General features: G+C 42.8%; 1 protein-coding gene and 1 pseudogene across 1 annotated transcript; one reads left to right on the plus strand and one right to left on the minus strand.

Annotated features, from left to right (window-relative positions):
- Positions 1–932: 932 nt before the first annotated feature.
- On the minus strand, positions 933–38429 carry SLC35B4 (solute carrier family 35 member B4). Its single transcript, XM_006042328.4, has 10 exons — positions 38151–38429; positions 19069–19182; positions 14976–15078; positions 13542–13591; positions 10666–10747; positions 10386–10446; positions 8658–8767; positions 7000–7075; positions 4083–4158; positions 933–3038 (listed from the first exon to the last, which is right to left on the minus strand). The coding sequence occupies exons 1-10, from the start codon at positions 38225–38227 to the stop codon at positions 2792–2794; spliced, it is 996 nt and encodes a 331-aa protein (XP_006042390.2). The 5' UTR covers positions 38228–38429; the 3' UTR covers positions 933–2791.
- LOC102393302 lies at positions 26589–28652 on the plus strand (annotated as a pseudogene).
- Positions 38430–72089: the final 33660 nt, after the last annotated feature.

Raw genomic sequence — 72089 nt, forward strand, 5'->3', positions numbered from 1 at the left:
TGAATCACAGCACGCCAGGCCTCCCTGTCCAACACCAACTCCCGGAGTTCACCCAGACTCACGTCCATCGAGTCAGTGATGCCATCCAACCATCTCATCCTCTGTCGTCCCCTTCTCCTCCTGCCCCCAATCCCTCCCAGCATCAGAGTCTTTTCCAATGAGTCAACTCTTCACATGAGGTGGCCAAAGTACTGGAGTTTCAGCTTTAGCATCATTCCTTCCAAAGAAATCCCAGGGCTGATCTCCTTCAGAATGGACTGGTTGGATCTCCTTGCAGTCCAAGGGACTCTCAGGAGTCTTCTCCAACACCACAGTTCAAAAGCATCAATTCTTCGGCACTCAGCCTTCTTCACAGTCCAACTCTCACATCCATACATGACCACGGAAAAACCATAGCCTTGACTAGACAAACCTTTGTTGGCAAAGTAATGTCTCTGCTTTTGAATATGCTCTCTAGGTTGGTCATAACTTTCCTTCCAAGGAGTAAGCGTCTTTTAATTTCATGGCTGCAGTCACCATCTGTAGTGATTTTGGAGCCCAAAAAAATAAAGTCTGACACTGTTTCCACTGTTTCCCCATCTATTTCCCATGAACTAGGATCTGTTAGATGTATTTCCTTATATGCAACTACTGGAAAGACAAACCAATTCCCAGGGCATTGTGTTCTTACATGCACTCATTTCATTGCATGAATGCCCTAAGCTATCCATACCCATCCTCCTATGAATAAGACCAGCAGCAGTGTTTAGACTGAAACAAACACATGCTCCATAAGCCAAAACCTAAAACCTCAGGAACCCAGTTAAATGCTGTCTGTGTACATTAATACTGTTTCAGTTACTAAAAATTGTAATATTTCCCATCCACATAAAAAAAAAAAGTGATACTATTTCATGTAAAGCTCTATAGTTATCCTGTCAAGACTCCAGACATGCAGCAATCAAACAGCCCCTGGGGACAGGTTCTTTTATTATACAGTAAGAAAAGTAGCTTTTGTTCTTAAGAGGCTATTTAACACATGGTATTTATAGCACCACCAGTCTGAGAAACTCTACACAGTTCAAAGAAATTAAATACCTTTCAAGGCCATGAACAAATTCACACTAGCTCAGCATCTTTCAGTATAGACTCTCGCTGGCACAGCACAGCTGTCAATGTCCAGAACAACAGATCGACCTGAAAACCCTGGGACTTAGATGGAGAAACAGTATCCATAGTGTATGTAACAAAAAACCCGAGGCAGCTTAACTGACTTCCCCCAAAGTGACCCAGGGTTTCTAGGACACTCGTCTTAGGTCCCATCAGAGAACAGCTCCTGATAGTGGAATAAACACATCATACCCTGGGTGAGCCCAGGAGAGCCACTTCTCTATTTAAGAACACAATCTGTGCCCAGCACAGGAGAGGCCTCTATGTGCAAAAAGAGACAGGCTGGTAAGTCTGATGGACCCCCCAAAGCACATCCCTGGTGAGGCGATGCAGGTCAGGGCTGTTGAAGGATGAGGAAATAGAACACTGATTTTCATGTTCTCCTCTCACCAGTGATCACAAACTATACAAGAGCATACCTACCCGCTACACACACCACCCTAACGCTGTTGTTCTTTCTCAAAATTATCCCATGGGGGGAAACCAGACCTTTGAAACAATTAGCAAAAGGAGGGGGGGGGCAGGTTTCTACATATAAAAAAACACACTCACCCCCAAACCGGGCAAGAACATTAAGATGCCTTGTTTAAAAAAAGAAAAACCTATTTCAGTTGCAGTTTGGCCTGATACACCACACCCACACGTACTGAATATATTGGTTTACCCATTAGCCTGACTGGTCATAACTCTTAAAAGAGTTGCCAGGCAGAGATGAACCTCTCTGATTAAGCAGCATTTCAAAGACTTAACCTCTCTCCCACGTGGAACCCGCCCTGAATGCCTGGCTGGGTGTAGAGGCGGGAGAGCCCGAGGCTCTCCGAGTGCCCTCTTGGCCAGTTTCTCCTATGTCCTCCTGGCATCACCATCTAACCTTGAGGCTAAATGACTCAGACAACTGAGAGAAGACAGAGTAAAAGTCTCTCTTTCCCAATTCATACACAACTTTTCTTTAACACTGTGCCACAGAGAACTGCTACAGTTTGTTCTAAGTACAGAAAGCAAAAGGTATGAAAGCACATAACTGTTGCATAGAGGGGGAAAAAAAGGAAAAACGTGGGAGAGGATTCCCACCAGTCTTGCCCAGTGTCACCAGGGCACACAGGGACACCTGCTTGTTTCCTGACCTTTGGGAGAAAGCCCAGCCCCACTATCACCAGAGCCTCAGTTCTCGCGGCCGTTCAGTTGTTCCTGGTGAGGGTGCCTGGAGCGTCAGACTGAAAAGTGCAGCTGAGGATGGCAGGGTGATGGAGTAAGGGGACGAGGCCCCAGGAGGAGGATGGCTGTTACAGAAGAGAATCATCAGAACAGGGAGAATCTTGTTTGAGACCATAGATATAAAACTAATAGCTCTGGGGGCTCAGAATTCAGTAAGCCAGTACAGTGCTGAATATTTTGGTAAACAAAACAAATAACAAATGAACAGGGCTACCCGATAGTGGAGAACCGTTCTCTTTTCTACTTCAGGGTAGAGGGGCTTCTACTCAGGGTCCACAAATGTGGGTCTGCAGAGCCATGAGAAATCGGAGAAGTCCCTCCCTCTGAGGATTCCCTGGTACATGGCGGGTAATTCAGCATTAACCAAGGTGAATTGGTGGCCAGGCCCCAGCCCATTAGCCTCTGGTCTCTCTACTGCAGGCCGGCCTCAGTTCTTCTTCTCCTCCTTCTGAGGCTGGCCTTTGGTGGCCCCCAGGTTGTTCCACACCTCTGTGTACATGAGAGTCCCAATGAAGACAAACAAGGTGCCCAGCCAGTGCCACAGGGTGAAAGGGTTCTGGAAGTACAAGATGGAAAAGATGAGGCTGACGAACTTGCGCAGCGTCACGACGAGGGTGACGGTGAGGGAGGCGCATTCTGTGGTGAGAATGAAGACGCCCCGGATGCACACGTACCTGGAGGAGCAGGGTTAAGGCAGTTTTCTGTAAACAACCCAGAGATTAGCAGGAGAACCTTCTGGCAAGGTCTGTGGCTTCAATGTTCATATTCCAGGAACCAGAAAACAGGGTGCCGGCCATGGCTGTCCTGAGGCTCCTCCTTGATAGAACACCATGCAGAATTCCTGTCCTGCCACACCATTTATGGATCCTAACTTGAAGCTGCCTGAAAATTCCCTATGATAGTCATTTAGGATTTTTTTTGGATTCTTCCCATAGTTTACAGTGAAGGTCACCTCCTAAGTAATGACAGAAGCTAACACTGTCAGTAAAGCTGATCACATCTCCAAAAAGGAACTCTAGGGCAAGCATATGAGGTGACTTCAGAGGAATGAGATCAACTACAATCTGTTCCATTGTTTCAAAGGCTCAAGGGTTTTTCTAATGGGTGTAAGGTGGTTCAAGGGCTTTCCTTGTGGCTCAGCTGGTAAAGAATCCGCCTGCAACGTGGAAAACCTGCGTTCGATCCCTGAGTTGGGAAGATCCCCTGGAGAAGGGAAAGGCTACCCACTCCAGTATTCTGGCCTGGAGAATTCCATGGACTGTCTAGTCCACAGGGTCACAAAGAGTTGGACATGACTGAGCAACTTTCAAGGTGGTTCAAAAGAGCCATTTTAAAAATTAAGCCTTATTTAATTTGAAATTTATTGCAGAATTTTGTGGCAGCTTGTGAAATATCCAGGTATACTGGAAAACTCCATATAGAAATCATAGAGGATTTCTGTCACATACCAATTCTTAGTTACCCATTGACTTCTATCCCTCCACCCAGAGGTTTTCCTTCCTGGTGTCTTATGACTTACTGACCCTCTACACTGCCAGCATCTCTTTGCCCCTCTCTCCCTGCAACAAAGGAGTTCACTGGATGGGCCTGTCTCCTATTTACTGCAGAAAAGATCAGAGCAAAAGCGAAATTCATGTCACTGCACCGTTAGAAGAAAAAACATTTCTGTGGCAAAATAGCACAGCAAAGACCACATGGCAGAGGAGCGCAAAGGATACTGAGTGATGACGTTCATGAGGAGGTAGAACCACATGATGGGCACGGTCACACCAACCACTGGAACCTGATACAGTTCTGCAGAGATTGAGAGACAGTCGTATCACTTTGGATAGCTTATGTTTTCATCCCTTTGAACACAGTAACATAGATGAACATAGTAGAGATAGCAACGTTATTTCTCTTGCAAATAGACTTGTGTCATATACTTTACTTGCCTTGATTCCAGGCTACATTGTCCTCAAGAGTCATTACACTGGTTTCTTAAAACAAATTATATTTTAACTTTAAACTTTTTACCTTTCACCTGACTAGGACCCCACTTTACAGAGAAAGATTGTGCAACACAGAGAAGTTCAAAATGATATGGTCTTAAGTATACTTGTCTTAAGATACTTGTCTTGAGAGACAAGCCCTAAATAAATGCCATTTGGAAATATGTTTAATCCTACCAGTAATCAAAGAATTCTAAATTATTACAAGGCTATACCATTCTATATCTATTAACTTAGCAATTAAACACTTATAATAATATCCTGATCTGGCAAGGTGGTGGCAGAACTAGCAGCCATTCAGTGGGTGGTAGTATAAACTGGTGTTTTCAAAATCAATTTCACAATAGGTATTAAGTGGTCATAAAGGCATTGATTCTTATTCTCAGAAATTAGTCCTAGTTAATTCAAAAGAAAAACAAATTCAACATACATTGTGGTGGTGTTTATAACAAAGGAAAAACTAAAGCAGTCACAACACCCAGTGATAAGAGCAAGGACTATGTAAGCAAAGGTACTTTAACTAGATGTGACATTATACACTTGATTTTTTTTTTAAAAATCACATAGATTATATATAGTCACATAAAAAATGCAGAACGAAAGTGAAAAAGAAAGTGTAAAATTATATTTACACAAGGATTATGACTGTGTGACAATATATGTAAACAGTGTCAGGATGGAAACTGGTAAAACGAAATTAGCTCATATGTAGGGCAACAGAACTGTAACTTTCCTTCCTTGAAATGCATTCTTATGTTTAGTTTTATATAATGAGGCTTGCACAGCAAATATGTGGGAGGAAATAAAATATTCAAGATCAAAGAGAATAAGGACATAGTAATCCTTGAAGGATCAGTCTTTTTATATTGCTAAATTGTTTGGAAGGCTTGAATTATACGGGCTTCCCTCGTGGCTCAGACAGTAAAGAATCTACCTGCAATGTGGGAGACTCGGATTCAATCCCTGGGTCAGGAAAGATCCTCTGGAGAAAGGAAAGGCTACCCACTCCAGTACTCTTGCCTGGAGAATGCCATGGACAGAGGTGTCTGTCCATGGGGTCACAAAGAGTCAGACATGACTGAGCCACTAAAACTTTCACTTGAATTAAACAGCATAACTGAGTAAAGTCTAACAAAGTGATGCTGAAATATGGTTAGTACATGAACATTAATTTTCTTTTGCAAAAAATAAAAATTTATATACATATAAATAATTTCTGAAATTCTACATCTGGACTAGTGGGAAATCCCAATAATTTAGTGTTCTATTGTCTTTGAAATACTTAGCAAGTACTGAAATGAAAAGAAAGTCAACAAATGTTATTACTGTATAATAACTTGAGAGATTCACTGTATCAGCTTGCTGGGGAAAGACAATCCATATGATGTACAGTATTTAGATGGATGCTCAGTTTCCTTGCAAATAACAAGTTCATCTGAGACGAAAAAATGTATACTTAGGAATGGTTTTAAAGAAGTTGAAGGCAGACCTTAAAAGATTTTTTTATAAAAATACCCATCCCTGTGACTTCTAGAAGGAGCATTCAAGTAACTAAATCAGTATCAATCTCAAGGAACTTGATAATGTATTTATTTCAATAGCCCTCTGCTATATGGAGCCTCTTAAGAGACCTTAGAAAACACTGTGTCAAAAATCATCTATATGTCAATTATATCTCAATTTTTTTTAAAAGTCAGAACCAATTGAATAATTCAGAGACTTAAAAACTTTCTTACATGCCGTCATCACACACTTTTTTGCAGGCAAATGGGAGATACAATTTTGCAGACTCAGAGAACAGTCAAACTTCACAACTTGTGACCAGATAGCAAACAAATGTTTACTGAGCCCCTACTGTCATTCTACAAAACACACTTACCATTTTATAGGTCTGAGCAACATAAAGCCTTAATTTTAAAAATATTTGTTCCCTGTGTATTCATTTGTCTGTATAACATGCTCTGTCTTTTAGTAGATAATGAGATTATACTGGGTTGACTAAAAAGTTTGTTCAAATTTTTCATTACATCTTATGGGAAAACCCAAAGGAATTTTGGGTCCAGCCTAACATTGGTAATTTCTTCTAAGTTAACTAGCAATTATTAGCTAATGTACTAAACAGCCACTGTAAAAAGTAATAGCCAGATCACACTGTAGCCACCTGAACGGATTTTGCTTATTCTTGTGGCCTATCTACCCTGTTGTCATTTCTGTGCCTCCTTGCTTGGAGGCAGCTCGGCCTATATCTGTGAGCAGACGTGCCTTTCCTAGCAGAGGGAGGAACAGGAGGAAAGACGCTGGACTGCTGTCCAACCTCTCATGGCTCCAGCCACTGCAGTATTATTACTATTTGTTTGCATTCTCAGATCATCATACATCCCTATTCAAATGCAAACAGCACACAAATCCCAAAGCAAAACAGAAAATTTGAAGATATTGTCTTACTTCATTGGCAAATAATTGAGAAGTGCCTGTAAAAGCTTTTGTTTCTACAACCACTGATTAATGGCCCTATATTTCAGGAAGGTGGGATGGGGATGGGTGATCTGGATATGACAAAAACTGCAGAGGTGAAGTCACGAGTAAAACTGAGACGTTGCCTCTGAAACTGTCAGGTAATTCTACTGGATAACCCCAAACTCACCAGAATTATTGAACACAACTGCATGGTCATAAATGTCAGAAGCCAAGAAGATGAAACCAGGAAGTGGAAGGGCATGCTACGGGAAGAAACATTTCATGTAAATTTAAATGCAAAAACATTACAGAAATATAGAGTATTTTTTACAATGATTGAAAGTTTTACAAGTTGTGTAACAAGCAATATCAAGATAAACAAGTCAGACTTGTTAAAAGTATCCAGTGCTTTTAATAGCCTCCCAGGTGGCACCAATGGTAAAGAACCTGCCTGTCAGTGCAGGAGATGTAAGAGACATGGGTTCATTCCCTAGGTTGGGAAGATCCATTGGAGAAGAGAATGGCAACCTACTCCAGTGTTCTTGCCTGAAGAATCCATGGACTGAGGAGCCTGGTTGGCTACAGTCCATGGGGTCGCAAAGAGTCAGACACAACTTAAGCGACTGGGCACATACGCAGTGCCTTTTAAAGCACTGGATACTTTTAATAAGTCCTGACATTGTATGGCATGATATCAACCTGCGAATTACAGTTCTTGCCCCATAGAAGCTGATGGTCATTACAAAACAATAGAGCTAGCATCCTTTCCTCAACAAAAGGGAATGAGAAATTGAAACACAGTCATTCTGCCCAAAGGATCTGCCTACATCTTACTATTTTTGAGACTGGTTAAACAATATAACGGATTTAAAAATTATATGGAACGTGAAGGCAGATTTTAGGGAGTTCATGAAACTAATGGGAGAGACACTAGAGGACAATATGAAGTCGGGGAAAAGAAATGAAGACAGAGAGAGAGAGAGAATGGAGAGGAAGTGGAAACGATAGGTAAGCAAATATTAAGGTGCCTGACACCCACCCACCCACCCAGCACCACCACCACCACAGTAAACATTTACTAAGGAATCACAGGAAACATTTACCAAGCAGTTTACTATGTGCCGGGTACTGTGCTAAAAGAAACATGGGAACCAAACAGAATGCTCCTTTATTTTTTAAACTCCCAGCCACATACTGTAGCTACAATTAAATATCTCAAATTGCTTGTTTGCAACTTCAGTTCAAAAGGTTCCCAGGGAAGGACTCCCTGAGGTTACTGAACCTGGAGGCAACGTTATCCCTGAGACCTTGAGGAGCTGGGCGTTATCTCAACAGAAAAGAGTGGGGAGAAAGAAGAAAGCTAGAGAAGGTGGCTGTAGATCAGCAATTCCAAACAAGAGGCGAAAGGGCAAATAATTAGCTAATTAAGCTCTCTCTCAAAGGAATAAAGCCTGTCTGAGCGGCTTACTCCTCAAACCTCCCAGTTCTCCCCAACTCCTGCCTGCCCATCTTTTCCTTGGCATAGGGCTTTTGGAACTTCTGTTCCCTTTCCAGGTTTCCATATTGGTTTTAACTTGATTTCATTTTTAGGAACATTGGGTTCCTAGAAGGGAATGGTTGTTCCTGGCAGACATATTCTGTTCACACTGACTAATAACAATCATTTCTTGTAGAGAACCATGCAGGCTATTAAAAGTGCCAAAGTCAGTGGGCCCCAAAGCAGTTTACTGGATAATAAATTGATCCTTCAACTATATCAGAAAGATGGTATATCATACTTGAACTAATATACTACAAAAACAACTCAGTAATTTTCCTTTTCCCCAGGTTCAAGAAATCGCTTACATTATAAAACAAAGCCTCCTTGGAGTGTTTCCCGAATTGTTTGTACAGAGTCTCTTGGAAAATACCCATCCTTGCGGACATCAGAAGAGCGAAAGTCAGTGCCCCAATGCCTGAAAAGCAAACATGGAATTACAAACGTCCATACTGGCTAACTTCTCAAAAAACATTTATTCTTTTCTTAAAAAAAAAAATTTATTCAGTTCTACAAATATTACACGCTAAACATGGACCATGTACAAAATTTAAAAAGAAATAAAAATCAACCACCATATTACCATCCAGTCCTAAATAGTTTGCTATCTTTCCCTGTATATGTTACTTAGATAGATATATGTTAGATATTGGGTTAACTAAAAGTTCATTCGGGATTTTCTAAGATCTTACAGAATGCTCAAAGGAGATTTTTTGCCAACCCAATAGATACTTTATGCTGAGATGGGATCATAATGAGTATGTAATTTCATATCTTTTTATACATGATCGTTTTCCTGGATTTTCCTTCAAGTCATTACATTAAAAATGTTTTCAAAAGTATGATTTAAAAATGGCATACTGTTCTATCATGTGGACTGTACCATACTTAAATGTCTTACAAGAGAAGAATGGTTAGATTACTTCTAATTATTTCATCATTAAAATCAACATACATCCCAGTACATAAATCTTTAAACAAAATGTTGATTATTCCCTTAGGAAAAACTCTTATAAGGGGGATTACTGAGACAAAGGTTGTAGACATTTAAAAAGCTCAAATACATAATTTTTTGCCCAGAGAGTCTGTGTCAATTTACCATAAACAATCTGTATGAATATGGCTGCCTTACTGCACCCTCAGCATCAATGAGAATAATCAATATCTAGCCAGTATAATAGACCAAAACAAAAAGGTACTGCATTTTGGTTTCAGTTTGCATTTCTTTGTTTAGTAAACCAGTGAGGCTGAACATAAGTTTATTGAATATTAATTCTGTGCCCATGAATTGTGTGTTAAAGTCTTTCATTCTTATTGGAGAAAGTATCTTCCTAATAGCTCATAAAGATCTTCCTATGTTAAGAATAGCAACCTAAAGGGATAAAGCTTCAAAGTCAAGAAGCAAGGAGAATCCAGTTCTTTCACTGCCACTTTTCTTCCAGTTGGTCAGTCTCCACCTCTTATTGCTATCACTGACTCTCCCTTCCCTATAAGATACAGCAAGGGCAAAGCTCTATAGAAGTTGTTTAATTAAACAAAGAGATATCTGTATTTTTAAAAATTACCCAGGATTCTGATGACCAGTCAGGTTTGGGAACATTGCCATGTGGAAGAGCTTATGAAGAAAAGAAATCTAAGATTTAGAAATGGGTCCTACAGAAATTTGAAGAATCAACTGCTGTAATGTGCCCTCCTTTTGTAGAAGCTTCTGCTCAGCAGACAGATCATAAAGAAATGGATGACACTCCCACTGTTCCCACAGAGTGTGATGGGCAACTAGACACAGGCTTTTCTTTCTATACTAGTGGCAACCAGGAAAAACATCCATGTTGTAGAACACACTACCATGAACATAGACATTTTCATTTTAGTTTCTTCAACCCTAAGGTTCAGAGATATATAGTTCCAGGTGCCTCTCTCTTCCATGGCATAATCTGTTCAGTTGACGCTTCTTGCCAAGAAACATATCCCTTAGGAGAAAACTCTGAAAACAGAACTGCAGAGGCAATTAGCTTTACTGTAATTACTGTACTTGCCTAGCAACCACCACGCAAATGCCTGGAATCCATCATTCTCAGTTGAGCTGGACTGGGAAGTCTAGGAAATAAAAAAACATACAAGGTACAGAGACCAGAACTACAGGCAAGGGGCCTTGATACAAGGAAAATATTTATGTTACCCATTTCCCTCCATAATTCTCTTTCGAAGATGTAAATCCTTATATTACATGAGCACTTACATTTATTGTATCATTAATAAGTACCTGGGCACCCCTGGTGAGGAGTGAATAGAAATCATTTGTGAACAGACTCTTACCACCTGCTTTGCTGACATGAAAGTGCAAACAAATATCCCCACAGACACCAGGGCAATGGAGGTATATTTGAAGATACTGTATCTGCAAAAATAATAAAAAGAGTACAGATATGAATTTCCACATGATGCTGACAGTAAGATGGTTCACGAAAGTACAGATCACCAAGACATGATCAAGGGGATCGCTTCTCAGCAGAGTCCACCTAAGTCTGTGCATGAAAGAATCAAGATACTACTCGTTTCTAGACCTCACCCTTTCTGGTGGTGTCCAAGACTTGGTACACCAGTAGACTGTTTCATCAGAAAACAAAAAACGGCAGATCAGGCACGACAGCCCATTCTGCTCTTGCGTCTAAATAAAAGCCTGACAGATCTTAATACAGAATTCCTGTTGCTTTTCCTGGTTTCTGGGGCCCAAACCTAGTGTGAGGAGACACAGCCTGCAGAGGAAGGACAGGACAGAAAGACTACCAGGACAAGCAGCAGGATTCCACACTCAAAAAAGAATTCAACTGTCCCTTTTCAGAGGAGGGTGCTGTCTTAATGTCTCTGAATGACTTAAATATTGTTTTTAAATGGTGGCATAGTTGGATAAAGCGAGTAATACTAAACCAATAGGACTATAAGCAGGAATAATGGTGGCATTTCACATTAACTAAAAAAGTATCAATTAACATCTCTCTCAGGCTCTTGGTGATGAAGCAAAAAGCCTCCGGCAACAATAAAAAGATGTTAAAACCTTACATCTGAAATTTTCTACTGAAATATTTTGTATAGTTCTGGTGACAGCGTGTCAGAAAAAGGCCAAGGGGTGACTAAGAACTGGCTAAGGGGTGGGCCAAGGAGCCCAAAGCACCACTCTAGAGAAGAGGGGTAGGCGAGGAGACAGGCACTGCTGCAGCAGATGTATAACCAGATGGGAGCGCTTCTGCAATGATCAGAGAGAGAGGTCTAAAATTCAGGTCTGAACAATCATGAAGAACACAGTTAAGGTGAATAGAGGTTTGGTCTTCATATCCTGGAATGGGGAACACACTATAAACCTGAAGGGGTACTACTCAAGATAAGCAAAAGGAGATGATAAATGACTAATCCATGATATAGATAGTTAGCTTAGAGAAGTTTCTGCTCTCTGGGTAAGACCCACTGGACAGAGTCAAAAAGAGAGAGAGAGAGATGACAGACTCAGAACAGGTTCTTAAGGAAAAATTAGATGTTTGATAAAGGCCCCTGACATTTGGGGTATGTCAGAATATTAACACATTGCTTTTATAGGAAGTTCTTCTGTATCCCTGCTATGCACCAAAACCAAAGGTTATAAAGACCACAGGTCTGTCCCAATGTGAATTTTACACTACCAAGAAGCACAGGGGTCACTTCAAAGGTAATGAGCCTGAGCATTATCTCTGTATGCTTGAACAGAAGAGCCTACAAAAGCAATCAACTACAAGGGTGCTCTCATCTGGGGAATATATGAGCCTCAGGAGATAAAGAGCTCATCACCAGGAGCCAGCAGGACAGGACAATTACCCTTTTCATGACCCAGTCCTTTTCAGCATAGGTTCCCATGCTGAATTGACAGTTACTTTCCAAGCTGGTACAGAGTTCCAGTACTGGGATTGGGTATGGACTACATTGAAAAGCTGGCACCAACTCACATTTTTGGTCCTAACAGTGAGGCTGAACTTTCCCTAAGAAACGTTCCGGCCTGTATGTGCTGTCTCTGCCCCTTGCCCCTCCTCCTTGGGTGTGAGGGGTGAGGCTCTGAATGAAGGTGAGACCACAAATCCCTGGAAACAGCATCCCAGGTACTGCTACTTTTTTTTTTAAAAGATTGTTTTAATGTAGACCATTTTAAAAATGTTTATTGCATTTGTTACAGTAGTGCTTCTGTTTTATGTTTTGGGGTCACGTGGGATCTTAGCTCAACCAGGGATGGAACCCGCACCGCCCGAATTAGAAGGTGAAGTCTTAACCACTGGACCTTGAGGAAAGTCCCTCATGTACTTCTGATACTTCCCAACTGTACCCAGAGAGAGCTGTTCATGATAGTCACAAAGATCAGTCCTAAAACTTTTCCTTGCCTCTTCTTGGCCACTTGGGCCTTTATTAGGAATCTTCTTTGTAATTCATATGATTATTCCTTAGTTTGCTATGTTGTATGCTTCCTAGGAGAGCACTGTCCCACAGAACTTTGGTAAATCTGGAAATGTTCCACACCTGGGCTCTCCAATATGGTCACCACTAGTCACACATGGCTACTGAACATTTAAAATGTGACTAGAGAGGTGGAGAAAATATATTTTTTATTTACTTCTTAATATTTAAATTTAAGTGTAAATAGTCACATGTAGCCAGTGATGACCATGTGGGACAGTGAAGTTCTAGATCAATTCGCTTCATAAGTTACTGTTGTTATCTAGTTGCAAAGTTGTGTCTGATTCTCTGTGGACTATAGCTTGCCAGGCTCCTCTGTCCATGGTATTTCCCAGACAAGAAGCCTGGAGTGAGTTGCCCTTCCCTTCTCCAGGGGATCTTCCCAACCCAGGGATCAAACCTAGGGCTCTTGCATTGGCAGACAGATTTCTTTACCAATGAGCCACCAGGGAAGCCTGGCTTCACACATTAGTATGGTACTAAAGATTTAATGACAAGAGTCTATTAATTCTACACAGAGAAAATGCTCCTCCAAAGACACAGGCGGGTCCTCTTCCCTGATCCACTGCCTCAGGAGTGGGCCTCACTGTCACAGACAGAACCAAGAACCAAGGCAGATGGCCAAGAGCAAACTTATCACCTCTATGAGAAAAGGAATCCAGACAAAATTGGGGCTCAGGTGAACCTTCCTATATACAAAATAAAAGAGCACTGCTTACCTTTTTTTCAAAATGATAATTCCTAGAATCATGTTGGCAATTAGAGAACCCTGTAAAGAGAGACAACAGTTTTAGTGCATGAGGGAAAGAAAATAATGTAATTCAAGACAAACATGAACACAGACAAGGGGGAGAAACAACTGCAAAGACGGAGGTTAGGGTTAATAACTAGTGAGAATCACTTGTTCTTAGGACAGCAAAAAGGACAAACTATAAAAATCTACCACAGAAAATAATAACACCTTTTAAAGATGACATTAAGAATAAAGACGATCAGTTCCCAATATGGTCACAGGTGAAGCGAGGGCTAGCAGGAATATTACAGACTTATTTTTGGCAGATTTTCTAATTAATTGTTGTTGTTTGTTCTTTATTTGCTAAGTCATGTCCAACTGTTTTGCAGCCCCATGGACTGTAACCCATCAGGCTCCTCTGTGCATGGAATTCTCCAGGCGAGAATACGGGAGTGAGTTGCCATTCTCCTGCAGGGTATCTTCCCCACCCAGGGACTGAACCCAGATCTCCTGCTTGACAGGAGGACTCTTTCCTACTGAGGCACCTGGGACACCCATATAATTCACAGGAGCCTTAAATAAGCTTCTCCTGAGCTGTTTGAATGAATGAAGCTGTGCAGGGACCTCTCTGTCCTCTCAAAAGGCATCAGTCAGCCAGCAAGTGTTTATTGAAAGTCTACTCTGTGCGCAATGCTCTGAAGGTCATCTTAGTTATTATAATCAGGTTTGGAAAGTTCCTTTAGGGAAATCTCACATTTCATCTCACAATAATCTTAGGCCACACAAAAAAGTTATTATTCCAATTTTCACCCATTTTGCATTCCTCTACAAGCCTAACTACATTCCCCTTTGAGTTTCTCTCTGGTTCTTCAGGAAACACTCTGTCCTTATTTATACACAGACTAAACGAAGCTCTCCCACCATGCCTGAGGCAAAGATGAAAACCTCTGCTGCTTAAGGAGAAACCCTACCTTCCTCAAGAATTTCCCTTTAGCTAATTATCTCAAGTCTCTGCTTTCAAAAACCAGCAGAAAAAAGAAGTAATCTACACCACATACTAGAAGTAAATATAATTTTACAGAAGAAACAAAAAGTGATGAGAAAAAAGTTAAACAACATTCATAGCAAGACTGAATATAAAACCAACCAGAAAATTAAAGGCAAGATCTGTTATCTGGGGAAATTTTAACTTTTCTTTTATTAACTGCCAATAAGCCCTCTGATAAATAAAAGTAAAGCATCCACCTTCACATTTCTGTCTTTTTGCCTTCCATCTCAGATGAAATTCAGTCTCTTTTCATTCATCCATGAGACCTAGTCTTACACCCTAGACTTTACTTCCTATAGGACCTTTGAATTGAATGGACCCACTTAACTTCATTTTCCAGAGGAACATATGCATGTGAGTCTGCAGACTTACAGATCTAAATATCATGTGCAGGGGCATGGCAATGTTGAGATTCAGGGCATAGTTGTTCACCACGCTGACGGTGAAGAACATGGTCACCATTATGGCGTAGTACCTGAGAGGCAGAGACAGCAGTTCATCATCACACAGGGTCCACAATTTCAAGACAATCAAGTAGACTAGGAAATACATATTTTTGCTTTTAAAAGTATTGTGCTTATCTTCTCTATGTTAAAAGATGGTATCACTATCACATGAAGTCAAATACCAAGTATATATGAAAATACTTCACAAAGCTACACTAACACAGAAAAAGTTTGAACTACTGAATGTGACACTACTTTAATATTCTTCCATAATGATAAAGAAACAACAAAAAAATTTAGGAACTCTAATCACTTAGATAAAGGGATAAATACAAATGAAAAAATTTTATATTTGTATGCCCCCATTTTGAGCTAGAAAATACTTAAGATGACTTTCATATAAATCAGCTTAAGCCATTTAAAATGCTTTTCTCTTTTCGTAGGCTAAACATCAGCAATGTCATACGATTCAACCTAATATATTCAAAATGAGAAAAATTGTATTTGAAGTATCAATTCGGTCGCTCAGTTGTGTCTCTTTGCGACCCCAAGAACTACAGCACGCCAAGCTTCCCTGTCCATAGCATGCCAGGCTTCTCTGTCCATCACCAACTCCTAGAGAGTGCTCAAACTCATGTCCATCGAGTTGGTGATGCCATCCAATCATCTCATCCTCTGTCGTCCCCTTCTCCTCCTGCCTTCAATCTTTCCCAGCATCAGGATCTTTTCTAATGCATCAGCTCTTCACATCAGGTGGCCAAAGTATTGGGAGTTTCAGCTTCAGCATCAGTCCTTCCAATAAATATTCAGGACTCATTTCCTTTAGGATGGATTGGCTGGATCTCCTTGCAGTCCAAGGGACTCTCAAGAGTCTTCTCCAACACCACAGTTCAAAATCATCAGTTCTTCAGGGCTCAGTTTTCTTTATAGTCCAACTCTCACATCCATACATGAGTACTGGAAAAACCATAGCTTTGACTAGATGGACCTTTCTTGGCAAAGTAATGTCTCTGCTTTTGAATATGCTGTCTAGGTTGGTCATAGCTTTTCTTCCAAGGAGCAAGTGTCTTTCAATTTCATGGCTGCAGTCACCATCTGCAGTGATTTTGGAGTCCAAGAAAATCAGGTCTGTCACTGTTTCCATTGTTTCCCCATCTATTTGCCATGAAGTGATGGGACCGGATGTCATGATCCTAATTTTTTGAATGTTGGGTTTTAAGCCAACTTTTTCACTCTCCTTTTTCACTTTCATCAAGAGGCTCTTTAGTTTTTCTTCGCTTTCTGCCATAAGGTTGGTGTCATCTGCGTATCTGAGGTTATTGATATTTCTCCCAGCAATCTTGATTCCAGCTTGTGTTTCATCCAGCCCAGCATTTCGCATGATGTACTCCACGTATAAGTTTAATAAGCAGGGTGACAATATACAGTCTTAACATATTCCTTTCCCAAATTGGAACCAGTCTGTTGTTCCATGTCTGGTTTTAACTTGCTTCTTGACCTGCATACAGATTTCTCAGGAGGCAAGTAAGGTGGTCTGGTATTCCCATCTCTTTAAGAATTTTCCACAATTTGTTGTAATCCACACAGTCAAAGCTTTGGCATATCAATAAAGCAGAAGGAGATGTTTTTCTGGAACTCTCTTGCTTTTTCTGTGATCCAATGAATGTTGGCAATTTGATCTCTGGTTCTTCTGCCTTTTCTAAACCCAGTCTGAACATCTGGATGTTCTTGGTTCATGTACTGTTGAAACCTTGCTTGGAGAATTTTGAGCATTACTTCACTAGCATGTGAGATGAGTGCAATTGTGTGGTTGTTTGAACATTCTTTGGCATTGCCTTTCTTTGAGATTGGAATGAACACTGACCTTTTCCAGTCCTGTGGCCACTGCTGAGTTTTCCAAATTTGCTGGCATATTGAGTGCAGCACTTTCACACGATCATCTTTTAGTATTTGAAATAGCTCGACTGGAATTCCATCACCTCCACTAGCTTTGTTCGTATTTGAAGTATTGGGTTGGCCAAAAAGTTTGTTTGGGTTTTTTTTGCAAGATGTTACAGAAAAACCTGAATGAACTTTACGACCAACCCAAAGCAGAGGTAAAGAATTCAGGGCAAACATGAACAAGTGGTTCCATATTCTTCAGGAAGTGTTGGACGTCTTTGAGCACAGAATCCCATCCTTTTACCCTTTTGCACATCTGGAGAATGGACACACTGAGTCTCAGGTTACCTTCCCTAACAAGAACCAGTCTTGTGTTCCTGGTGAGGTAGAGGGCTCTCTGCCCTCATAGGCAGCCATGCCAGTGCAACACGAACCCAGTCTGGGAAGTTTGAAGAGCTTTACAATGAACGCAGAACCCAGTAATACACACATACAAAGTTACTGCTAAGAGCAATTTTACAGCTTCTGAATAATAAACTGTTAGTGATTTCACAAGCTTTTTTGTCCAATTTCCCTTGTCCTGTCTTGAAAAGATGTCATTTGGAGACAGAGTTCATCAAGTTCTTTCAGGGTAATTAATTCCAACCATTCCACATCACTGCCTACATATTGCATTGCCTAGAAATTGCTTGTGGGGATGAATGACATGAGCAAGATTTTGATGATGCCTTCACAGATAGAAAATAAAATAGCCAGCACAAACTGCACACATGGGAGCACGGTTGTTAGGGCAAGTTCATGAGGAGCCTCCAAAGGCAGGTTAGGGAGTTTGGGCTTCACTCTGAGTCCAGTGGTGAACCCTGAGCACTTGTGAGAGTGGGTGCTACAATACAATGGTAGGAAGCTGACATGGAGGGATGAACAGGTGATGGGCAGGAGGTCAGCCTGCTAGGCTATTAGTATAAAAGTTACGGCAAGAGTGAAAATGTTCTTGAGGTATGCTACTTGCTGCCAGAGTAGAAAGAAATAGTGGAAGGAGGAGGAGAAGAAGGACCAGAGGAATAAAAAAAAGGTTGGGGCGCCTACTCTGATGTAAATGTTGGTCTTGGAAGGAGAAAGTTTTATACAGATACTAAAGCCACTGGGGGACGGGGGTATTTATCCTACTAAATACTCACAACTGGATGGATTACACTTTGTTTTTGTGTGCATGTATCTTTTTTTTTTTTAATTGAACAATAGGACATAATGTATAGCACAGGGAACTCTACTCAATATTCTGTAATAGCCTATACAGGAAAAGAATCTGAAAAAGAATAGATATATGTATATGTATAACTGAATCACTTTGCTGTACACCTGAAACAAATACATTGTTAATCAATGCCACCCCAATATAAAATAAAAATCAAATTAAAAAAATAATAAATACACTTTGATTTCAAAGTATCTCATAGCAAGAATGCTGTTTTTCAATACATTGTTTATTACAAGATCTGCCTTGTTTGTATTTGGCCCCATGAGTATAATTACACAAATTTGGACTCATGGATGGAGGTCTGGAAATAAGAATCTTACCTTAACTTGCCATTCATTTTGTTTTGATTGAGGTGAAATTCACATAACAGAAAACCAACCATTTTACAGTGAACAATTCAGTGGTATTTAGTATTATGTTGGCCAAAAAGTTTGTTTGGGTTATAGAAAAACCAACCCAATATATTACAATGTTATGTAACTACCACCCCCATCTCCAAAAGCCATTAGTTTTTTTAAAAGTAACAACAATACGACTCTTACCATATTTGGTTACCATCATGAGGATAACACACATAAGTACTTAAAAATTGGTTACCACACTAGGCCTTTAACTGACCATATGCCAGACACAGAAGATACACAGACACACACACACACACACACAAATGAGTTATTTTAAGTGTTGTGGCAGGAACTGTATTCTAAAAACAGGCTCCCTGGAGTTTCACCACATATTAAATTCAGAAAATGAATTATTCTACTGATATCTTTGATATAAATCTTATAAAAGGATGCCTCACATTCCTTTTATATGGTTATGAGAAGAATAGCTGTTAAGTTTTTTAAAAAGGCTAAAAGAAGACTTCAACGTGCCATACCTTATTGGGATAGCCGGACGCTTCCTTCCCAAATCAGCCTCAAAGAGGAAGCCTTCCACAGCGATAAATAAAAACTGTGCAAATGTCACAATGTTCCCACATCCTGGGTGTTTCCTGTGGAGTGGATAACAGAAAGAAAAAAAAAAAGCACAGAAAACTGAGCTAAAGGGCAGTGAGACTTGTTTTACTGGTAGTTCAGAATAACAGGGAAGATGGATTTCTATTACCCACTGTCCATCTTTATCTGAGTTTTCGCATCCCATGGATCTCATAAACACAGCAATAGACCCACAGAGAAGAATGTCAGCTTTCTTCCTTCACTCTTCCGAGGGTGTAGCAGGCCAGAAGGAAGAACCACTCTGATAATGCTCATTCCAAGAACTATGATACAACTTTCCCAGTGAACTGTAGGAAGTTGGTCATAGGCTCTCATTGGGATCCTCACTTAACCAAGAGGGCTTTAGTCCAGATCCTTGTCAGCTTGGACACAAAGTCCAGGGACAGAAATATGCTCAGGTCTCCTGTACTGTTTTAGCTTCCCTTGTGGCTCAGCTGGTAAAGAGTCCACTTGTAATGCGGGAGACCTGGGTTCAATCCCTGGTTTGGGAAGATCTCCTGGAGAAAGGAAAGGCTACCCACTCCAGTATTCTGGCCTGGAGAATTCCATGGACTGTATAGTCCATGGGGTCGCAAAGTGACATGACTGAGCCACTTTCATTTTAACCTGTAATGTTTACATATCCTCCCGACCAGGAATCTCCAAGACTGTTGTCAATCAGACTCCTGTCCAATGTTGACCACAAGAACACTACCTTAAACAGAGACCCGATGCGGGCAACAACTGGTTGGGGGGACAGGGACGCGGAATCTTACTTTTTTTCTAAGTATAAAGCACAGGATAAACATACAGCATGTAAGTCCATTTATAGTGTATCTGCAGAGGGATGACTAGGGGAAAAAAATATGCCCACAAAGGGTCTTTTGTGGGCGTTGGGGGAGGGACAATGATTAAGACAAGACTGAGGAGCACTGCTACAGTCTACCAGTCTCCACCATCCTTACCACAAATGTGCTAGGCATTTAGCATACATCCTGGAATTCACTGGAACCTCTTCAGTCATCTATGCAAGGGTTGCGGAATCTTCTACAGTGATGCTTAGGAACAAATCTACAAGGTAGTAAAATTCTCTGACATCCCTCTTGAGGCACTTTGTGAAAGTTAGTTACTTAATATGTGTGGTTTGTTTTCAGCTTCATTTAGCATCACGTAGTGCTGCCCCATCACTGGAGGGAGGACCAAGTGAGCAGCTGTCTTTGTTTTCCTGAATCTTCCACAGTCCTCACATTACCATTATTCCCATATTATGAAACAGAGCCTCCCAATTCTATATCTACATCTTAACCAAAGACATTTACTCAAGCCTAGTGATTAGAGGGATTTAACAATTATTATATATTAAAATAACATTATTTATTAACAACTCCATTCTCTATCGGTGGTGTGTGTGCGCTCAGTTACTCAATCGTGTCCTACTCTCTGACCCCCTATGGACTGTAGCCCACCAAGCTCCTCTGTCCATGGGATTCTCCAGGCAAGAATACTGGAGTGGGTTGCCATGCCCTCCTCCAGGGGATCTTCCTGACACAGGGATTGAACTCACATCTCCTGCACCTACTGCATTGAAGGTGAATTCTTTACTGCTGAGCCACCAGGGAAGCCCCTATTGGTGGTATTAATATTAAAATAGCAATCCCAAGGATCTCATTCTTAAACTCACTAAATAAAAATAACAATGCCAAGCATAAGCCATTCCTGTATGGAGCTGTGCTTTCCATCTGAAGCGAACTGTTGCTCCTCTCTAGGCTCTACTGCTTATGAAGGTTTCCTTGAAAACTACTGCTCTGTATTCAACAATCTCTTTTGGCACTCCTTATGTTCGAGGGACAGGGCAAAACATTGCAGGAATTCACACATAATCATGTAAGTCATTTCCCTCATTCAAGGAACTAATCAAGACTATGAGCCTAAATATAAATGACAGGAGAGGGAACTTTAGCTTTAGCACAGCGCTCTTCAACTCCGGCTGAAATGAAAGTGAAAGTTGCTCAGTCATGTCCAACTCTTTGCGACCCCATGGACTATACAGTCCATGGAATTCTCCAGGCCACAATACTGGAGTGGGTAACCTTTCCTTTCTCCAGGGAATCTTCCTAACCCAGGTCTCCTGTATTGCAGGCAGATTCTTCACCTTCACCAGCTGAACTGCAAGGGAACCCCAAGAATACTGGAGTGGGTAGCCCCTATCCCTTCTTCAGTAGATCTTCCAGATCCAGGAATCGAACCAGGATCTCCTGCATTGCAGGCAGATTCTTTACCAGCTGAGCCACAAGGGACTCAGGCTAGGCTGCTCTTTAAAACCTGTAAGCCTGAGAAGCCTCACCCTCCCCTGTGGGGTGGGGCCCTGGAATGTGTACTTTGAAAGCTTCCCACTAGATCCTAATGTGCAGCCAGAGCTGAGAAGCACTAGAGTAGGTCTGGGAGGTGTAGGAGTGTGTGTGTGTAAGACGCACAAGTCTTAAGGGCTGCCGTGGGGCTGAGAGTCCGTGCGCTCCACAGAACTTGTGCATGCCAAGTTGCTACAGTCACATCTGACTCTTTGTAACCCTACGGCTTAGAAGCACACAGTGACATGCAGGATCCAGCTCTGCCACTTACCTGATGACGGCGGAAGTTAATTACCCTAAGTTTAGTTCCCTTATCTTTAAAGTGGGAACAGTACTAGTGCCCATCTCCTTGAGTAAATAAGCCAGTCCCTGAAATGCACCTGACGGAGGGAAAAGGCAAAGAGCAGAACACTAGGATGCCTCCAACCTAAGTATAGTAACTCTTCTAAAGACATTTATACTGACCAGGTTTTCTCACCTGTAAAATAGAAGTCATGTATTTTTAATGTCATAGTGAGGATTCAATGAGAAATCAACAATCACAGGACTCGGTCCAATAAGGGCTCATGATACTTCTTGCTTTCCCTTCCATTTTCTCTTTATCAATGGCTTAGGCCAATTCAACTAATGAATAATTATTGAGAACATTCTGCATGTGCAGTTAAGTGCTGGCTGTGAGGGAGCTGCCAACTGAAATGAGACATGATCCCTGCCAAGCATGGATGGAGTAAGAGGCAGAAGGAACCCAGTGCCCTGATCCTTCTTCCTGGATGGTTAAAAGGTGTCCTGTTCATCTTCATGCCTCCAGTCTCTGGGCACTGAGTCTGGCCTTCACTCAAACAACTGAAGCAAACATGACCTAGAATATTAGGATTGTATGAAAGTTAAAAAGAAACTACTTCAAAAAAAAAAAAAAAAAGATTCCCTTTAAAAGTATATTCTTCCTGTCCTATCCAGGACATTTTAAAGGGCATCATAACAGGATTGGATCAAGATGGCAGAGGAGTAGAACGTAGAGCTCACTTTCTCCCACAAATACATCAAAAATACATCTACGTGTGAAACGATTCTCATGGAACACCTACTGAACACTGGCAGAAGACCTCAGACTTTCAAAAGGGCAAGGAAATCTCCATGTAACTGGGTGGGACAAAAAGAGAAAAGAGAAAGGAATTGAGATGGGAACCTGACCCCCTGAAAGGGAGCTGTGAAGGAGGAAAGGTTCCTGCTCCTGGGAATGGCCCTCTCTAGTAGGGAGCTCAGTCAGGACAGAGGGGGAGCTTCGGAGTCCTGGAGGAGAGCACAGCAACTCATCTGTGAAAGGAAAAGAAGAGAAAGACCCGCATAGACGGTCAGTGCTGCCCAGCTCTCCCCAGACTGAGATGCTCCTCTACTGGGGTGGGTGGGGGCTGGGTACTGAGGCTCGGGTTTCCGAGCTCAGACTCTGGGGAGAGAGGACTGGGGTTGGCTGCATGCAGACAGCCTGAGGGGGCTGGCTAGGATGTGGTGTGCCACAGGCAAGGGAGTATGGGTAGATGCTTGGGACCACGGGAGAAGCAAGGCCATTGTTGGGGGGTGCGTGAGGAGGTGGTAGGCCCACCATAGGAGCTTCTTTCTCTGAGTACACTCTCAGGAGGCAGGGCACAGGCTACTTGAACTCGAGGAGTCCCAAGGAAAGAGACACCATCCAAACCCAAAACAGCCCTCATGCCAAAAAATATTAAACTCACACAAGCTATGCAGGCATGCTCCCACATATAAATAGCCCTCCAAGACTACAGTAGATAGTTGTTTTTTCAAAACTCATAGAGTAAGAGGGATATAAGCAAAATGAAGAAGCAGAGGAAACACTCCCAATTAAAAGACCAAGAAGATTCCCCTGAAGGAACAATGACATATATCTCCTCAGTCTAAAAGACACCAAGTTCAAAAAGGAGGTAATGAAAATACTGAAGAAATTAAGAAAGGCTATTGACAGAAATGCAAATTACTGTAAAAAAGAACTAGAAACATAAAGAGGCAAGAAAAATTTTTAAATTCACTTGCCAAGACAAAAGTAGAGCTAAAGGCAATGGACAGCAGAATGAATAATGCAGAAGAAAGAATCAGATCAGATCAGAACAGTCGCTCAGTCGTGTCTGACTCTTTGCAACCCCATGAATCGCAGCACACCAGGCCTCCCTGTCCAACACCAACTCCCGGAGTTCACTCAGACTCACGTCCATCGAGTCAGTGATGCCATCCAGCCATCTCATCCTCTGTCATCCCCTTCTCCTCCTGCCCCCAATCCCTCCCAGCATCAGAGTCTTTTCCAATGAGTCAACTCTTCGCATGAGGTGGCCAAAGTATTGGAGTTTCAGCTTCAGCATCATTCCTTCCAAAGAAATCCCAGGGCTGATCTCCTTCAGAATGGCCTGGTTGGATCTCCTTGCAGTCCAAGGGACTCTCAAGAGTCTTCTCCAACACCACAGTTCAAAAGCATCAATTCTTCGGCGCTCAGCCTTCTTCACAGTCCAACTCTCACATCCATACATGACCACTGGAAAAACCATAGCCTTGACTAGACGGACCTTTGTTGGCAAAGTAATGTCTCTGCTTTTGAATATGCTATCTAGGTTGGTCATAACTTTCCTTCCAAGGAGTAAGCGTCTTTTAATTTCATGAAGACAGAATAATGGAAATTACCCAATCAAAACAGCAGACAGGAAGCCAAATGGAAAAAAAAAAAAAGAATGAAAGCAATATAAAAGACTTGTGAGATAATATAAAGCATGCCAATCTATATATAATAGGTATTCTAGAAGGAGAAGAGGGATTGAAAATGTATTTGGAGAAATTATGGCTGAAAACTTTCCAAACCTAAAGAAGGAAACAGATATCCAGATACAGGAAGCACAGAGAGTACCAAACAAGATAAACCCAAACAGACCTATACCAAGACATATTTTAATAAAAATGGCTAAAGCTAAAGAGAGATTTCTAAAGACAGAAAGAAAAACAAACAGTCAACTATAGGGCTTCCCTGGTGGCTCAGTGATAAACAATTGATCCAGGAAGATCCCAGACATGATGCAGAGCAACTAAGCCCATGTACCACAACTACTGAATCTGTGCTCTAGAGCCTGAGGGTCACAACTACTGAAGCCTGCACTTTAGGGCCTGCACTCTGCAACAGGAGAAGCCAGCACAATGAGAAGCCTGTGCACCGCAACTAGAGAGAAACCCCTGCTCGCTGCAACTAGAGAGAGCCCACACAGCAACAAAGACCCAGCAAAGCCAAAAATAAGTAAATAAAATTACTTTTTAAAATGAGTTAAGTATAAGGGAACCCCCCATAAGGCTATGAGCTGATTTTTCCACAGAAACACTGAAGGTCAGAAGGGAGTGGCAAAACATATTCAAAGTCTTGAAAGGGAAAAATATGGAGCTTAGATTACTCTACCCAGCAAGATCATCATTCAGAAGAAATAAAGAATTTCTTAGACAAGCAAAAACTAAACAAATACAGCAACTTTAAAAACTATCCCAAAAGAAATATTCAAAGGGCTTCTCCAAATAGAAAAAAAAGCAAGAAGATATAGGAAGGAGGAAATCACAATTGGGAAGTAAATCATTTAAATTGGCCAGTACACAGATTAAAAAAAAACAAAAAAACAAACCAAAAAAAAACACCTACTTGTGAAAATGATGATCAACACAAGGAACAAGAGAAAGATAAACATGAAAATGTAAAAAAAGACACCAAAATCAGAGGGAAGGACAGTAAGAAAATACAGATTAAAAAAAAAAAAAGTGTTTGAGCCTATAGTCTGAAGCAATCTAAAGCAATATGAAGGGGTTAACACAATTGGGGAAAAAAAGGTGGGCTACCACAAATCGAAAACATAGATTCACAAAAACCAAAAAGAAGAGAACACAAGCATAAAATATATCAAACCACAAAAAGAAACAGAAGAATCAACTGGAAAACAAAGTTTAAAATGACAATAAATACATGCTGCTGCTGCTGCTAAGTCGCTTCAGTCGTGTCCGACTCTGTGCGACCCCACAGACGGTAGCCCACCAGGCTCCCCCATCCCTGGGATTCTCCAGGCAAGAACACTGGAGTGGGTTGCCATTTCCTTCTCCAATGCATGAAAGTGAAGAGTGAAAGTGAAGTCGGTCAGTTGTGCAAGACTCTTAGCGACCCCATGGACTGCAGCCTACCAGGCTCCTCCGTCCATGGGATTTTCCAGGCATGAGTACTGGAGTGAGGTGCCATTGCCTTCTCTAATAAATACATATGTATCAATAATTACCTTAAATGTCAATGAACTGAATGCTTCAATCAAAAGAACAAAGTGGCAGACTGGATTAAAAAACAAGAGCCTACAATATGCTGCCTACAGTGTGAGACCCACCTTAGGGCAAAGGACACACATGGGCTGAAAGTGAGGGAATGGAAAAAACATATTTCATACAAATGGAAATGACAAGAAAGGAGTTGCAGTACTCATATCAGACAAAATAGACCTTAAAGCAAAGGCTATAAACAAAGATAAAGAGGAACACTATATAATGATAAAAGGATCAATACAAGAAAAGTATTTTACACTCATCCACATATATGCACCTAATAGAGGAGCACTCGAATACATACAACAAACACTGTCATAAAAGGAGAAATTGATGAGCATATAATAGTAGGAGACTTTAGCTTCTCATTCACATCAATGGACAGATCTTCTAGACAGAAAATCAATAAGGCAACAGAGATCCTAAATAATACAACAGACTTGACGTTTTTCAGGACATTATAACCGCCTTCTTCCCCGAAAAAGAAAACACATTCTTTTCAAGCGCACATGGAACATTCTCTAGGATTGACCACACACTAGGGCACAAACTAACCTCAACAAACTTAAGAGTATAGGAGGCGGCCCTGGAGCGTGTGGTGTGGCGGCAGTTGGGCTGCGCGAGTTGTGCCAGAGAGACACTCTGCAGGAATATCTGTTACGCCTTGCTAACTGGAGTGGAAAGTAAAAGGCACCTCTCCTCCTCCATCTTCTTTTTCCTCTCCCTGCCGGGCAGGCATGATGGCGGAAGCCGCAGCGACAGGTGCCGGCGAGAGGCTATGGCGGCGGTGGCCGCGGGGGAGAAGGCTCCTCAGGCCCGGCAGGCTTGCCTCGAGGCCGGGGCCTGTCGAACCGGCCCTTCGAGCCCCAGGCGTTGGGTCGCAGCCGGAGCTGGCGGCTCACTGGCTTTGGCATGAAGGGCTGAGCCTGCAAGGTCCCCCAGGAGACGCTGCTCAAACTCCAGGCGGGACTGACGCAACCGGAAGTGCGACCGGCGCTGGGCCGGAGCCTGGTCGGAGGCCTTGAAGAGACGGCCCAGGAAGCCGATCTGCCCGGTGAGGGCAGAGCCCAGCCCGCCCTTCCGCAGCCTCAGCACTGGGATGGATTCCCGCATCATACCCCTGAGGCACAGGGGGCCTGTCCTTGGTGCAGACCACTGACCTCTTTTACCCCTCGGTGGAAGATCCCTACAGTGATGGGGCCCATCACATGCACCAACGTGCTGAGTGACCGCTATGCCATGGGCGTTACTGAGTGTGACAACATGTTGATGCTAATCAGCGTCAGCCAGAGTATGCCTGAGGAGGAGTGAGAAAAGATTACACCACTCATGATCAAAGGCTTTCGGGATACTGCCGAGGAAGGAGGGACTGCAGTGACTGGTGGGCAAACGGTGGTATTATCATCGGTGGAGTTGCGACTGTGGTATATCAACCAAATGAATTCATCCTGCCTGACAGCGGGGCAGTTGGGGATGTGCTTGTGTTAACTAAACCCTTAGGAACCCAAGTTGCCTGTCAATGCCCACCAATGGCTGGATAATCCTGAAGGATGGAATAAGATAAAGATGGTGTTCGTCAGAGAAGAGGTAGAGCTGGGCTATCAGGAAGCTATGTTCAACATGGCTACCCTCGATAGAATTCAGTTCAGTTCAGTCACTCAGTCGTGTCGGACTCTTTGCAACCCCATGAACCGCAGCACACCAGGCCTCCCTGTCCAATCACCATCTCCTGGAGTTCACGCAAACCCACGTCCATCGAGTCAGTGATGCCATCCAGCCATCTCATCCTCTGTCGTCCCCTTCTCCTCCTGCCCCCAATCCCTCCCAGCATCAGAGTCTTTTCCAATGAGTCAACTCTTCACATGAGGTGGCCAAAGTACTGCAGTTTCAGCTTCAGCATCATTCCTTCCAAAGAAATCCCAGGGCTGATCTCCTTCAGAATGGACTGGCTGGATCTCCTTGCAGGCCAAGGGACTCTCAAGAGTCTTCTTCAACACCACAGTTCAAAGGCATCAATTCTTCGGCGCTCAGCCTTCTTCACAGTCCAACTCTCACATCCATACATGACCACAGGAAAAACCACAGCCTTGACTAGACGGACCTTTGTTGGCAAAGTAATGTCTCTGCTTTTGAATATGCTATCTAGGTTGGTCATAACTTTCCTTCCAAGGAGTAAGCTTCTTTTAATTTCATGGCTGCAGTCACCATCTGCAGTGATTTTGGAGCCCAGAAAAATAAAGTCTGACACTGTTTCCCCATCTATTTCCCATGAAGTGATGGGACCGGATGCCATGATCTTCGTTTTCTGAATGTTGAGCTTTAAGCCAACTTTTTTACTCTCCACTTTCACTTTCATCGAGAGGCTTTTTAGTTCCTCTTCACTTTCTGCCATAAAGGGTGGTGTCATCTGCATATCTGAGTTTATTGATATAGAACAGAGAAATGAAGTGTCCTTTGTCATTTGTAATCTGCCCAGCATTGCCAAGATGGCTGCCATCAGCCAGGCCGGCAAGTGCTCTGGTTTCCTGCAAGGAACCTCAGCAGAAACTTCTGGAGGGCTACTGATTTGTCTGCCAAGAGAACAGGCACCTCACTTTTGTTCAGAAATCAAATCTTCAAAGTATGGAGAGGGTCGTCAAGCCCAGATTGTCAGTATTGTTGAAAAGGGAAACCAGACAGCCCGGATCATTGACAAGCCTCGCGTTATTGAGGTCCTGCCTTGTGGGGCCACTGGTACTGCTCTTGCTCCTGAGAACTCCAGTGCCTCCTCTGAGCCTGGCTTGTGAGATGGAACAGCAGAAGTTGTACACAAGCATGGACCATTCTCTACAGTTGATTTTAGGAAGAAATTTCCAAAGAAGGCTGCCCGGTTAGTACTTCCAGCTGCTCTTCCTAGGTAATTTGAATCAGCCCATCAAAAACTGCAGATTCCAAGGCCAGAAGTAACATTTTTGGACTTCCAAGGAGTAGACTTGTTCATCTCTTGAGTGGAAAAAGAGCAGGAAACCCCATTTCTTCTTTCCAAGAGCAAGATGAGATTATTCAGGTTTGAGATATTTTTCTTGGCACAGGGTTAATTGATTTTTTTCACAAGGAGTGAGGTTATTTATTAAAATTACATGGACACCAAAAATAAATTGCAAAATGAAAAACACTTAGATCAGAAGCAAATAAGTTTGGACCAATACTGTTGATAAACTGAAACTGTTATGAGAGATTAAAATGCAATGTCAAATTCTTATTAGACTACTCTGAAATACTGGCTCTTTCCTACTCTGGACCAGAATTGAGCAGCTCGTCCAATGACTGGGAAAGGGGGACCTCCAACCACCTTACTTGATCTCTGCTAATGACGTCTCTCTCTAAATCCCTTTAAGGACTGGGAGAGGCAGAGCAAACCTCAGAGCCCAGGCCTTGGTGGATATTAAGATGCTAAATCTTGTGTTGAAAATTCCTGGTGATTTCATCAATAAAGCTATTTCTAGTGAAATAAAGAATTTTGTTGGGGGAAAAAAAATTACTTCAAGCATCTTCTCTGACCACAACAGCATGAAACTATAGATCAAATACAGGAAAAGAAATGAGGGGGAAAAAAAAAAAAAGATTATATGGGGACTAAACAACAGAAAAAAAACCAATGGGTCAATGAGGAAATCAAAAAGTAAATTAAAAAATACCTTGAAACAAATGACAATGAAAATACAACCATACAAAAATCTATAGGATGTAGTAAAAGCAGTTCTTAGAGGGACATTCCCAGTGATACAGGCCTTCCTCAAAATATTAGAAAAATCTGAAATAATAACCTACCACCTAAAATAATTAGAAAAAGAAGAACAAACAAAATCTAAAGTCAGAAGAAGGAAGGAAATAATAAAGATTGTGTGTGAAAGTTGCTCAGTTGTGTCTGACTCTTTGAGACCCCATGGACGGTAGCCTGCCAGGCTTCTCTGTCTATGGAATTCTCCAAGAAATTCTACTGGCGTTAAGTAGCCATTCCCTTCCTCAGGGGATCTTCCCAACCCAGGCATTGATCCCAGGTCTTCCTATTGCAGACAGATTCTCTGCCATCTGAGCCACCATGGAAGATTAGTGAGGGAATAAATAAAATAGAAATTAAAAGGACAACAGAAAAAATAATAAAACCAAGAGCTGGTTCTTTGAAAGGGTGAACAAAACTGACAAACTTCTGGCCAGGATCACCAAGAAGAAAAGAGAGAAGAGACCAAGTAAGAAATGAAAAGGGAGAAATCACAACTGATAACACATAAATACATAAAAACCTTAACAGAATACTATAAACAATTACATGCCAACACAGTTAACAACCCAGAAGAAACAGACAACTTTCTACAAACATACAGCCCACCAAAACTGAATCAAGAAGAAGATAATTTGAAGAGACCAGTCACTAGAAGTGAAATAGAATCTGTAACAAAACAAACAAAACACCCTATAAACAAAATTTCAAGACCAGACAGCTTCACAGGCGAATTCTACCAAACACACACAAAAGAACTTATACTGATTCTTCTTGAAGAGGAGGGAACACTCCCAAAGACATTTTACAAAGCCACCATCACCCTCATGTCAGAATCAGATGATACCACCAAAAAATAAAATTACAGGCCAATATCTCTGAGGAATATAGATGCAAAAATCCTCAACAAAATATTAGCAAATCAAATCCAACAACATTTAGAAAAGATCATACACCATGACCAAGTGGGATTCACCCCAAATTCACAAGGATGGTTCAACATATGCAAAATCAGTGTAATACACATTAACAAAAGAAAAGTAAAAAACCACATGATCATCTCAATAGATGCAGAAAAAGCATTTGACAAAATTCAACATCGATTTGTGATTAAAAAAAAGAAAAACTCTTACCAAAGTGGGTATACAGGGAACATATCTCAACATAATAGAAGTCATTTATGACAAACCCATAGCCATTTTAATACTCAATACTCAATATAATCAGAGAAGGCACTGGCAACCCACTCCAGTACTCTTGCCTGGAAAATCCCATGGACGGAGGAGCCTGGTAGGCTGCAGTCCATAGGGTCGCTAAGAGTCAGACATGACTGAGCGACTTCACTTTCACTTTTCACTTTCATGCATTGGAGAAGGAAATGGCAACCCACTCCAGCGTTCTTGCCTGGAGAATCCCAGGGACGGGGGAGCCTGGTGGGCTGCCGTCTTCGGGGTCGCACAGAGCCAGACACAACTGATGCGATTTAGCAGCAGCAGCAGCAGCAGCACTCAATATAATACTTTTAGCAATAAAGCCTTCTTGCTAAAATCTGGAATAAGACAAGGATGCCCACTCTCACCACTTTTATTTAACACTGTATTGGAAGTTCTAGCCACAGCAATCAGACAAGAAATAAAAAAGTATCCAAATCAGAAGGAAAGACAAAATTGTCACTATATGCAGATGATATGAAACTATATATACAAAACTCTAAGGTCTCCACATAAAAGCTACTAGATCTAATAAATGAATTCAGCAAAGTGCAGGATACAAGATTAACATTCAGAAATTAGTTGCATTTCTTTACACAAACAATGAAATAACAGAAAGAGAATGTAGGGGAAAAAAAAAAAAAAAACTTAAAAAAAATCACACCAGAAAACAAAACAAAAAAATAGGAATAAATCTGACCAAGGAGGTAAAAGACTTATATGCTGAGAACTATAAAACACTAATAAAGGAAATCAAATAGGATTCAAAGAAATGGGAGAATATCCCATGCTCTTGATTTGGAAGAATTAATACTGTTAAAATGGCAATACTATCAAAAGCAATCTACAGATTTAATGCGATCTCTATAAAACTACCCATGATATTTTTCACAGAACTAGAAGAAATAACCCCAAAATGTATATGGAACCATAAAAGACCCAGAATTGCCAAAGCAATCCTAAGGGGGGTGGGGGGAGCAAGAGACATAACTCTTCCAGACTTCAGACAATACTGTTAATAAAAAACTACAGTAATCAAACCCTGCAGGAGGGCATTGGCAACCCACTCCAGTATTCTTGCCTGGAGAATTCCACAGACAGAGGAGCCTGGCAGGCTGCAGTCCGTGGGGTCACAAAGAGTCAGACACAACTGAGCGACTAACACACACACAGAGTAATCAAAACAGTGTGGCATTGGTACAAAAACATATGTACAGATCAATGGAACAGAACAGAGAACCCAGAATAAACCCACACACCTACAGTCAATTAATCTTTGACAAGGGAGACAAGAATATAAAATGGGAAAAAGACAGTGTCTTCAGCAAGTGGTACTGGGAAAGTTGAACAGCTGCATATAAATCAATGAAGTTAGAACACAACCTCATACCACGCACAAAAATAAACTCAAAATGTCTTAAAATCTTAAACATAAGACATGATACCATAAAATTCTTAGAAGAGAACATAGGCAAAACATTTTCTGACATAAATCATACCAATGTTTTCTTAGGTCAATATCCCGAGGCAACAGAAATAAAAATAAACAACTGTGACCTTACAAGCTTTGGCAGAGCAAGTGAAGTCACTCAGTCGTGTCCGACTCTTTGCGACCCCATAGACTGTAGCCTACCAGGCTCCTCTGTCCATGGGGTTTTCCAGGCAACAGTACTGGAGTGGATTGCCATTTCCTTCTCCAGGGGATCTTCCCGACCCAGGGCTTGAACCCAGGTCTCCCACATTGTAGACAGACGCTTTACCGTCTGAGCCACCAGGGAAGTCAAAGGAAACTGTAAAAAAAAAAAAAAAAAATCTATAGAATGAAAGCCACAGCATCATTTGCAAATGATGTGCCATACAAGGGCTTAATCTCCAAAACATACAAACAGCTCATACAACCCAACAACAAAAAAACAACCCAATCAGAAGACCTTAATAGACAGTTCTCCAAAGAAGACATACAGATGGCCCATGAAAAGATATTCAACATCACTGTATTAGAGAAATGCAAATCAAAACTACAATGAGGTACCACCTCACAAAGTCTACAAACAACAAATGCTGAAGAGGGTGTGGAAAAAAGGGAACTCTCCTATACTGTTGGTGGGAATATAAATTGGTGCAGCCAGTATGCAAAACAGTATGGAGGTTCCTCAGAAGATTAAACACAGACTTATCTTTTGTTCCAGCAAACCCATTCCTGTGCATACATCCAGAGATAACTCTAATTCAAAAAGATACACATACGCCAATGTTCAAAGCAGCACTATTTACAATAGCTAAGACATGGATACAACTTAAATGTCCATCAACAGATGAATGGATAAAGAAGATATAGTACATACATACAATGGAACATTATTCAGCCATAAAAAAAAAAACAAAACAAAATAATGCCATTTGCAGCAACATGGATGCAACTAGAGAATATCATGCTAAGTGAAGTCAGAAAGAGAAAGACCATATGACACCATTTATATGTGGAATCTAAAAATGGCAAAAATGAACCCATCTATAAAACAGAAATAGAATCACAGACATAGAGATCAGATTTGTGATTGCTAAGGGGGAGGGGAGGAGAGGGATGGACTGGGGAGTTTGGGGTTAGCAGATGCAAACTATTATACATTGAATGGATAAATAACAAGGTCCTACTGTATAGCACAGGGAACTATGTCCAGTCTCCTGGGATATACCATAATGGAAAAGAATACTTAAAAACATGTATGTGGTGGTGGTTGGTGGCTTAGTCGCTAAGTGATGTCCGACTCTTGCAACCCCATGGACTGTAGCCTGCCAGGCTCCTCGGTCCATGGGATTCTCAGGCAAGAATATTGGAGTGCGTAGCCATTTCCTTCTCCAGGGGATCTTTCCAACCCAGGAATTAAACCCTGGTCTCCTGCATTGCAGGTAGGTTAACATTCTTAACCTACTGAGCTACAAGGGATGCGCTCCCCCACCCCCGCAAAAATGTATGTATGTGTATAACTGAGTCACTTTGCTGTATGGCAGAGATTGGCACATTAGAAATCAACTATATTTCAATTTTTTTTAAATGTTAAAAATAAGTGATTGAAAGCAAGATCTTGAAAGCATAGCTGTACCCCCGTATTCACTGCAGCACTATTTGCAATACCTAGTGATGATGCAGAAACAACTGAAATGTCCATGGACAGGTGAATAGATACAGAAAATGTGGTATAAACATACAATACTATTAACCCTAAAAATGAAGGAAATGATATCATTTGCAACAACGTGGAAGACATGCTAAATGAAGTCAGTCACAAAAAGGGAAATACTGCATGACTCCTCTTACATGAAGCATCTAAAATCAAACTTACAGAAGCAGACAATAGATGGAGACTGCGAAGGTCAAGGGGAAAGGGAAAATGGGGACCTGTTGTTTAATGGGTATAAGTTTTCAGTTATACAAAGCAAATAAGTTCAAAAGATACCTGTGCATTGAAGTACATATGGTTAACAATTCCATATTGTACACTTTAGAATTTGTTAGGAGGGTACATCTTATGTTCAGTGTTCTTATCATAAAATAGAACACAAGAAAATTTTGGAGGTGATGGATATGTTTATTACCTTGATTATGATGGCTTCATGGTGTTATTTTATAACAATACCTGTCTCCATAGTAGGTACTATTATGCCCATTTCATTGCTAAAGACACTGAGGGCCATATGACACTGAGTTAGGAAAGTCTCTCAGGGCTACCTGGCAAATAAATGGTGTTTGCATTTTATTATTCTTCTATTTATTATTATCATTGTTATTATTATTTTTTTCTTTTTGTCACATGGCACATGGGATCTTAGTTCCCCCACCAGGGACTGACTCGTGCCCCTGCACTGGAGGCGCTGAGTCTTAACCCCTGCACTGCCAAGGAGCTCCCTTTTTTTTTAATTCAGTGCTTTTTAGTATATGTAGAGTTGTGCAGTCGTTTCCATTTTTTAAGACATTCCAAAAGAAATCCCATACCCATTAGGAATCAGTCCCCATGTCCCCCTCCTCTTGACAATCTAATCTACTTTGTCTCTATTTCCATAGGATTTTTATATCTCCCTAATGTGCCCACATAATTCAATTTTTAAGAAATCAATTTACCGAACTTTTTAAGAACACAATGCTATACAGCTACCAATGGAACAATTTAACTTGAATAATTCATTTGAAAACATCAGAGTACAAACCTAGATCTTTTTCTCCTAAATCACTTATTTTCTTGAACTTTATTCCTCAGGAATTATAATCACTAACTGCAAATCATTTCTGTTTGAATTCTCTTTGGCAAGAATCCAAAGTTTTACTTTTAGAAAATGTCCTTATTTAACATTAGGCACTTGATTAAAAAATAAAATGCCGAAAAGAAAATGTTTAAGATTGTTTTCCTGATCTAAGACACTTCGCCTAGATAGGGACTGATGTATATCTTGATTCCGAAGTAGCAGGTGAACTCTCTCAGAAGGAAGATCAAAGCACTCATTCAATACTTCATGCTTGCCCTATGCACTGCATGGGTGCTTTGTATTTTATTATAGGTCCCAATCATAGGTATGAAATCAGAAAGAAAAACCTAAATTTGTTTTCCAATTTGGAAGAGAACAATTAAAAATGCTCACTTTACAAGTCACTTTAGTATTTCCATTCATACTTGGTGTTCCATACCTAATGATTCCAAGAAAACCACAGAAGAAGCACAGTGCCTGCTCTACAAAATTTTATTAGCTTTCCACTATGGAGAAGGCGATGGCACTCCACTCCAGTACTCTTGCCTGGAAAATCCCATGGATGGAGGAGCCTGGTAGGCTGCAGTCCACGCAGTCATGAAGAGTCGGACACAACTGAGTGACTTCATTTTCACTTTTCAATTTCCTGCATTGGAGATGGAAATGGCCACCCACTCCGGTGTTCTTGCCTGGAGAATCCCAGGGACAGCAGAGCCTGGCGGGCTGCCATCTATGGTGTCGCACAGAGTCGGACAAGACTGAAGCAACTTAGCAGCAGCATGATGTCCCAAGACAAGAGTTACAAATTATGGGAAGCCAAATCTACAAAATACCTTGAAGACTATCTAGTCCAACCAGTTCTTACTTTCTCAATCTGAAACATGATTAAGTTGGAGTTGCCCAAGAAAATCAGGAAAAAACTGCTATTCAGTCTGGGGTACCACTCATTAAATTAGCAAATGTACCCCTTACCACTGTATGCAAACATTCAGATGAATAATGCAGAAAAACATTCTGTACAGTTACATTTACCTATAACTTTTCAGGAACAGTTAATAAAACAGAGTTGTTGTTTATCACTAAATCATGTCCAACTCTTTGCAACCCCATGGACTGTAGCCCACCAGCCTCCTCTGTCCATGGGATTCTCCAGGCAAGAATACTGGAGTAGGTTGCCATGCACTCCTCCTGGGCATCTTCCTGACCAAGGGATCGAACTCTCATCTCCTGCATTGCTGGCGGATACTTCACCACTGAGCCACCTGGGAAGCCCAATAAAACGGGTATACAAATACTGAAACAAAAGTTGTTAAAAGGGGAACGAACCAAATATGAGCTTCAGACTTTGCACATGAATTTCATTTAATCCTTTAAAACCCTGTGAGGCTGGCAGAGCTATTGCCACCCTTTCACAGCTCAGAGAACAGACTCAGAAAGACCAAGTAATTTAGCTAAGGGCTCACAACTGGTTAAAAAAAAAAAAAAGGCTCTCAGTTGCTAGCATATTCTGATGTCATACAGCATTTGGCAAGATTTAATTTAATGGCATATTCAACATAAACACACTATTATTCTCTGACCTTCATTTCCATGGCTGACCTGATTTCATCACATTTTTGTATTTTTAAACCAATTTCCAAAGTGACCTTCCTTTGAAGTGTACCAGCTGACAGCTGGATGCATCTTTTCCTTTTATTTTCATATCCCTCACCACTTAGTCCCAAGAATGACAAATGACAGATCTTTATCGACACTTTTTGCATAATAAAATTTCAAGCTCTGTAATTGCAAAAATTAACCCCAAAGAATTCCTTTAAGTAAACTGGTTGCTTCTGAATAACTTAATCAATAGTGTCATGAAAATAAAATACAAGTCTAATAAGCACCACACGAGGAACTGAGTGACCAAAACTATGGGCTACTCCAGTTTAAAAATAACAGGAAGGCTGAAAAAGATACTGGACTACGAGTTTAGATTCTTGGGTTCCAGTTCTGGTTCCGCCATTTACAAGAGATAAAAGAGAACCTAATTTCTTGGGATGTGTTTCACTTTCAGTAAAACAGAGAATATAATTGTTGACCTATCTTGTACATAAGATTGTTCTGATGGGCAATGGAGATAATTGTGCAGATTTTAAAACAAGGTGTTAAACAGCACAGATATTATTTTATAGCTGGAAAAAGGAAGCCCAGAGAGGCTAAATAACTTGAAAATGACCCACAGCCAGGGGAATGACAGAGCCAAAGGCTGAAACTCATGAGATTTTCAGTCTTGAGCTTTTCCAGTCCACCTGTCGCCTTTTCTGTAACTGTGCTCAATGACCTTTGCACATTGTTACTTAATACTGTTTGTGTGCCACCTCAATAAAGCTACCTTAGTGTCTTTTGGGAAAGTGTCATAACCATTCTTAATTTATAAAGTTTACGCCTCAAATTGCAAGCTTCCTAATTTATTCAATAGTATCTTAATGCTGGAAAATCTATCTCCGGTCAATTAGACGACTTTCTGCCTAAGAATTCGTTCTACTACATCCCCAAGAGGTATGCTGGGCGAAGTATCATAACCATCTCTAAGGCCAATAAAACAAATGTTCTGCAGCCTACTTTAATACAACTGAAACTTTCTTTGCAGTGTAAACCAAGTTAGACTGCTTTCTAAGTCCAAGCTTTGCTCATGTCATACAAGAGGCATTAGCAGGATCGAGAAGAGCTGGGGGGAATCTTGGCTTCTGCCACGAGTTCCCTTCGACCTTGAGGGGTGGGAAACTCTACAGACTTCAATCCTCCAGGGTATGGAACGGGCGGGTGATGATAGCAAACACCCCGAGGGTTCCCCTAGAGGGATGCTGAGAAACTGTTGGGCAGGAGACCTGACGGTGCACAGGATGACGGACCAGCGAACTCAGAGAGGTCCCAGGTAGTCCAGAGCAGACCCGGGCGGAGGCGATTCCATCCCGGCCCGCGCGCGCCTCGGGGTGAGGAGGGAACGGCAACAAGACAGGGCGCGGGCGCGGGGGGGACGCCGAGCTGCGGTGTTCGGGGGCGCCTCTCCTCCCGCTTCTTTTGTGCGACCGACGGGGGTCACTCACCGGGCCAGGAGCTCTAGGAAGATCACGTTACTGCAGCAGCCTGCGAAAACCAGGCCCACCGCGAAGGCCGGGCGCATGGCCAAGACAGGGGAAGGGGAGCGAGAGCGCAGAGGAAGCGCCCAACTAGACCACTACCCCAGGAAGCCCGGCTACCGCCTCGCCGAGGCACTGAACATCACCACCGTCCTGGAGCGCCGCTCTCCCGGGTCTGTGACGGTCTCCCTTTTCTCAGAGGCTGCCACCAACGCCGCCGGTCAAGGAGCTGTAGTTCGCAGTCAACCGGAGCCCCATTCATACGAGGGGGCGTCCGAGTCCGGGCTAGACTACACTTCCCAGAATGCCGCGCGCCCGTACGCCAAGCGGCGACGTATTCCGCTTCTGCCGGGCAGCTCAATCGGAGAGAGAGGCGAGGTGCCCGTCATGCCTCGCGCCGTAGCGAGCCGCGAGGCTTGCTGGGAAGTGAAGTTCCAACGCTGTCAATGTTGTTTCCCGTGAGGCAGCCAAAGGCTACGAAAGGGATTCGTCCATCATTTACAGGGCAAACTCACAGCTGAGGGCACTAGAACAACACACCTGTGATTGATAATTAGAAGTGTTCTAGGATCTGACACGGAGAAGGCAATGGCACCCCACTCCAGTACTCTTGCCTGGAAAATCCCATGGACGGAGGAGCCTGGTAGGCTGCAGTCCATGGGGTCACGAAGAGTCGGACACGACTGAGCGACTTCACTTTCACTTTTCACTTTCATGCATTGGAGGAGGAAATGGCAGCCCACTCCAGTGTTCTTGCCTGGAGAATCCCCGGGACGGCGGGGCCTGGTGGGCTGCCGTCTATGGGGTCGCACAGAGTCGGACACGACTGAAGCGACTTAGCAGCAGCAGCAGCAGGATCTGACAATTCTCCTGAATTGGGAGAAAGTGCAAATTTTCTGAACTTCCTTCTCTACCTTTTGAGAAGAACTTTGGACTCAGGGAGTTGGTGATGGAAGGCAGGCCTGGCGTGCTGCGGTCCATGGGGTCGCGAAGAGTCGGACACGACTGAGAGACTGAACGGAACTTGGACTCAGGAAGTTCTAGTACTCAATCTTGGCTTAGCCACTAATCAGCTCAGCTAAGGCAACCGGTTTCTTATTATAGGTAAAGATGGGAACAGTAATGCCCATCTTGCTTCCCTGGTGACTTAGATGGTAAAGAATCCGCCAGCAATTCGGGAGACCTCGGTTCAGTCCCTGGGTTGGGAAGATCCCCTGGAAGAAGGCATGACAAACCACTCCAGTATTCTTGCCTGGAGAATCCCCATGGACGAAGGAGCCTGGTGGGCTACTGTCCAGGGGGTCACCAAGAATTGGACACAACTGAAGCAACCAGTATTCGCCTGGAGAATTCCATGGACAGAGGAGCCTGGTGGGCTGCAGTCCATGGATTGCAAGGAGTCGGACATGACTGAGCAACTAACACACAACAGTACATTATATCAGCACTGGAAGGGGCTATCACTCAACTCCCTCAATTTTACAGACCATAAAAATGAGTCCAAGCAATCCCTCCTTGTACCCTGACCAGGCCACACTCTACTCTACTATTCTGGTTCCCCACATGTGTTGCCCTTCTGTTTTAGGTCTCCCACATCCCAGTACTGGAGAAGGAAATGGCAACCCACTCCAGTATTCTTGCCTAGAGAATCCTGTGGACAGAGGAGCTGGTGGGCTGCTGTCCATAGGGTCACACAGAGTCGGACACGACTGAAGTGACTTAGCAGCAGCAGCAGCAGAAGTAACTAAGCACAGAACACAGCAATGCCCATCTTACCTGGTGGTTGTAAGGATTAAAAGCTATGATCATCTGGGGATCTTGTGAAAGTGCAGATCCTGAGGGTCTGCGTTTCCAGCAAGTTCCCAGGCGCTGGTGATGCTACAGATCCATCCACCACACTTTGAAGTGTGTGTGCTGTTGTTCAGTCGTGTCCAACTCTTTGCAACCCCACAGACTGTAGCCTGAAAGGCTCTTCTGTCTATGGGATTTCCCCCCTAGGTGCCTATTAAATAGTTGACTCTGAAGACCTTTTTATCCCACCCCTTCCATTGGCTCAGGGATTTAGTGCCCCTTGTGGCTCAGCTGGTAAAGAGTCCACCTGCAATGTGGGAGACCTGGTTCCATCCCTGGGTTGGGAAGATCTCCTGGAGAAGGGAAAGGCTACCCACTCCAGTATTCTGGCCTGGAGAATTCCATGGACTATATAGGCCATGGGTTGCAAAGAGTCAGACATGACTGGGTGACTTTCACTTTCAGGTGGCCAGCCAGGCTCCTTTTTCCCTCATGGCCTACAATCATGCTCAAATAAGCTACCATGTCTTTCTCCTTCACTTTAACACCCAATATCTTTAAAGAATAATCTATATTCGTGGTTTCTTCCTTTTACTCTAACCGAAGCCAGCCTATTGAAAGCAGTCTTATTTAAGAAACCTAGTGACCACTTAATTGTCAAAACCAAATACCACAACTCACCTAACTCAATCTTGCAATGACTTTTGATAATGAGAGCTCAATGCTCTTGACATTCTCTTGTCCTTCTGCTTGTATGACATGAATTTTCTACTTCTCTGACTTAATCTGTTTTCAGTTTTTATTTGGTTTTTTCCTGCTCTGTCCACTGAATTCTCCTAACAAACCTCTACTATCTGTCCCTCCTCCTGTTGCTGTGTATACTTTCTATTGATGACCTCGCCTCCATGACTTCAACCATCACTGTTTGTTAACTGAGATGGTACATGAATGTACACATGCGGCCCCAATCTCCTGTGTGCCTTAAAGTTTCCAATTGCTTATCAGACATTTTCACCAATGAATCCTTGTAACCCCCTCAACATCAACATATACACAGTTCATTATCTACCCTCTCAAATAGGGCCCTTATTTCTATTAAGGACATTATCCACCACCTGTTCTCTTTGGGCAAAAAGCTGAAAGATATTCACAGTCTTCTTTTCACAACACTTCTACCTGACAAGTATCTCTAGATTCCAGCCTCTGCTTTCTGTTTACATCCATGCACACTTCCCCTCCTAACACATTCTTGGTAGCTTCAGCCCATCCTCCATGCTCCCAAAATGCTCCCAAATGCTCCCAAAAATAGACTCTTTATGTCACAATGCTATTCCAACAAGTCTTCCAATTGCTACTACTTTGTAACAAACTACCCCAAAATATGGCAATTGAAAACATAGTATAGGGCTTCCCTGGTGGTCCAGTGGTTAAGAATCCACCTGCCAATACAGGAGACACGGTTCGATCCCTGGTCTGGGAAGATCCCACGTGCCAAAATGTCCATCACCAAGAAATTGTAGTACATTAATACAAGGGAATGCTATCCAGCAATGAGAGTAAATGAACCACAAGTACATGAAACGACACAGATGAACTGACAAACGATGTTAGGTGAAAGAAGCAGAAACAAAAGAAAATATTCTGTATGATTCCATCTATGTCAAGTCCAAAACCAGGCAAAATTAATCTCCGATGCTAGAAAGTAAGAAATGTGAAAAGTACAACTATGAAATTTCTTGTACATAACTTTTGGTGAACATAAACACACATTTCTGTTGGGTATCAGTGAATTAATCAAGGTCTTTAGTCAAGAAACAGAAATCATACTGTAACAAACAGGAAAAGTTTAATATACAAAAGTATTAACTAGTTACAGAGGACTCGTTACCTTAAGGGGTTAAGAAACTCCCAAGATTATAGGAAGAGCAAGTACGACCTAGGACAGGAGCAGACCCCCCAAGGAAGGAACAAATCTAGAAGAGAGGGCCTTCTCTCCTGCAAACTGAGACTCAGGCTTTCCTGCAGAGGGCATGGCTATACAGCCCTCTGGCTAGCAGAGAGGTTCTGTAAGGTCCTGATGAAACTAGCTATGAACCACCCTCTAGGGTTTGGCTGGGGCACTGGCTAAGTCATGGGAAGTTGCTGTGGGGGTGTACTTTCCAGGAAGCTGGCTGGGGCTCTGGAGAACTTCCTGGTGACCACCTGGAATGGAACCACTGAATTCACTGCCACGGGATATCCCATGTGCTGTAGGAACAAGGAGAGAGGAAAAAGCCCCAGATCCAGGAAGACAAAGCCCTTCCTCTGGTGGTGCTTCTACAGCACCACTGTGACTGAGGTCCACAGTGCGCTACTTGGCAGAGGATGAACAGCCAGAGGATCCGCCTCCAGAATCACAAGAGGAAACATGAGAGGAGTCTTTGGAGCCGGGAGGCTCTAAGTCAACACCTGGGACACCCTGGGACTTTGTTAGGTGTCATGTCAACTTCAGTATTTTAATGGTTTCATCATAAAACCAAAGTTATGAGGTGCAGACAAGGCTTCATCTCCCAGGCTCCTTTCTACGTTCCATTCCAAATTCTAGCATCTTTGAATGAATAGCAACATCTTAGACAGCAGCGGGGCTCAGTGTATTCAAACCCTCATGCCAACCACTTCGCTTACAAGGAGGACCTATTGTTTTGGGAATGTTCATCATCTTTGCCCCTGGGGTGTCAGCAGGTAAAGGCTGTCAAAGTTGTCTTAAAAGCCATTTGTGCTTCTAGCTCCAGCCACTCAGACATATTTTGAATCATTTATTAAAACCACTTAACCAACTTGTTGACAAAAAATTAAGTAAGATGACTCCTGTGGGATATTCCTTGACAAGTGTCCTCAAGTTGACAATCCTACAGAGATCTGTCACTTGAGTTTTTTTTTAAACCTGTTTTCATATCTTTCATATGAGGATGATTTTCTCCTCCATTACATAAATCCGGAGACACTTGGAGCTGTGCATGGGAAAGGCACACTATAAATATATGTATAGTATTATTTATAAAGTCAAATATTTTTGTTACTTGTTTCATAGGTCAGAGTCAAGCAGTGCCCAATGTGTTGATACATTGATGTCATCTAGCTTCTTCAAGGACATTATTCAAAGACAGATGACCTTTTTCAGAGTACTACAGAGTTTTGGCGAGGAAGGAAACTTTCTCAATCAGAGTGTTAGTGGAATAAGGTTAAGAATTTTGTCTTATTAATCATGATACCTTCCATATCTCAATGGTGTTTGGCTCATAGCAGATGCTCAATGCGTATGGATGGAGGTAGAAAGGAAGAAAGGAATGGAGGGACAGAGTGAGGGGAGAGAGGAGGGAGGAAGTAATGAAGGACCTTTAGAAAAACCAGCTCCTATTTACAAAACTCTCAGATACAAAACAGATGAAGGGTTGAAAATGGTACTGGCTATAGTAGAAACTACAAATCAGGCTAAACGCCTGAAGAAACAGTCCTGCATGCTAGGGGCTATGGGCGAGCTCCTGATGTCAGAAAGTATGTCTCTTTGATCTGTGTGCCTCCCAGTAATCCTCTTCATTATTACTGAACTGATGTTTGTTATGTTTGAAATCAGATTGATTATATTCTTTGCTGCCAAAGATGGAGAAGCTCTATACAGTCAGCAAAAACAAGACCAGGAGCTGACTGTGGCTCAGACCATGAACTCCTTATTGCCAAATTCAGACTGAAATTGAAGAAAGTAGGGAAAACCACTAGACCATTCAGGTATGACCTAAATCAAATCCCTTATGATTATACAGTGGAAGTGAAAAATAGATTTAAGGGCCTAGATCTGATAGATAGAGTGCCTGATGAACTATGGAATGAGGTTCGTGACATTGTACAGGAGACAGGGATCAAGACCATCCCCATAGAAAAGAAATGCAAAAAAGCAAAATGGCTGTCTGGGGAGGCCTTACAAATAGCTGTGAAAAGAAGAGAAGTGAAAAGCAAAGGAGAAAAGGAAAGATATAAACATCTGAATGCAGAGTTCCAAAGAATAGCAAGAAGAGATAAGAAAGCCGCCTTCAGCGATCAATGCAAAGAAATAGAGGAAAACAACAGAATGGGAAAGACTAGGGATCTCTCCAAGAAAATCAGAGATACCAAAGGAACATTTCATGCAAAGATGAGCTTGATAAAGGACAGAAATGGTATGGACCTAACAGAAGCAGAAGATATTAAGAAGAGATGGCAAGAATACACAGAAGAACTGTACAAAAAAGATCTTCACGACCCGGATAATCACGATGGTGTGATCACTGACCTAGAGCCAGACATCCTGGAATGGGAAGTCAAGTGGGCCTTAGAAAGCATCACTACGAACAAAGCTAGTGGAGGTGATGGAATTCCAGTTGAGCTATTTCAAATCCTGAAAGATGATGCTGTGAAAGTGCTGCACTCAATATGCCAGCAAATTTGGAAAACTCAGCAGTGGCCACAGGACTGGAAAAGGTCAGTTTTCATTCCAATCCCAAAGAAAGGCAATGCCAAAGAATGCTCAAACTACCACACAATTGCACTCATCTCACACGCTAGTAAAGTAGTGCTCAAAATTCTCCAAGCCAGGCTTCAGCAATATGCGAACCGTGAACTTCCTGATGTTCAAGCTGGTTTTAGAAAAGGCAGAGGAACCAGAGATCAAATTGCCAACATCCACTGGATCATGGAAAAAGCAAGAGAGTTCCAGAAAAACATCTATTTCTGCTTTATTGACTATGCCAAAGCATTTGACTGTGTGGATCACAATAAACTGTGGAAAATTCTTCAAGAGATGGGAATACCAGACCACCTGATCTGCCTCTTGAGAAATTTGTATTCAGGTCAGGAAGCAACAGTTAGAACTGGACATGGAACAACAGACTGGTTCCAAATAGGAAAAGGAGGATGTCAAGGCTGTATATTGTCACCCTGTTTATTTAACTTATATGCAGAGTACATCATGAGAAACGCTGGACTGGAAGAAACACAAGCTGGAATCAAGATTGCCGGGAGAAATATCAATAACCTCAGATATGCAGATGACACCACCCTTATGGCAGAAAGTGAAGAGGAACTCAAAAGCCTCTTGATGAAAGTGAAAGTGGAGAGTGAAAAAGTTGGCTTAAAGCTCAACATTCAGAAAACGAAGATCATGGCATCCGGTCCCACCACTTCATGGCAAATAGATGGGGAAACAGTGGAAACAGTGTCAGACTTTATTTTTCTGGGCTCCAAAATCACTGCAGATGGTGACTGCAGCCATGAAATTAAAAGACGCTTACTCCTTGGAAGGAAAGTTATGACCAACCTAGATAGCATATTCAAAAGCAGAGACATTACTTTGCCAACAAAGGTTCGTCTAGTCAAGGCTATGGTTTTTCCAGTGGTCATGTATGGATGTGAGAGTTGGACTGTGAAGAAGGCTGAGTGCCGAAGAATTGGTGCTTTTGAACTGTGGTGTTGGAGAAGACTCTTGAGAGTCCCTTGGACTGCAAGGAGATCCAACCAGTCCATTCTGAAGGAGATCAGCCCTGGGATTTCTTCGGAAGGAATGATGCTAAAGCTGAAACTGCAGTACTTTGGCCACCTCATGCGAAGAGTTGACTCATTGGAAAAGACTCTGATGCTGGGAGGGATTGGGGGCAGGAGGAGAAGGGGATGACAGAGGATGAGATAGCTGGATGGCATCACTGACTCGATGGATGTGAGTCTGAGTGAACGCCGGGAGTTGGTGATGGACAGGGAGGCCTGGTGTGCTGCAGTTCATGGGGTTGCAAAGAGTTGGACACGACTGAGTGACTGAACTGAACTGAACTGAATGGTCTAGTGGTTTTCCCTACTTTCTTCAATTTAAGTCTGAAGTTGGCAATAAGGAGTTCATGATCTGAGCCACAGTCAGCTCCTGGTCTTGTTTTTGCTGACTGTATAGAGCTTCTCCACCTTTGGATGCAAAGAATATAATCAATCTGATTTCGGTATTGACCATCTGGTGATGTCCATGTGTAGAGTCTTCTCTTGTGTTGTTAGAAGAGGGTGTTTGCTATGACCAGTGAGTTCTCTTGGAAAAACTTTGTTAGCCTTTGCCATGCTTCATTTTGTATTTCAAGGCCAAATTTGCCTGTTATTCCCAGTATCTCTTGACTTCCTACTTTTGCATTCTAATCCCCTATGATGAAAAGGACATCTTTTTTTGGATATTAGTTCTAGAACATCTTGTAGGTCTTCATAGAACCATTCAATTTCAGCTTCTTCAGCGTTACTGGTTGGGGCATAGACTTGAATTACTGTGATATTGAATGGTTTGCCTTGGAAACAGAGATCATTCTGTCATTTTTGAGATTGCACCCAAGTACTGCATTTCAGATTCTTTTGTTGACTATTGACGGCTACTCCTTTTCTTCTTCTGGATTCTTGCCCACAGTAGTAGATATAACAGTTATCTGAATTAAATTCCAGTCCATTTTAGTTCACTGATTCCTAAAATGTCAATGTTCGCATTTGCCATCTCCTGTTTGACCACTTCTAGTTTACCTTGATTCATGGACCTAACATTCCAGGTTCCTATGCAATATTGCTCTTTACAGCATTGGACTTTACTTCCATGGCCAGTCACATCCACAACTGGGCGTTGTTTTTGCTTTGGCTCTGTCTCTTCATTCTTTCTGGAGTTATTTCTCCACTCTTCTCCAGTAGCATATTGGGCACATATTAACCTGGGGAGTTCATATTTAGGTGTCATATCTTTTTGCCTTTTCATACTGTTCATGAGGTTCTCAAGGCAAGAATACTGAAGTGGTTTGCCATTCCCTTCTCCAGTGGACCACGTTTTGTCAGAACTCTCCACCATGACTCATCAGGGCATGGGTCATAGTTTCATTGAATTAGACAAGGCTGTGGTCCATGTAATCAGTTTGATTAGTTTTCTGTGATTGTGGTTTAAATTCTGTCCGCCCTTTGATGGATAAGAGGCTTATGGAAGCTTCCTGATGGGAGACACTGACTGTGGAGGAAAAGATACTATGAGGAAAAGATACTCTTAAACCACTTTTAGGAAAAGAATGATGTCAGAGAATCAATCACGCTTGTTTGCATCAAATGTGATGTGTCTCTAAGTTACTTATTATGCTTCCACCTTCCCTCACCCCTAGATGATAACTGATAGTATTTTAAGGGAATAAAACAAACCCATGGACTAATTTCATTTTGATTTTCCTACTCTGGTTCTGTGACCTTTTCTCTGGCTCAGGCATTAAGCTATGTTACTAACTCCCTGGTGGAACACTTTGATAAGCTCCTCCCCGCAATGAACATAGCACATCACAGTGACCATTTCAGTTTCTAAATGCCTCTAAATGCCCACCTATCCCTCCATCAATTATGTGAGGGAGATAGGGATTATTATTCCTACAAGAAAATCTGAGGGTCAAAAAGTTTAAATATATTCGCTAAGGCTCACAAATTTCAATGCATGTGGGGCCAGACAGGTGAAGTCAATGTGAAACTGATTTTCAAGGTAAATGTGTGAAACTCCAAAATGTATTGAGTTTTGGGGGGAATCGGAAGGTGTAAACTGTTTCTGGGTACATTCAAATTAAAATTTTTTAATTTTATTTTTAATTGTGGTAACATGTATTTCACACACAATTTACCATCTCAACACTTTTTAAGTGCACAGTTCTGTGGTATTAAATACCTTTACATCACCACCATCCATTGTCAGAACCTTTTTCATCTTGCAAAACTGAAACTCCGTACCCATTAAACAACCATTCAGTCTTTTTTCCTCCCCACCCCAGCCCCCTGGAAACCACCATTCCAGTTCCTGCTTCTGTGAATTTGACTCTAAATACTTCATGGAAATAGAAACATGCAGTATTTGTCTTTTTGTGACTGGGTTATTTCGATTCAGTTAGTTGCTCAGTCATGTCTGACTCTTTGTGACCCCATGGACTGCAGCATGCCAGGCTTGCCTGTCCATCACCAACTCCCAGAGCTTGCTCAAACTCATGTCCATCAAGTCGGTGATGCCATCCAACCATCTCATCCTCTGTCATCCCCTTCTCCTACTGCCTTCAATCTTTTCCAGCATCAGAGTCTTTTTCAATGAGTCAGTTCTTCACATCAGGTGGCCAGATTATTGGAGTTTCAGCTTCAACATCAGTCCTTCCAATGAATATTCAGGACTGATTTCCTTTAGGATGGACTGGTTGGATCTCCTTGCAGTCCAAGGGACTCTCAAGAGTCTTTTCCAACACCACAGTTCAAAAGCATCAATTCTTCGGCAACCAGATTTCTTTATAGTCCAACTCTCACATCTATACATGACTACTGGAAAAACCATAACTTTGACTAGATGGGCTTTTGTCGGCAAAGTAATGTCTCTGTTTTTTAATATGCTGTCTAGGTTGGTCATAGCATTTCTTCCAAGGAGTAAGCATCTTTTAATTTCATGGCGGCAGTCACCATCTGCAGTGATTTTGGAGCCCCCAACAATAAAGTCTCTCAGTGTTTCCATTGTTTCCCCATCTATTTGCATGAAGTGATGGGGCTGGATCCATGATCTTAGTTTTCTGAAGATCTGCCTCCTGAGATGACCTGAGTGGCTTATCTCACTTAGCATAATGTCCTCAAGGTTCAACCATGTTGTCATAGGTGTCAGAATTTCTTTCCATTTTAAGGGTGAGTAAAATTCTACTGTCTGTTCACACCACGTTTTGTTTACCCATCATTCGGTGATGGACACTTGAGTTGCATCTTTTGGCTGTTGTCAGTAATGCTGTCATGAACATGGATGTACAAATATCCCATTCAGACCCTGCTTTTTCAATTTTTTCAGGGAATATACTCATAAGTGCTGAATCTGATGGTAATTCTATCTTTAATTTTTTGAGAAACAATCATGCTATTTTCCACAGCAATCACACCATTTTCTGTTTCTAAACAATGCACAAAGATTCCCTTTTTTCTGTCTCTTTACCAACACTTATTTTTTTTTAATAGTAGCCATCCTAATGGGTGTGAAGTTGTATCTCATGGTGGTTTTGATTTGTATTTCTTTAATGATTACTGACATTGAGCATCTTTTCAGGTGCTCACCAGTCATTTGCATATCTGTGCTGGAGTCCATCTAATTCACATTTTTAAAGCATGGATTTTTGAGCCAGGTTCTTTCTGCAGGCTGGTGACCCTGGATCATGCTCTGAGCAACAGAACCAGGAGGAGGGGGTTCTTGTTTGGCTCCCATTTGGCACGTGGTCAATCTGCTCCACCATCTCACCAGGTTGCCTTTTCAATTGATGACATTTCTTACTTTTTCCTCATTAAAAATTTTTTTTGTAGATTTTTGAATTTGTAACATATGTGCATGGTACACAATTCAACAGGTACCAAGGATACCAGTGTAAAATAATTTCCTTCCCTTTCCTGAACCTCAGGCGCCCAGCACCCTTACTTTGAGGCTGGCATTGTCACTGATGTTTTGGGCATCCTTCCACTTACTATAAAACATGTAGGGTTTTCACTCAATTTTTTCTTTAACAATACGTCTTGAAGGATGTTCCATTTTAACATTTTGTTCCCTGTTGTTGGATCTTTGGGTTGTTTACAGTATTTTGCTCTAACAATCACCACTGCATTGACTTACCAATGGTATGTACTTTTTAGTAAACTGAAGAAGTGGACAACTGGTCATGACTTAGCTATGAAACATAGCCCAGTTACCTGACTGACTCAGGTTTTAGATTCATGTTCTAGATTGGCAGCATTAATAGTACCAAGCTTTTTCAATGCAGCATTATTTACAATAGTCAAGATACAGAAACAACCTAAATGCCTATCAGTGGATGAAAGAAGATGCGTATATATGGTGCACATATATATTACATACACACCATATGTGCATGCTTTCCCAGTCACTCAGCAGTAAAGAATCCACCTGTGATGGGAGCCATGGGAGACGTGGATTCAATCCTTGGGTTGGGAAGATCCCCTGGAGGAGGGGCATGGCAACCCACTCCAGTATTCTTGCCTGGAGAATCCCATGGACAGAGGAGCCTGGCAGGCTACAGTCCATGGGGTCGCAAAGAGTCAGACACGACTGAAGGGACTTTAGCATGCATGCACATGGTCACATGTCCACACGAAAGTGAAAGTGAAGTCGCTCAGTCGTGTCCGACTCTTTGTGACCCCATGGACTTGTAGCCTACCAGGCTCTGCCATCCATGGGATTTTCAAGGCAAGAGTACTGGAGTGGGTTGCCACTTATACAAACACAATGGAACACTACTCAAGCATAGAAAAGAATGGGATCTTGCCATTTTCAAACAACAGAGATAGACCTTGAGGGTATCATGCTAAGTGAAATAAGTCATACAGAGAAAGACAAATACCACACAATTTCACTTATATGTGGAATCTAAAAAAAAAAAAATAAAGCAAACAAACATACAAAACCAAACCAAACCCAGACTCATAGGTACAGAGAATAGATTGGTGGTTTCTAGGGGGAAGGGAAGTGTGGAGGAGCATGCAAAATGGGTGAAGGGGATCAGAAAGTACAAGCTTCTAATTATAAAATAAATGTCATAGGGATGTACAGTACAGCATGGGGGATATAGTCAACAATATTGTACTAACTTTGTATGATGACATATGGAACTAGACTTATTGTGGTGATCATTATATACAAATGAATCACCATGTTGTACACCTGCAATTAATATAATATTGTATGTCAATTGCACATCATTAAAAACAAAACAGAGACTTCCCCGGTGGTACAATGGATAAGAATCTGTCTGCCAATGCAGGGGGCATGGGTTGAATCCCTAGTCCAGGAAGAGTCCACATGCCTTGGAGCAACTAAGCTCATATACCACAACTACTGAAGCCTGTACGATCCAGGGCCCACATGCCACAACTGCTGAAACCCATGCACTTAGAGCCTGTGCTCTACAACAAGAGAAGCCTCCACACCACAACTAGAGAGCTGCCCCCCACTCTCTGCAACCAGAGAAAGCCTGTGCACAGCGATGAAGCCCCAGTGCAGCCAAAAAATTAAAAATAAATAAAAACAAAGCAGGATCCAACCCTCAATTTGCATAGTCACCTCACCCAGCTTACTGTATTGAAAACTGTTATTTAATTCATTGTGGCTTTTTCTGCACTGATTTTGAAGTTTTAAAATATTGCATTAAAATATTATTTGTCTTTTTACCACAATAAAGAAAATAGGGGAAAAAAATGCCAAACTTTCACAGGACTCCCATAGCAAAGGATATTTCTTTCTAAACCTTTCCCCATAACCAGTTTTTTTTTTTAAAGTAGGCGCTTTATCTAATATTTATATACAAGACAAAATATTATATAGTAAGCCTCATACATTGTCTGAAAAACTACGGCCTAACAATAATCCCTCATAGATCTTGTATCACTAGGAAATAAATGTTAGTGCCACAAGGGCAAGATTGCAATGAAGCAAAAATTTCCAGATAATGCATCAATTTAAGAACTGAAAATTGTACTGAAATAATTTTTAATGGAAATCTTCATGTTATTCCCTGCTTTATGAAATAAAATACAGGGAACACTGACGATCCTTATCTTGTGCACTGAACACTGTGGTTTTGAGCATCCATTATTGCAGTGTGGTGATTCTTACTGAGTCACTGGATGGACCACGGCCTCTGAGTGCCCTGATGCTAAATGGCCTCCAATTTTCTCCAGGAAACGAACGCTGCCCGATGAAGGCTGATCGACGCTCCTCCAGCGCCCTCTAGTGTTCTGTGCTCACTCTGGCCTATAACAACGCTGTATTGAAATTGTTTCCTTGCTTGTCTTCCCCTGCCACACCACAAGCTCTGCCAGGGCAAGGATGAGGGTCTTGCCACTTTTGTGTACCCAGCTCTTAACAGTAGTACCTAGCTAACAATAATCATCCATAAATATGTGTTGAGTAACTGAATTAATGAATACGTGAATAAAGGGGTGAGTGAGTAGATTCCTGTTTTCCTGTTTTGAATTCTCCTCCTTGCTTTCTATGGTTTTCATTTGATGTTCTTTTGCACTGTTGCTATCTATACGTTAAGCTAAGTGTGTTGGCGTTTGGCCACTGTCCCTTTCAACTCTCTGTAGCCTAAGAAACCGACTGATGGAGCACGTGATTGGGTTTGAAAACGTTAGGCCGAGGAGCTCTCTATTCCTAACGTTTTCAAACCCAATCACGTGCTCCATCAGTTGGTTTCTTAGGTTACAGAGAGTTGGAAGGAGGAGCTTTAGCTTGCAATCTTTCTGGCAAGTGTTTGGGGAATTTAAAGACATACTTTGTTTTCCTTCTGGTTCTTGGGTTCCAAATAGAGTTGTCAGTAAACTGATTGCTGGGTTAGAAAGTTATTGCTCTTTTGTAAATCTACAAAAGTTCATTAGGCATTGGGTTAGGTGGTCAACACAATGCTAGGAAGTATGGGGTTATACCTCACAAGGCATGTCCATGGTAAGAGCTTCAGATGGATCTGCTGATGGATAAAAGTGCAGAGCATGGGTCTGCTGTCCTCAATGGTAATAGCTAAAGACACTGATGCTGGGAAAGACTGAGGGCAGGAGGAGAAGGCAGCAACAGAGAATAAAATGGTTGGACGGCATCACTGACTAAATGGACATGACTTGCAGCAAACTCTGGGAGATAGTGGAGGACAGAGGAGCCTGGCATGCGTGCTGCAGTCCTTGGGATCGCAAAGAGTCAGACCTGACTTAGTGACTGAACTCATATGGACACTTATTCAATGTCCAGCACCTTTCCCAACTTCTCTCATCTAATCTTCATAAAAACCCAATGAGATAGGCGTGGGCACTATTACGAGCTCCATTTTCTAGAGGAGGAAATTGAAGCTTAGTGAGATTAAGAGATCTTCCCAAGGTGATGCAAAGCTGTGACCCTGGCTAACTCCCAGATCTGCCTGATACTAGAGTCTGGAGTTGTAACTGCTCTGCTCCACTGACCCCCGAGGTTTTCAGCTTCGTCAGGGATGCAAGATAAACTCCCACAAAACCACCAAGGTGTCTCGGGACACTCCAGCTATAACCCAGCCCCTGGTACTTCTCTTCCACTCTTCCCTGGGCCACTACTCTTCAGCCGCTCTGGGCACCTTGCTGGTATTTTTTTTTTTTTTCCTTCAGGATGTTGAGCCCATTCCTGCTCCAGGGCCTTTGCACTTGCTATTCATTCTGCCTGGAACACTCTTCCCCCAGGTATATCCATGGCTTTCTTCCTCATTTCTTTCAATTTTGTGCTTAATTGTTACTTCCTCAGAGAGACCATTTTTGACCACCATATCTAAAATAGCATCCCTTGACATTCCATCTGGCCCACCCCCGCTTTATTTTCTTTACCATTACCTAACATGATGGTCATTATCTTTTTATGGATTTTTTTTTTTAATTTTCTGTGTCTTCCACTAGAGATTTGACTCCAGGAAGCCAGGGACTCTGTGTGTACCTCCAGCAATGAGAACAGTGCCTTGTACATAGGAGCACTCAATATACCTGTCGAATGAACAAATTAAGATCATTAAGATAATTGTTCTTTAAGATAATTGGCAAGTATTGAACAGCAGTTCTGTGCCAGGCATTTTGCCAGATGTTTCATGTTACAGCATCTCATATATTACTTTGCCACATCGCTACGTGAGAACTGTATTTTCTTCTCATTTTACAGGCACAGACAAGGTAACCAAAGTTTAGAGAGGTCAGATAACCTGTTCCATGGCAGTTAGTAGCTGAACTAGGATGTGAAAATGCTCTTTCCTATAATTCATCATGGGCTTCCCAGGTGGCTCAGATGGTAAAGAATCCGCCTGCCAAGCAGGAGACGTGGGCTCTATCCCTAGGTTGAGAAGATCCTCTGGAAAAGGAAATGGTAACCTACTCCAGTATTCTTGCCTGGAAAATCCCATGGACAGAGGAGCCTGGCAAGCTACAGTCCATGAGATTGCAAAAGAGTCAGACACAACTGAGCGAATAAATAACAACCACAACATTTATGCATCATATCCTGAGAGTTCATTTTCTCCAGGCTTATTTTTCCGGCAGAGCTATACAGTCAATCTCTTGAAACTTGCAGAAGAGAGTAGTTTCTCTTCCATGTTGCACTGATGTCAACAAGTTCTCACAGAGAAGACAACTGGAAGATGAGCTTCTCAAGCCTCAGCATCCACAGCATAGCCCCACCAGGGTCACACACGAGGAGCCTGCTTGTCCAGGACCGATTTCCTCCAGGATGCTTTCCATTCTCTGCTTTTTATTCCAGCCATGACAGATGGCTTATAAAGGACAGACCGCTCCTTGAGTGAACGGTAATGAGGAGTAGTCAGGGGACCTCCTAGGCAGAGAAGATTTTGTGTTCCTGCCCACCTCTTTAATACAAGGAAAGCTTGTTCCTATGCAGAATATTTTCCGAGGCTTTTGATGATGTGTCAACAGGGTGTTTTTTTTTTTTCCCCTGAGTGTAGTTTTTGCATCCTGCTTTCCTTGAGCTGCTCTGATTGCTGGAAGTTGCATCATGCCCTGGGAAAGTGGACCACTAGTCCCTGATCTCCTGCTGGAGGATAATCATTCTCTGAATGTGGACCTGAAAGATTCTGTCTTTCACAACCCTACCCCACCTGCTTTGGCTTGGTCTTGAGGCAAAGGGTGAGGGAAGGCGGTTCTTTCATACAAAATCAAAACAACTCATAATTACTATCAACTGTTTCCCCTGAGGCACCAATATGGTAGTCTGAGTTTCTGTTAGAAGTTTTGTTGTTGTTCAGTTGCTAAGTCAAGCCTGGCTCTTGGCAATCCCATGGACTGCAGCACACCAGGCTTCCCTGTCCTTCACTATCTCCTGGAGGTTGCATTTCATTATGAACAAACCCTGTAACAAGATAGATGCTCTTTTAGTCATGGTTATGAGCAACTTCACTTTCACTTTTCACTTTCATGCATTGGAGAAGGAAATGGCAAGCCACTCCAGTGTTCTTGCCTGGAGAATCCCAGGGACGGGGGAACCTGGTGGGTTGCTGTCTATGGGGTCACACAGAGTCGGACACGACTGACGTAACTTAGCAGCAGCAGCAGCATAGAATATTCCTGTGGCTCAGATGGTAAAGAATCTGTCTCCAATGTAGGAGACCTGGGTCCAATCCATGGGTCAGGAAGATGCCCTGGAGAAGGGAATGGCTACCCACTCCAGTATTCTTGCCTGGAGAATCCCATGGACAGAGGAGCCTGGCAGACCACAGTCCATGGGGTTGCCAAAAGAGTCAGATATGACTGAGTGACCGACACACACAGTCAGCACTGGTTTCCTCCCTAAACCCCCAACACCCACAGTTTCATGCAACAGGGAGGAGGGTAGTTCAGAGGAGAAGGGTGGATTGGAAGAGAGGAAGTTCTAGTCTGTTCTACGTCAGGCCCTCGGGGGTGACCACTGAGCAAGGAGGCTGCAGCTCAGCCAGAGATGTCACGTGTTGATGAGGCAGCTGGAAGAGACTAGAAAACCAGCATTTTGGCAGCCCACTCCAGTATTCTTACCTGGAGAAGTTCATGGACAACCCATGGGGTCTCGAAGAGAAGAACACGACTCAGTGACTAATACTTCCTCTGCTCAGCACAGTCCTGACACAGACAGATCTGTGAGGTGAGGTGGACCTCGTTATCTGCAGTTTTGCAACTCCCAAACAGTGAAACAGAAGCTCAGAGAGGTTGATCACTAGCCCAAGCTTACTTACCTAAGATTCCCTTCTCTATTTAAAAGCCTTCATTGATATCCTGTATCTTCACAGAAAAAGAAAACCAAAAAATCCAAACTTCCTTTCAAAAAGGAAGGAATTCACTTCCTGGAGTGAATTGCCATGCCCTCCTCCAGGGGCTCTTCCTGACCCAGGGATCAAACCCGTGTCTCTTATGTCTCCTACCTTAGCAGGCAGATTCTTTACCACCAGCTCCACCTGGCAGGTGAAACATACACATTACCATACATAAAATAGATACCCAGTGGGAGTTTGCTGTGTGACCCAGGAAACCCAAAGCTGGTGCTCTGCTCTGTGACAATCTAGAGGGCTGGGACGGGGAGGAAAGAAGGAGGGAGGTGCAAGAGGGAGGGGACATATGTGTATCTAATGGTCGATTCATGTTGATGTATGGCAAAAACCATCACAATATTGTAATTATCTTACAACTAAAAATTAACTATTAAAAGAAAAGTTTCTGTGCTTTGGGTATCCTGCACAGTGCTTAAAAAATCTGGCCACTAGTCTTTTCCAGTCTAACACTTCTCAGGAGCATCCCCTTGCCCACAGGATAAGGTTCAAAGCATGGCATCAGAAGTGTGGCCCTCCTTATTGTGAACCTTCCCCTAACCTTTTCTTCTAGAACCACACTGATCATCATGGTAGCTACTATCCCCATGTGGCTATATAAACTTAAAGAATTTAAAAGTAAATAAAATGGAAAATTCAGTTCTTAGTCACATTAGGTACATCCCAAGTACTAAGAGAAATGTGTGGCTTGCAGCTATCATTCTGGATAGATTTAGAGAACGTTCCATGGGCAGAACCTCAGATGGGAACAGAAAGTTCTATTGGACAGCACTCTTCTAGAAGCATGTACCCCCACTTCCTGTACCACCTCTGTGTCTTCACTTGTCTTGGTCCTTTCCCAGTCCTTTTTAAAGCCCCTAGTCTGCCCCCTTCAAGTCCCGGCTGGACAAACTGCAGAATCTCATGCTTGGGGAATAATGACCTTCACTATTGCCACTCCCTTGCTTTTATCTTACCAGGTGGTAGAGCATCCCTGCTGGAGTAAAGGTGATTTGTGCTCTATCCGAAGGTTATTATTTCAAGGCCACCAAATTCCACTGATTCGAGTGGAAAGACACTGTAGAATGTTCCTTACCTTCTGTTGACCTGGGACCCCGTGATTCCTCTGCAGGAGCTGCTTCCATATCACAGTCTCATCAAAAGGATCTCAGCGTCCTTATTGGCATTCTGTAGGAGCCTCAGTGACAATGCTGAGCTGATGGAAGGGTCTTATGTGTCATGAATATGAATATCATTATTGAAATGCCTCTGGTAGATGTCAAAGATAAAAGGAAATATTTTATTTTGTGTTCATTAAGCACTAGAAGGTATGTTTCCCCAGGATGCGACTTATTAAGCCTGTAATGGTTAATGGGAGTTAAATTCCAACATCACATCAAGGGGGAGAAATGATCCCTCAAGTATTTGGAAACTCCTTCCTCCAAATTGCTGATCAAAGCTAGGTTATGAACTTCTGTGCTGTCTTGCTAATGGATTAGACTAACTGTGTTCTTTGAATTTTTTTCCCTCTCCAAATACTAACTTTCCCTAAGTAGAGATGATTACAGAAAGTTTACAAGCATGAGAGATTGTGAGGTCTACCAGAGCCAGTCACCACGATCATGGTGTATAAATTGTTCATTTATACAACGAACATTGTATAAATGCCGATTATATATCAGGGATTTTACTTATGCCTTCTCACAACTCATAGAACCCCAGTGAGATGCTTGTTTCTGTCTTATCCATGAGGAAACTGAGGCCTGGATGGTGAAGTCCCCTGACCCGAGTCACACGGCTGATGGGAAAATAACCTAACAAGCCCAGAGCTGCCTGGTTTAAACATACATCTGGATACACTCTTATGGGTCATCTCCCCAGTGTCTGTCAGATCCTACTCTGTGATACATGTGACATACACAGGACTGGGGTGCGCACCCAAGATGAGGAAAAACAGCTAACAAAATATCCAGGAAGGTGTGGCTGATTCATATACACTCATCCACTAATATAAACTCATCTACTAATGTGGTTTTCTCTCCTTCTGTAAACCTGCTGGTGGGAAAAATGAAGGGATCCCAGATCATGGTGAACAAGTAACTAGGAAAGTGCCCTGGAGGTGGTTTGGGAGAGGAAGGAGCCGGTGCTGAGGCGAGGGGTGTAGATAAGGAGCTGGCTGGTGCTCTTAGCACGCCTGTGGATGGGACCTTCTCCCCTGCGTCTCATCCCACTGTAGAGGCAGCTTCTGGTGACTTGTGGAAGAAGAGAAACCCCAGACAGCCCAGCTCCATGCAGAGTTTCATAACATTTACGACAAAATGTCTCAGCCGCTGAGGATGGAGGAGAAAATGGATCCCTGCTCTCCTTACGCCATCTTCCTGTGACAGTTTCTGGGCTCTGAGTGGAACACAGCCCAGCTTTGTCATTCTCCCTCCAGGACCCATTCTATGGGTCGGGCTAATATCTATGCTTTTCTCCTTTGTACTCTCTTTGGCTTATCCTGTCTGGAGTGAAATGTGGGACCCAGGGAAAAAAAAGAAATGGATTTGCAAAGCAATGCTTGGAGTAACAGACGACCCTGCTGAGACTCCACCTGGAAGACTGCTTGGCTCTGAGCATCTAATTACCAGCCGGGTACCAACAAATGGGGTGAGTGTTGGGAGGAAAGATACAAGAGCGATGGAGGAGGGAAACTGTATTTATGGAGGACGATTAAAAGAGCTGAATGGTGGAACTTTGTAAATGATGATCTGGGGAAACTCAGGGACCATCTACTCATATCTGAAGGTTGTAAAAAGTCAGCAGGGTAAGAATTATTTTGCTTAGACCTAAGAAATATAACAAAGAGTAATGAAAAGAAATATATAATAATAATGGACTGTAATTTTACACCTATTCCCATCCCAAGAAACCTCAAAACATTTTATAGTTCAGTGTAATATACATGCTACAGTGGGAGTATATTCAGACTATAAAGTGGCTTGTAATTTAGCTAAAGCTTTTGCAAAAATAATAATATTTAGTGAGAGGGTAATGGGCACTTTGAGTAGGAAGTGTGGGGCCCTGGTTGTGCTTGGCTTGCTGCCTACTCATGGGCAGACTAGAGGTGGACGAGAGGGTTGTATAAGTATACTTATACTTTGTATAAATAAGACCACTAACCAAGTTTCCCACTGCCATTTTCAGAGGCACACACGATTCAACTCTGTTTTACAGAAAAACATAGAAGACCTACATAGTCTGAGAAATACGGGTCTCAGAAAACCACAGAGGCTACTACAGCTTAGCTCTGAGGTTGTCCGCTACCAGCTTGAGTGGCAGGGACCAGGGACCACAGCCAGACCTCCGGGTCACTACACTGCTCTCCCCCAGACCCTGGCCCTTCAGTGACTGCATGGGGTCCCTGCCTCTCTCTGGACCTCAACTCTTAGTCTCCACTGGAGAAGACCAATCTTTGTCCCTTTTCTGAATGTGTTACTAAGGAGTGGTGAGACTTTGCCTTTTGCTGTTCCCTCTGCTTAGAATGCTCCTTCCTCCAATATTCATATGGTTCACTTCCTCACTGTGGTCAGCTCTCTGCTTAAATTCCAAATTGTAGACAGACTGTATCTGGCCACCCATCTGCAATAGCAATATTCTCCCAATTTCATTACCCTCCAGCCCCTCCCTCACCTTCTTTAGGTTGTTATTACAACACCCAAAATATACCATATATCACATACTTTCTGCCTCTCATGACTAGAATGTAAGTTCCTGCAGGAAATGGACTTTGCTGTTCTGTCCACTGTGGCATCACCAGCAGCTGATGATATCACTGGATGTCACATTTGACCTTCCCAAAGTGATCTGACCTTACCAAATGACCTCGGGCTCTGTAAAGAGATGTGAGGATGAAGGGTCTCAAAGAGAAGGAATAACTGCAAACTGAGAGAGGTTATGGGCTCCAGAAACTGTTCTTTGATCACTTCTGTCCCTCATAAGTGAGACAAAGAGATCTGCCCTTACTTGCTGAGCTCTTGGGCAGGAAAAGCCTTCTGCAAAAATGAAGCAGAGGACTCCCCTGGTGGTCCGGTGGTTAAGAATCTGCCTGGCAATACAGGGGACGCAGGTTCAACCCCTGGTCTGAGAAGATCCCTATTGAGCCCACGAGCCCTAGAGCCCATGCTCCACAACAAGAGAAGAGACCACAATGAGAAGCCCAGACACCAAAATGAAGAGTAGCCCCCACTCGCCACAACCAGAGAAAGACCTTGCGCAGCAACGAAGACCCAGTGCAGCCAAATTAAATGATAAATTTAAAACAAACAAAAAAAGATGAAGCAGAGCATGAACTCACTGACTATCTGAGGCAGTGTTCAGGAGATGAGGAGAAAAAGCCAAGCCCAAATGTCCTCTCGGGCACACAATCTCATAGCATGTCCCTGGAGGTTTTGTGTGTGAGGCTGGTCCATCCCATCACCTCCTGGCCACTCACAGCATATGCCCAGTAAATATTATCAAAGTGATATATCTTTTTGATGTCTCAGAATAAAGGAACCTTATATACTGCACGTGTAATTTATACCTGCAGTATGCATTTAACCTTTTAAATTCTTACAATTTTGGTAGTCCTCTGGGATGAACTAGTGATCTTCTCTCCAATTTACAGATTGGAACACTGAGGCACAAAATTACAATGCGAGGGAATTTCACATTACAGGAACCAGATTTATAGCCAGAGCTCCTCAAATTTTAGAACTGCCTTGGGACCCATGGGCATCTCCTACTGGAGTCCAAGTTTATATCTATAAGCTCCTTGCCTCCCACTTTGCACAAACTTGTAGAAAGTTGTCAGGGGATTATAAGGAAACTCTTCCTGCAGAATTGGATATGTATATAGAGTAATGATCTCATGCTAGAAAAATCTATATATCCAGACCAACTCTCCCCTGCTGCTGATCACAGGTACCTGAGGTCTCTGGCACAGACTATTTGCGCAGTGTATATTTCAACTGGCTGTAAGGCCTCGCTGCTCCAAGTAGCACTTTGGTATTGTGCTTTTCCTGCCTTTCCATCTGGTTAAGAATCTTAATGGCCACGTAGGGGTTCCCTGGTGGCTCAGACAGTAAAGTGTCTGCCTGCAATGACGGAGACCCAGCTTTGATCCCTGGCTTGGGAAGATCCCCTGGAGAAGGTAATGGCAACCCACTCCAGTACTCTTGCCTGGAAAATCCCATGGATGGAGGAGCCTGGTAGGCTACAGTCCCTGGGGTTGCAAAGAGTCAGACATGACTGAGCGACTTCACTTTCACTCAACTGGTAATGTGTTTTCCAAACTAAGTTTTCAGTGATTGTCCTCAACTTGTAAGTTGCTGATGGGTCAAGAGGATCAGAGGTTTCTCTGGTTCCTTTATTGGCAGGTGTCAGCATCCTTTTTACTTTTGTCATTAATGCAGCGTCAATGGTATGCCAGGTAGCAATGTGGGGGCCTGGAGGAGGTGGACCCTGTTCTTGGCCGGGACCTCACAGGAGAGTTGAGAAGCAGAACAGCAAGTGACTTGTCTTGGGAGGTGAGGCCACCACATGTTACTCACCATGTGGGGAGCCTCTGAAACCACTTTGTTTAATTATGAGTGAGCAACCGTACACACAAAACCTGCAGGGACGTGCAGTGAGGCGCTGGGCCACGCCGGAGAGGACATTTGGGCTTAACTTTCTCTTCTCGTCTCCTAAACACTGCCTTGGATAGTCGGGGAGATAATACTCAGCTTCACTTTTTCTTCTTTCATGCCTGCTTTGCTTCATTTTTGCAGGAGGCTTTTCTCTTCCCAACAGCTCGGCAAGTAAGGACAGACCTCTTGGTCCCATTTACAAAGAACAGAGGAAGAGATAAAAGAAAAAAGATCCTGGAGCCCATGACCTTCCTCAATCTGCAATTATTCCTTCTCTTTCAGACCTTCCCTTTCCCCATATCTCCTTATAGACCCCAATGTCATTAGAGAAGGTCAAATTAGAAGTACAAGACCAAGAAAGCCAGGTGCCAGTTAAGAAGTACCTTTTCTATAAAAAAGCGTTAATGGAGCCATCTCAGACACTCTGTGCAGACCTTCCAGACTAGGTAGGTAATGATGAAGGGACCCTTCTTCTTTCTTTTTAATCAAAGATATATATTTCTTTTCCATTCTTCACCTGGTGGTGTGGAAATTTCATTAACCAGGTAACAAAAGGGAGTCCACTGGGCAATATGCTTTTGAAGGGAAGGAATTAGGTCCATTTGCCATTTGGTTCTACATTTTGTGAAAAATATTGCACAGATTTTGGCTCCCAAAATGGCAAACGACAGCGTGGAATGCTCAGTGTGATTTGGGCATTGTGGCTGCCTTTGTGAGCCTGCACCAGGGTGAAACCTGGACTATAATGTTCTCAAAAGAAGGGTGTCCTGCTCCATTTGCAAAGAAATTTTATTTGACTCATATGTCAGGTGTCATGGTCATGTGTCCATACTGAACATGTTCAGTTGCTCAGTCGTGTCCAACTCTTTGTGACCCCATGGACTGCAGCACACCAGGCCTCCCTGTTCTTCACCATCTCCCAGAGCTTGCTCAAACTCACGTCCATTGATCAGTGATGCCATCCAACCATCATCCTCTGTCATCCCCTTCTCTCTCTGCCCTAAATCTTTCCCAGCATCAGGGTCTTTTCTAATGAGTCAGCTCTAGGTAAATAAATCTGGAGATGAAAGTGGCAGGATATGGGCAACGTTTTGAGCATTGGGTGAAGTGATGATTTTGAGTTCAGTATGTGTGGTTTTTGTTTTTTTCTGTGCAAATGAGTTTTTGAGGGTTTCTCTATCAAGTTTTAATTTAGGAATGTAAAGTTGGTCAGTAAGAGTTAACAGGTTCTAATTTTAATGTAAAACACCAAAATAAGAGAAACAGTATGGAGTTACAGGAAAAGTAAATACACGCTTGGAATCAGATACTGGCTTCAAACCCTAACTCTTTTTCTTACTAGGTGTTAGGAGCAAGTTGTTTAAAAACCTGCAGCTTCCACTTCTTTGTCTGTAAAAGGGAATAATAGCATCTATCTAAGCCTGAGAATTCAGTGATATTACATATATAAAGCTCACAGCACACGGGATGCACTCAATTAACTTTAATCTCTTTTCACCCTCTGTCCACCTTAAGATGCAGCAGATGAAATGCACAGCTAAGGTCACCAGAGGAGGCTCTGTGTTCTGCATACAAGAGCTGTTGCTGAATGTGTTTTCAGATACCAGTTCTCACGGTGGCCAGATCAAACCCACAGCCTCAGGAGGCTTTGGGGCCCCAGAGAGCTCTGGGCAGCTGCTTACTGCACACCAACTTTGTTTAGAATCCAGATCCTTGAATGCTTCAGTCCTCTTCGGAGATGCAATATGACGTTGGAGGAGTAAGACTGACCTGGGAGTGAGGAGCCTGGATGAGCAGTGAAGTGATCAAACATACATCGAGTTTGCTGCCTAGTCAGCATGTACACTCCACCTTGGGTCTGAGAGAAGAGAGAGGTGAGGGGCATTCCAGGGCATTCTCAGAACTCTGGCAGGAAGCCCTGCTCTTGCAAGTGATGGTAGGCGTAATCACAGGCTCTGCGGAGGATTGGAACGGAAGCCACTCCATCTCGCTGTGACCAGTGACACTTCCTTCCTCCCGGGGGAAAGTCCTGGGCAGTTATGCCCTCCCTGCTTTGGCAGGACAGATGCCATTCTGTCTTGTGAAGCAGGGAAGAACCTTGCCATCCACTCTCTCCTGCTTTTTCCTCCATCCTTTCAGAGTCTCCTATAAATTTTCTCCTTATAATCAAGTCTTGTTCAGTACAAATGGGAAAAAATAACTTCCCTCAAGTTAATAGCCTCCACGATCTTTAGAAATACTGCTACATGTCTTGTTGTTTAGTTGCTAAGTTGTGTCCTACTCTTTGAGACCCCATGGACTATAGCATACAAGGCTCCCCTGTCCTCCACTATCTCCCAGAGTTTGCTCAAATCCATGTCCATTGAGTTGGTGATGCTATCTAACTAACCATCTCATCTTCTGTCACTCCCTTCTCCTTTTGCCTTCAAAGGACAGAAGAGCCTGGTGGGCTACAGTCCATGGAGTCACAAAGAGCTGGACATGTCTGAGTGACTGACACTTTCACTATGTGTCTAGCATGGCTTAAAACCAACTCAAGACATCCCCAGAGTTGGTTTCAGGGAAGTGGGCTGGAGTGAGCTGGAGGTGGTTTGGGGATAAAAAGGGAAATGTGAGAGCCAGGGGGCTGGAGCAGGTGAGGACGACCGATGAGAAGTAGAGAGGTAGGGTCTCTGGGTGAGAATCGGGATTTGGGGGCAAAGAGATAGAACTAGACTGGCTGGGGAGTCTGGCTCTCTCTCTGCCTCCTTGAGACACTTTCAGAAAAGGCACATATTACCTTCCACTGCTTTCTGTGATGGAATTTGTGTTTCTTTTGAGTGCAACCCTGCAGCGAGACATGCCTGGATTAATTCAGGGGCCAGGAGTTGTCGTGACATGTTTAATGCACACAGGATGCTGGTGACACCGGCTGAACACTTCACATTCATTTGCACACCTAACCTTTACAGCAATGTTTACATTTATCTCCATTTCACAGATGGCAAAACCAAGGCTTAGCAGGTTTTAAGTTAAAAAAAAAATTCTACAACAAATATTCATTTCTCACCATCTTGGAGGCTGGGAAGTCCAAAAGTAAGAGGCCAGAAGATTCAGGAAAGACACTGTGAAGTTGTGAAGTGGTGAAGGCAGGGTTGGGTTAGAAGCCCAGGTGTGTCTGACTCCAGAGCCCACAAGCTCTCCCTGCCCCCTGCACTTTCTTCCTGTTACAGAAGACGCTATGTCTTGGGAAGGCATCTGTGGTCACCACTGAATCACCAACACTGGGCTGTATTTCTGGACATCACACAAGCAAATCCTGGACTAGCACGAACTCAGTTAATCCACCCAACATACCTGTGCTGAGCAAGATGGCGTGAGTCAGTCCTCTTTGGCTTTTAAACTCAGAAGGCTTCATAGGAATACACTTCTGAGTTCACAGTTACCCTCTCAAGCAAAACATTTCATGGCTTAATTATTTCTCAGGAGACTTTTGGTGCCTCACAGAAGTGCCCATTCACTCGAAATTTGGAATGATGAACAGGCAAAGAAAATCAGCAAAATTGGCAAATCCAAGACACGGTCAAGTATGTTCCCAGATGCTTAATTGTTATTCGGGAACAGAAATAAAAGGGTATAGGGTTCCCAGATGTAATATGGACCCCAGAGTATGCTTCAGATATGCTTTTGATGGGGTGTACACCTCATTCCATCAATAAAATTAGGGCAACAGATAACACCAATGGAGGGATAGGAAAGTTCATCAGGGCATAACTTCTGAAATCAGAGGGCAGAGTTGGGGAGAAATGAATAGTAGCAACTCAGAACTGGAAGGCATTTTGAAAAGTTATCTAATCTGTCCCCCCTAAATCATTGGAGGTAGTTTTATTTGGAAAAACCCCCAGAAAACTTTTTTTTTTGGTAGAACCATTGCAGTGTTAACAACTCTCGCTCGCTGGAAATTGAATCCCCTTAATTCATCACCTGTCACAGCAAACACAAGCTTATGTAGTCTATCTCTTTTTCTAAGGATTTACAATCCTACTGCTTCCAAAAGGTGTGTGAGGCAACCTGCTGATGGAGCTGGCTCAGAGCTTAGGGAAAAGAGACCATAAAGAAGCTGAGGGCTATGTGATGTGTTGGCCTAAAGAAGGACAAAGGGTGCCCTCGGTGTGTGAGCATCTGGGCTGGACATAGCATAACTGGAATGGACTGAGGGGCAGAGAGAGTCCCAGGGCTACAGCTGGTGCAGAGTGAAAAAACTGTGTGTAAGTTGCTTTGAAACTCTCTAGAGAAAGAAGACAGTGGCAACAGGTAAATTTTGACACAGTAGAAGATGAGAGGAAGTAATCCTCAAATCTTACATCTCAGTTTGTACCCTGTGTCACAGAGGATCCTTAAGGAACATGTGCTGTGCTCAGTCGCTCAGTCGTATCCAACTCTTTGCAACCCCATGGACTGTAGCCCACCAGGCTCCTCTGTCCATGGGATTCTCCGGGCAGGAATACTGGAGTGGGTTGCCATTTCCTCCTTCAGAGGATCTTCCCGACCCAGGGATTGAACTCGAATTTCTTAAGTCTCCTGTGTTGGAGAGACATTCTTTACCAAGGCATATGTTGGGGAGTTCATATGAATCCTGCCATCGTTCCAAAGCTGGGTGGGTAAGTGACCTATAAAAAGGGAAGTCCAGGTGGTAGCAGGAGGGGAAGGAGAACCTGTGGTTCTGGAGGTAGCAACTGGGGGTGGATATTGGCTGTGGGCAAGGATGCTGGCTAAGCCAGGACTGTGCAAGGCGAGAATGAGGCTCGCTATCAAGTGAAGCACAACAGGAAGGAGTCTCATCGGCCTCTGTGAAGGTACTGTGCTGACCTTTCAGGCATCGCTACAGAAGAGCTTTTCATGCTGACAGGCTGGAAGAAAATGCAAATGTTGAGAAAAATTGACTGAGGGCTAGAAGCAATCTCAGCTGTGTGAAAACACAGTGTGCATAATGCGGAAGCTAGAAATGTTCCTTCTCTTTATTAAGAGGAAGATTGTTCAATCATGGTGTTCCTCTTATCACTATGGTTACTACCGTGGACTCAACACAGTAATTAAACTGGGATTCGAGGTGCTTTACCAAGTCCAAACATCAGGATGGATATCATGGTTTGTATGTGAGGCAAATCTTGCACAATGCCTTCAGAGGTAGAAAACAAAAACTAGTAAAAATATGCAAACAAACAAATAAATAAACAAAAGGAAGAGGACCGAGGGACCCTTGTGGACCCTTGTGGGCCCTTGTGTGCCCTGCACCTAGCGGGAAGTCTAGGACTTGGATGGAAGGAGGGGCTGAGGGATAGATGGATGGATAGGTGGGTAAATGGATGGATGGAGGGATGGATGGATGGACAGATGGAGGGATAGGTGGATAAATAAATGGATGAATAGGAGGATGGAGGGATAAGTGGAGGGATGGGTGGGTGGATGGAAAGATGGGTAGGTGGGTGGGTGGGTGGATGGATAGTTGGTTGGGTGGGTAGATGGATGGATGGATAGGTGGATGGATGGATGGATGGATGAGTAGATGAATAGGTGGATGGATGGATAGGTAGGCACATCGATGACTGGATGTTTACAGTTAAAAGTTTACCCAGAATAGCTGTGAAACAGGAAGGGGCTGGGAGGAAAACGGATTAGCATCACTGGCTTCCCAGGTGGCACTAGTGGTAAAGAACCCACCCGCCAATGCAGGAGATGTAAGAGATTCGGGTTTGATCCCTGGATTGGGAAGATCCTCTGGAGGAGAAAATGGCAACCCACCCCAGTAAGTTTGTCTGGAGAATCCCACGGACAAGGAGCCTGGCAGGCTACAGTCCATAGAGTCGCACAGAGTTGGGCCCGACTGAAGCGACTTGGCACACACAGGCATCACCAGTTATGGATAACAGACCTTCTGGAGCACTGCTGCACCGTCCGCACGCAGTCCTTGAACTGCTGTTGATCTAGGTGACGAGAGCAGCAGCCGTTGTTCCAGATTTCAACTCCCGCCCTTTCCTTGCTCTGTGACAGCCTGTTTGCCCGGTTTTTCCTCATTCCTCTTTGGCATTGCCCCTCAGACCTCCTAGCTGATTTTCCTCTACCTAAGCCCTAGATGTTACAGTGTTCACTCTCAGCCCTGGGCACTGTTCTCACTCTTACTCCTTGGGTGAACTCAACCACTGCCATGATTTTAAAACCCTCTTTATCCTGATGGATCTAAATTTTATCCTTGGTGAGAGCTCTCTCTACATAGTACATTCACAAGTACAATGACCTACACTTCAACTCTGATGTCTCAGAGGCAGCTGATGCTTCATGTGTTTGAAGCAGAGCAGTTTCCCCTCCCGCCCGTTCACTGCTCCAGGGCTCTGGTCTCGGTGCTGGTACCTGCACCCACCCAGCTGCTCAGAAGTCTGGGGAGCACTCTCAGTTCTACCTTTTATCTCACTCCTTGCTCTTCCCAATAGAATACATCCACACACTGATCATGTATCTGTCTCCCAAGTTAATCTAGAATCCTTCTCTTCATCTCTGTTGCCATAATCTTGGACTAAGAAGTCAGTATAGTTTCTCCTCCGGACCCTCAGTTGCTCCTCACTGATCTTCCTGCTTCCACTTTTCCTTTCCAGTTACCCATTTATGCTGTCATTAGGACGATCTTCCAAAATAAACAAAAAATGATGTATCTGATTAAAACTCTGTCATTGCTCCCTAATTGCACTGCCAATAACATTCACAACCTGGCTGTCAGACCTAGCAAAGCGTGACTTCTGAGACCCAGCCCAATTCAGCCTTGGGCCACCCTGACATTTAAGATTCTCAAATATACCCAACTGAATGCAGTGTTACAGAGAATAGCAAGGAGAGATAAGAAAGCCTTCTTAAGTGAGCAATGCGAAGAAATAAAGGAAAACAATAGAATGGGAAAAACTAGAGATCTCTTCCAGATAATCAGAGATACCACAGGAACACTTCATGCAAAGATGAGCACAATAAAGGAGAGAAATGGTAGGACCTAACAGAAGCAGAAGAGATTAAGAAGAGGTGGCAAGAATACACAGAAGAGCTATACAAAAAAGATCTTCATGACCCAGATAACCATGACGTTGTGGCCACTCACCTACAGCCAGAAATCCTGCAGCATGAAGTCCTGTGGGCCTCAGGAAGCATTACTATGAAGGAAGCTAGTGGAGGTGATCGAATTCCAGCTGAGCTATTTTAAATCCTAAAAGATGATGCTGTTAAAGTGCTGCACTCAATATGCCAGCAAATTTGGAAAACTCAACAGTAGCCACAGGACTGGAAAAGGTCAATTTTCAATCCAATTGCAAAGAAGGGCAATGCCAAAGAATGTTCAAATTACTGCACAATTGCACTCTTCTCCCATACTAGCAAAGTAATGCTCAAAATCCCTTAAGTTAGGCTTCAACAGTATGTGCACTGAGAACTTTCAGTTGTTCAAGCTGGATTTAGAAAAGGCGGAGGAACCAGAGATCAAATTGCCAACAAATTGCCAAAAGCAAGAGAATTTCAGAAAAACATCAATTTCTGCTTCATTGACTATACTAAAGCTTTTGACTGTGTGGATCACAACAAACTGTGGAAAATTCTTCAAGAGATGGGAATATCAGACCACCTTACCTGCCTCCTGAGAAGCCTGTATGCAGGTCGAGAAGCAACAATTAGAAATGAACAACGGACTGGTTCCAAACTGGGAAAGGAGTATGTCAAGGCTGTATATTGTCACCCTGCTTATTTAACTTATATGCAGAGTACATCATGCGAAATGCCAGGCTGGATGAAGCACAAGCTGGAATCAAGATTGTTGGGAGAAATATCAATAACCTCAGATATGCAGATGACATCACCCTAATGGCAGAAAGTAAAGAGGAACTGAAGAACCTCTTGAAGAAGGTGAAAGAGGAGAGTGAAAAAGCTGCCTTAAAATTTAACATTCAAAAAACCAAGATCATGGCATCTGGTCCCATCACTTCATGGCAAATAGATGAGGAAAAAATGGAAACAATGACAGACTTTATTTTCTTGGGCTCCAAATCACTGCAGATGGTGACTACAGCCATGAAATTAAAACCTGCTTGCTCCTTGGCAGAAAAGCTATGACCAACCTAGACAGCATATTAAAAAGCAGAGACATCACTTTCCTGACAAAAATCAGTCTAGTCAAAGTTATGGTTTTTCCAGTAGTCATGTACAGATGTGAGAGTTGGAACATAAAGCAGGGTGAGTTGATGCTTTTGAATCTCTAAGAATTGATGCTTTTGAACTCTGGTGCTGGAGAAGATTCTTGAGAGTCCCTTGGACAGCAAGGAAATCAAACCAGTCAATCCTAAAAGAAATCAATCCTGAATATTCATTGAAAGGACTGAAGCTGAAGTTCCAATACTTTGGCCACCTGATGTGAAGAGCCAACTCTTTGGAAAAGACCCTGATGCTGGGAAAGATTGAGGGCAAGAGGAGAAGGGGATGACAGAGAATGAGATGGTTGGATAGCATCATTAACATGGACATGAGTTTGAGCAATGGACATGAGTTTGAGCAAACTCCAGAAGTTGGTGAAAGACAGGGAAGCCTGGTATGCTGCAGTCCATGAGGTCACAATGAGTCAGACATGACTGAGTGACTAAAAAATAATAGCAACAACAAAATAAACTCAGCTCTTCCCTGCCCTGCGGCTTCATTTGTGTGGTTGCTTAGACTGGAATATTCTTCCCCTTCCCTTTTTTTTAACTTTTCACTTTATATTGGAGTACAGTTGATTTCCAATGTTATGAGAGTTTCAGGTGTACAGCAAAGTGATTCAGTTATACATATATATGTATCCATTCTTTTTCAGATTCTTCCTCCTTTAGGCTGTTACATAATATTTAACAGAGTTCCCTGTCCTGTACAGTAGGTTCTTATTGGTCATCCATATTCTTCCCCTTCCCCTTGAATGACTAATTTCTACTTCTTCAGGGTTCAGCTTAAACCCTTAAGTTATATATATCCCTCCAGTATTTGTCTGTTCAGGCTGCTATAACAGAATACAACAGGCTGGGTGGCCTATTAACATCAGAAATATATTTCTCCCAGCTCTGGAGACCAGGAAGTCCAAGATTAAGCTTGCAGATTCTGCATCTGGTGAAGACCCTCCTCCTGGTGCATAGATGGCCATTTCCTCAGCATGTCCAAAACGGCAGAAGGGGTGAGGGAGCTCTCTGGGGTCTCTTTTAAAAGGGCACTAATCCCATTCATGAGGGACCCACCCTCACCATGTAAGCTCCTACCAAAGGCCCCACCTCCCAATACATCATACTGGGACTTAGGTTTCAACATGTGAATTTGGGGGTAGACCCAAACATTCAGTCTATATCATTCCCCCCAACCATTCTTCTCTACCATAACAGTTTGTACTTCTGCATACTACTTCCTCTCGCTTTATAATTTGTAAATTTATGTGCCTATTTTGGTTGTGTCTTTTTCTCTGTACTAAATCACAGCTCCATAAAGACTGGGGGTACTTTTTCTGTTGTTCACAAGTTTCTATTGGGTTAGCCAAAGAGTTCACTTGGGTTTTTCTTACCATCTTACAGAAAAGCCCAAACTTTTGGCCAACCCAATATTTTCTTGGAATCTGGAACTGAGAATCAGAGATGGTGTCAGTCTTTATTAGTTGCCTACATTGAAGACAAATCCTCCAGAAGCTGTGGGAATGAATCTCTTACCAGAGAACAGAAAGCAAGAGAAGCAGCTCCTACCAGAAAAGTGATACAGACCCAGTGGTGGAGAGACAGGGAGAGACACAGGCTCAAAGAGAGGCAGATACACTCCTGCCCTCTCTGGTTTTTGTTTTGTTAGTTTTTTTCTTTCCCTATGAGATCTCAAAATCCTCACACCAGTCCTATTTTAGCTTGGGCTAAGCTGAGTACATTTCTATGACCTGAAACCAAGAGGGGCTGTTCAGAGATGAAGACAGAACAACTGGAAGAAAGTTTCCTTTTAAGCAAAAAAATACCCATCTTGAATCACTCGTTGCAATGGACCCAGTGACAAATTTCAGGAACTGGGGTATGAGCGCTCCACAGCCCATGGAGTGCCTGTTACATGTTCCCAGTTCGGGATGGCACTTCTCTGATCTACAGTCTCTCCAAGTGTCTTTGTGCTGGATTGTAGCCGTGGGCTCAGGAAGGCCAAGCTTCTGACCACTGGGACACCGGTCAACTGGAAGTAGAGTCAGATGTGAGCCCCAGAGTTCTCTCTCTTGGCAGCTGCAGCAGCCCTTCAGGGCAATGATAGATTCGTGTTTCTTCCTTCCTTCAAAGGATGGGGCTGGGCTAATGCAACACATCCTTCCTGAAAATGATGCTTGTCTAGGTTTCTGTGCTTTAGGGTATGTGATTTCTGAAGGGTAAATATGGCCTTAAAAGGGGGAAATTGTTCTGCTTAACTATGCAGAGAATTCCCAGTGGTTCCTTTAATTTGGTTTTCTCCAATAGGGCACATTTGCATTTACTGACTTGTGGCTTTTTAGAATAGCAAATGCATCTCTCCCTTCTCTGTGTTTCATTAAATGACTAGGCGGTCTCTAAACTACACTAACATTAGCCAGT

Source organism: Bubalus bubalis, chromosome 8 (genome assembly GCF_019923935.1).
Source record: "Bubalus bubalis isolate 160015118507 breed Murrah chromosome 8, NDDB_SH_1, whole genome shotgun sequence".
NCBI lineage: Eukaryota > Metazoa > Chordata > Mammalia > Artiodactyla > Bovidae > Bubalus > Bubalus bubalis.

Coding starts and splice junctions, on each gene's coding strand:
- SLC35B4 (XM_006042328.4), bottom strand. CDS start 38,227: ATGCGCCCGGCCTTCGCGGTGGGCCTGGTTTTCGCAGGCTGCTGCAGT. Junction 10,748..13,541: donor ATTATCATTTTGAAAAAAAG/GTAAGCAGTGCT, acceptor TTATTTTTGCAG/ATACAGTATCTTCAAATATA. Junction 10,447..10,665: donor TCATGTCAGCAAAGCAGGTG/GTAAGAGTCTGT, acceptor TTTATTTCCTAG/ACTTCCCAGTCCAGCTCAAC.